General features: G+C 47.2%; 1 protein-coding gene across 1 annotated transcript; it reads left to right on the top strand.

Moving 5' to 3' along the window:
• Window positions 1–8,047: 8,047 nt before the first annotated feature.
• Window positions 8,048–59,699, top strand: FGF18 (fibroblast growth factor 18). The gene is made up of 4 exons (XM_065643823.1): window positions 8,048–8,092; window positions 15,081–15,261; window positions 41,679–41,785; window positions 58,702–59,699. Exons 1-4 carry the CDS (start codon window positions 8,048–8,050, stop codon window positions 58,966–58,968), a joined length of 600 nt encoding a protein of 199 aa, XP_065499895.1. The 3' UTR covers window positions 58,969–59,699.
• Window positions 59,700–61,616: the final 1,917 nt, after the last annotated feature.

Genomic DNA, 61,616 nt, shown 5'->3' with positions numbered 1-61,616 from the left:
CTTATCCCAACTATATGTTACCTCCATAAAAGTGAAATTAATGAACATTGCTAGGGTCTGCATTGATTTGAAGTGTATTGCACCCAGTGAGATGCTTTGATGGGATCTGCTGTGCGTGATGGAGCTCCGGGGCATGTATCTTGGGATGACGTCCTTGTTTCTCAGCGTGATGGTGCCAGTTCCCTGTATCTCTCCGTGCTGGGTGAGCCAGAGATCCCCAGCCTCAAATGGAAAATGTGTGTTTGCACAATTAGCGTAGCCCCTTCCTTCCCTGGGAGCAGAATGGTTTACTGATTTCTTTGGCCCGCTCACCCCACCTATTCAGCAATAATGACCCTTCCACCCCAACTCTAAATCATCCCAGCCCGCCTTGCCCGTAAGCCCTTTTTGGGTTGTTGTTGGTATTTATGCTTGTGGAGGTTTATGATCTGTCAGCGCTGGCTGCTGAAATGCTTTATTTATCCATACGCTGGGCCACACAGGGAGCGTCCTTATTCTGGTATCATGTTCAGGATGCTGTAGTTAAGGTTTGTGTCAGCACTTCCATGCACAAACCTTGTTATTCAGGGGTTTTGCAACTCCATGGAAAAGAAAACCAGTGACCTGGCACGGCGAGGGGAGCTCAGAAGCACACATAAAAGCCCAGCAACCCACTGCCCATTTAGGGATTATTAGATGGGCAACCTCTTCCCTCGAGGAAAACAGCCAAAAACATCCTCCTCCTTCGGTTTGATTTTGTGAAAAGAAAAACCCCCTTTTGTGTGCTTGTATGTGTCAGATAGGGAAAACCCAGTGAGGTAGGACCCAGGCTGGGATCCTCTCCGGATACTTAGAGAATAAACGTCGGGCCAATGCGGAACTAAGCTGTTTTCTCCTCCGAACACATCGTGTGCTGCGGAGGGTTTGGAGGAAGCAGCGCCTGCTCCCTGGCCCCGTGGCCGCCCAGCACTGCAGCCCTCTGAACAGTAGGCGACGGGGTATATAAATGTGATTTATTGCCCTGTTAGCGCAGGAGCTTGTGGGCTTATAAATTACTTGGAGATTTCTTGATAATAGAAGGAGTGTGGTATAAACAGGAGAGAAAATAGGGCTTGAGAATGTATTTCAAAGAACTTTCAGGGAAGGAGAAGTTAGGTGGCTGTTGGCAGGTACGGGGTGATGGCTGGTGGTGATGGAGGAAGAGCCTTTACAAACCAACCCAGCCTGAATTTTTTTTTTTATTGCTCCCTCTTACTGGCTGATGTGTTTTGTGGGCGCTCCATGGAGCAGCCTGGAGCAGAGTTGATAAGTCAGAATGAAATGCTGGCGTAGCCGTTAGCCCAGGACAACAGGCTGGGACACAGGGTAAGGGCTGGGAGCCTCTCTGCAGGCTTGTGAGAGCGCCAGAATCATAGAATGGTTTGGGTTGGAGGGCCCTCCCCAGCTCCCCCAGTGCCCCCCCTGCCATGAGCAGGGACATCTGCACCAGCTCAGGTTGCTCAGAGCCCCGTCCAGCCTGGCCTGGGATGTCTCCAGGGATGGGGCATCCACCACCTCTCTGGCCAACCTGGGCCAGGCTCTCACCACCCTCAGGGCCAACAATTTCTTCTGGCCCGAATCTCCCTCCTTTAGTTTAAAACCATCACCCCTTGTCCTATCGCAACAGGCCCTGCTAAAAAGTCTGTCCCCATCTTTCTTATCGGCCCCTTTTAAGCACTGAAAGGCCGCACTAAGGTCTCCCTGGAGCTTCTCTTCTCCAGCTGAACCCCCAGCTCTCTCAGCCTGTCCTCCCAGCAGAGCTGTTCCAGCCTCGGGTCATTTCTGGGGCTCCTCTGGCCCCTCTCCAGCAGCTCCATGTGTGTCCTGTGCTGAGGAACCAGCACTGCAAGGAGGTCTCACCAGGGCGGAGGGGATGAGGAGCATCTTGGGTCTGACTGAAACAGAGGTGGTTCCCTTCTCTTCTGTTTTCCCCTGAAGCTTTTTGAGCTGGCCATACATTTTGCTCACTGAATGGGAACTTCTAGGTCATTTTTGAACACCTTGTTCTCGCGCTGGGGATGTTCTTGGTGTGAAGTTGTGCTTTGCTGATGGCTTCTGGAAGCTCTGTGGTACGTTAGTGGTTTCAGGTAGGGCCACCCTGGAGAAATAGTAGGAAACAGAAAAGGTTGTGACTTTAACTGAGTTTTGCTAAATGAAAGTGGGTGTTCTCAGGTAAGTTGATTTGAAGAGATTTATTTAAAGTTAGCAGCGCATTTTCAAATGGAGATTGGTTCTGTCTGCTTCCCCCATCAGCAGGGCTCCTGTGCTGACGTATTTGGGGTTCAGAGCGCTCCATCCTGCCTCATAGTTCATGAAATAGGTTTTGCAAGGCAAGCAAAGCATAAAGCAATTTCGAAAGAAAATCTCTTCCTTGCAGAAATGAAGGAAATTTTGTATCTTATGTTTCAAATAAGTGAATTACTGATCAAAATAATCTCTGGAAAGCCCTGTTCCAGAAATAGCTTGCTAGACTTCATGTACAAGGGTAGAGAATTATGCAGGAGCAACTCTAATATTGCAGGTGCTTTGTCATGGTAACCTGAGAAGGGGACAAGGAAGCTCGTCAGCAACGCATCAGCAAAGTGTGCGACTGAAATAGGGAAAAGCCATCTGAAGGACAAGGGGATGCTCATCTCCATGGCTGTGATTTCACAAATTGCAATCTATTTTTAGGTGAATTGCTGGCCTTTTCACCCTGACTGCTCTTTTTCAACACTGTCACCACGGGACCTTGCCTTCAACAAGTCCCAGTGGGTTCAGGGAGCTCCAGTGCTCGTTCCTGGGAGCTGGGCTTTTGCTGGATTGTGCCGCGCTGTCATCCCAGTTCCTGCTCTCTCCTGTTTGGGATCCTCCAACATAATTTACAAACCGAAGCCTTCTTTGTGGCACAGCAGTGCTGGGAGTCCCTGGGCCCCTGCATCAACAGGGCAGATGAATCTTACGTCCCCTCTGTCCCTTTTCTGTGAATTTTGTGCACTTTGCTTTTTAAAAAGAGGGTTGTGCCCCTTGGCCTTCCAGCAGTATCCCAAGTCAGGACTCCTCTGATGGACTACTTGGGTATGGTGGGTGAAATCCAAGGACAGAGAATATGTCACTACATATTGTCGGCATCACTGGTGAGTGGGAACTGGAAGGAGAAAAGGAAATGCCCAGTGGCGGTTGGTATCTCATTGGGTTTTTAGAGCTGAGGAGAAGTTACTGTCTGTGGAAATCATAGCTTGAAGTTTGCAGAGATCTTCACATACAACTCCTTTTCCTGTTTTGACACTAAAAGCTTCGGATCAGCCTGGCACTTAAGGAAGGGCAGGTTAAAGGGACCCCTCGTAATGCTGCCACGTGCCGGCTGCGCTCAGCAACGCCAGCCCTCTTGCCACGGCTTTATTTCTCTGGGTTTGGGATGAAGAGCCCAGAGAATCTGTCTCCCAGGCTTGTCATCCCCATCAGTGCTGTAATTAGGATTTGAAGGAGAGATCAACCGGAGACACAGGCTTTTTCCCCTCAGGAACTAATATTAGCAGGCTGGTATTCAGGGAACATGTAACCATTGAGGCTGCTGTGCATTTACCCGTTTCCAGTGATGTTTGGTATCTTCCATAACATCCTTGTCCTGAGCCTGCAAACATCTCCCTTCAGAGCAGTGCTGTTGGAGATGGTGGGAATAAAGATGATCAGTTGAGTGATGGAGAAGATAAACTCTAAATGAAAGAGGGGAGGGTGCAAGCTATGGAAGGGTTTTGGATCTCAAACAACTTATGTCAGCCAGTCCTAAAAGCGGGCATGAAAAAACAGGCTGGTGGGAATGAAGGCAAGGCAGAAGTGAGGTATCGGCAGCACAAACATCACCATGGAATGACTCCTGCAATTCCAGTAAATCCCCCGATTGGCTTCCGGTTATCGTTAGGTGGATTAACCCCTCTGTCCTTGTCTTATGTTCCAGCACAGTGTAGATGGTGCCAAATGATGGGATGAGCAAGCAGTGACACCTGAGAAGGTCCCTTTCCCCTTGGCACTGTTCCCGTGTGGGGTCACTGTGTGTTATCTTGCCAGAATAAGCAGGAATGAGACCGGTTGGAGCTTGGTAATGTGTTTTCAGAGAGGAAACTTGATAGAGGAAAAGTGGCACGGGATAATTCGGCAGGGTCTGAATGAGCTGTGTACTTTTGGAGAAGCCACCTTTCACATGAGGCCAGTGCTTGGGAGCCACGGTCCAAGAGACAGTTGTTAGCCACATCTCTATTTTCTTTGCAAATTCAATGGAAAAAGGTGTTTTGGAAATCCTGCCCAGAACTCGTGTGCACTGCTTGGCAGTTGCCATGTTTTACCCTAGAGGGAGTTGCTTTTCTGCGCTGGGAGCAGGATCTGTGTGTTCCTTGGACGATGTCAGGGGACCGGGATGAAAGGAGTTACCAGGGGAAACATCACATCACTGCTGTGGTGCTGCCACTGCAAATGTTTATTTCTTTTATGGGGAGATTGGTCTCTGGTGATCTTCTGTCTCCTTCTCATGGTTGTGTTTTCCTGAATATCGCTTGGGTTTCCCATGTCTCGTGCTTTTGCTCCTGTTTTCATGGGGGTCCCAGCTGGGCTGGTGTCGCAGAAGAGCCGGAGCTGTCACCTTGATGGGCCTGTGCCTTAAACTGGTGTTGTAAGTCCTAAGGGTGAATGACTCTGCCTTTTTCCAGGGTTTGGAAAACCCCTGACCCATTTCGGGAGAGTGGGCTTGGGGTTTCTGCTCTGTCCCGCTGCTGTGGCCAAATGCGTTTGCAGCTGGAGCATCCGCCCCGGGAAAAGTTGCTGCTGTTGGAGGTGGGGAGAGAAAAGGTCAGGAGTGCTTTGAACCCGGCACGTTTTCCAGTAATTGGGCTCAAGTCTCATTTGAAGAGATTACTGGTAAGTATTTTTAGTGGGGTGCCAGCAGCTTTTGTCCCAGGAGCACCTGCTGGGCACCTCCACCGCTGCATGTGGGACGGGGTGAGGAGGGGAGTACGATGGGGACAGCCCGGCTGGCAGCAACACTGGGATGGTTTGGGATGTGGAGGGGCAGCCCCCTCACCTTGTTTCTCCCCTTCACGGAGCTCCCTGTGCTTTGTGGAAAGGCTTTTCCTTTGTTTGGGAGCAAGTTGTCCACTGCTGCTGGGTTTGCCCCAAAAGGAAGCTCTCCATGGCTCACCATGCAGGTGATACACGCTCAGACACGGGTCACTGCACTGCTGCCTTCTTGGGAACCAGGTTTGCTCTTTGTGTGTTTTGGGCTGGAGAGATTTTACATTTTCCTCTCAAGGTTTTATTTCTTGAATGCCTGTTTCAAATGCTCAAAAATACTAATAGACAACTACTTGCAACAGTTTGAATTGCTGAATGGTTTTAATTCGTGCATATCATGGCAATTTATTTCAGCAGGAGTACTTTCTCCATAACGAAAAGAAACTTGCTTTTTTTTGGTTAAGATAGTGCAAGCCGTTGTAGCATGCCAGGCTCCCTGGATCCAACTGCTGGCTTTGTGGATCCATGATTTCCCAGAGGTTGGTTTGGCTGTTCCACAAAGCCTCGTTGCAGTTTTCTTTGCAGCGATACCAGTGCTGTGAGGAGGGACCCAGGCATGAAACTACTTCTGAGCAACCCTTGTGGCCTGGTGCTGGCTGTGAGGAGCGGGGACAGTGGCACAGAGCCAGGCAGGGGTCCTGAGTCATACGTGGCCACGCGAAACCTGAAGGACGTCGTCACCATTCAGCAGAGCATGCGGGGAATGAATGAATATTGAAACTTTCCCCTGAACAGAGAGTGGGAGATATGGTGGGAAGGGCGAGAATCATTTTGGGTTTGGTTTTGTCGAACTTTTGTTGTTGAACTTGATAGTGTTGGAAATAACTGTGGCGAAGTGTCAATGATGGGATCTTAGCTCTTCCCCACCAAAACCATCTGGGGAGAAACCACGGTAGGAGATTTCAGCTGTAAAGGGGGAGTGTTTTGGAAAGCTTAGGCTTGTGGAAGCAGTGATTTTTGCAGATCAGGAGTGTTGTAGTGTAACACATCCTTCTTCTCTCCGTGGGTTGTGTGTCTCAGGGTGGGTTTGACCTCCATGGTAGGACATGTCCAATATAAAGGCAGGGAGGTCTTGGTCCTGGAGGGAGTGCGGGGGCTTCGCCTTGACCCTGGATGGCTCTGCCAAGGTCTAAGGTGAGTGGCAGAGCTAAATAAACAGCTAGGGGATACCAGGCCAGCTTATTCCTATGTTTCTTCCAGTTTTAAAAAAAAAAAAAAAAAAAAAAAAAAAAAGGCAGTAATAGATGGGAACATCGCACATTTTGGAAAAACACGTGCTGAACATTGGAACAAATTTGGAGCCCTGCAACCCTGTCTATCTGACTTCTGTCTGGCCAGTTTGACAGCTATGGTATTAACGCTTGCAGCTTCTTGCAGCCCAGGCTGCACAGAGATGCCCCGTGGAAGCCTGAGGTGACCTCGTGAAACCAACTTGGGAATGTAATGTGTTTCAGTAAGCAAGGGAGGAATCTGCTTGCTGAGCTGTTTGTTTGCTTTGATTTTAATATCCTCTGTTTTTCCCCCTACATATCTTTTTGAAACCCCTGTTCTAATTATTCTGGAATCATCACGCTATTTCCTAAAAAGATAGTTTCAGTAAGATGTGTTTGGTTTTTTTAAAATGGAAATGTTATGGATTTTGTGGGACAGAGTTGTAGCACTCGAGCAGAGCTAAACTGCTTTGCGCCCGCATAGGCCTCAGGTCTCTCTGCATCAATATCTCTTCCTGAGATCCTGTGACCTTGTGTCCCAGTTTGGGAACCCCAGAAAGGAAAACCAGAGTTACTTGACTAATGTGCAGTTTGGCGCGTCCATCTGCTACGTGGAGCATCTCGGTTTCACCCTCGAGACTTCAGTCGGCCAATGGCTGGAGCTGCAGAACCAAGCACCTGCATATCCCTCTGGGGACATGAGGACTTGCAGCGACCCTTCAAAATCATCCAGGGGGGGACGAGGTGCCAGTGCTGGAGTCGTCGCGGCTGCACAACATCGGGTGGCCTTGGTCGGATCTTCCTTCCAGCACCGACCTCCCTCGCCAGCAACGTTTTGCCCATTGCAGTGGAAGTCAGAAGGACCACCCAGTTCTGATAAGGGCAGTTGAGAAAGGAAGGGGAAGATTGTGAAAAGAGGGGCAAAGGGGCACAAAGGGAAGGAAAAAAAAAACCACCCCACACCCCACCGCTGAACAAAAATGAAGATCAAGACCGCTGTTAAACACACTGCCTGCGAGGGAGGTCTCCACCGTGCCTTTTCTAATCTAGAGCCAGCAAGGATTGTATTAACAGCTTCAACGCAATGGAACAAATTAATCCCTGATGTAATTGAAATCGGTGAGGTCTCACAATAGGTGAGTTTGACCCAGTGGGATAGAAATAGAACAAGTATTGGAATGAAGGAGTGAAATGAAGTCACACTGTTCAGACATTGGTATTTCATTCCTAGAAACAAAGGCCAGACAAATGCAGAGAATACATGGCTCTGCTGGGCATGGTTGAAAGCTGCTCAATAATATCAAGCTTTGAAGGGATATTTCTGTGTGGAGAGGAAGTATATAGCGGAGATATAACAAGCATTAAAAAGAAAGAAAGACAAAGAAAGAAAAGAAGAAAGAAAAAGCCCTGCTTGCTCGTTGCCTGATTGATAGCTGTGGTAAAATACTACTAGCCCATAATTTTTTAAAAATAAATAAAACTAAAAAAAAAAAAAAAAACAATATATCACGACTGGAGAAAAATAAGTAAGAAAAAGATTAAGTTCTGAATTGTATTTCTGGAGAATCAGAACTGCCAAGAGCTCATGGAGGGGTGGGCTCCCTCGTACAGGCTGCTGAGCTGCTGTTGCCTGTGGTAATTATATTAATAATGTGACTTGGGGGCTGCAGCAGGTGACCTGGTTCAGAATCCATGGAAACGGGCAGGTGGAGACGTGGAGAACGGGGCTGTTGGAGCCTGTTTAGGAGCAGCAGCACTCTCATGATGGCCTTTGCATGGGCCGGCAGCGCTGGCCGGACCGTCCCTTCCCCTGGTTGCAGGTGAGTACAGCTGGGGTTTTAAAGTCATTAATCGAGGCTGAAACCCTGCTCTTCCCCAGACTGAACCGTTTCCCAGGATGGAGCAAGTTTAAAACGTCACCATCTCACAAATGGTGCATTTTCACAGTTCTGGCTGAGGCTCACTCCATCATCAAACGGAGAAATTTGGTTTTCTCAAAGGCGGCATCATCTTTCTCTAGAAAATGGCCAAATAGTGACTGATGGGCCATAAAACATTCATTTCCTTGGGCTCTCTCAGGTTGCAGTTTCTTGGCACTCCCCGCTGTGGTTTCATCCCAGGCGCGGTAACACCGTCTGCCGTCTGAGGACTGATGGACACGTTGCTTTTGGGGAGCAGAATAGCAGTGGTACAGAGCTTGGCAGGCTGGTGGCATCTCGGGGAGATGCTAGGGGGTTTGGCTGAGCCGTAGCCAGATTTCTCATAGACTGTGTGTTTCAAAGAGAAGGAAGGTCTTTCGCTGCCCAAGGAGATTTAATGTATGGCTTCTCTGAACGTGGCAGGCAGCTCTCTGGAGGAAAAGAGACTCTACTTGCAGAGCAGCTTCTGGATCCAAGTATGTGTCACCTCGCTGAGCTGTATGTCCCCTCTTCCAAGCCCTGGAAACTTCTCTTCGGGTCTTGTTTAACATTTCTGAAATCCAAAGGCATGGGCAGGCTCGACCCCCTCGTCACCCCATTTCCTTCTCCTTTCCAGCTCCATCCCTACATGTGCTTCACTTAGAGCACATTAAAGAACAAACATCATTGAATTTCATGTACTGCAGAGACTTGAAAGCGCTCAAGTCAAAGAAATGAGGGGCTCAATTTTGGAGCGGAAAGAGGTCTGGGTTTCTCTCCGTGGTGGGCTGATGTCCCCTGCGTGGGCCGTGCCAGGGCAGAGCTCAGTACCCGCCCTCGGAGCAGGAGCTCTTCGATGACAAGGGACCCGGAGGTTGTCTGGTCCTTGGCTTTTGTCCCTTCCCAGCAGTGTGAAATGGAGGTTGGGAGGAGAGCAGAGAGAGGAAATCGCAAGGGGGAAAAGTATTATTCAAGCTGAAGGATGGTGTTGGTACAAGAATAAACAGATGTGAACTGTATGTATGTATACGAGTTAGAAAATTAAGGCAGAGAGTATTAGGGAGGTGAAAGATACTTCTAAGGAAATAGCCAAAAGATGGTTCATGATTTAATTTATGAATGGGTGATAGACTGGTGCAGCTCTTGTGGAGTGAGGTCTTTTGGCATCTGGGTTTTAAATACATCCGTGCTTGTCTGATGAAATATTTTTTTCCCACTGAAAAAGAAAAAAAAAAGGCAAAAAGCATTTCAAGTGTAATCCTTTGTAAATTCCATTGGTGGAGTCTTTTGTGGAGTTTGGGAGTCTTGTGTCTTCTGAACAACGACTTCCATGGTGTTGCCCTTCCTCACAGTGCATCCTGGAGGGTGCACGGTCATCGTTCAAGACGATGTCTCCTAAGACCAAGAGCAGGACTTAGCTTTTTGGATATTTTTCAAGGAAAAAAATACTTTTCCTTGGATAGCAGGAGGAAATCACTTTGTAAAACAACACAGAAACAAAGGTCTGAGTTCTGTTGTTTTGAAAGGTTTACTTACATTTGTGCAAATCTGTGCCCTTTGCTCTGAGCTCCTGCTGGGCATTGCAATATGGAGCTGCTTTGTGTTAGATGAAATTCCAAATGTGCTTCTAAGCCCAAAGAAATGACACGTTAAAGCAGTGCACATCCACTTCTGTCTTGTTTTGAACCAGGCTTTGTGACCTGAAAGTAACAACATCCTGGCAATGGATTGGCTTTGCAGTTAAGAGGAGGATAAAGCAGAAAATAAGGAGTGCATTGTGTTTCACTGTACGTCGAGGACGGGGAGCTTGCAAATCCCGCTGTAATTGGCATCGAGGAATTCTGCCAAAGTCATGGGAGCAAAGTGGTTTGTTACTTGCCTTTGCAGACTTGAGAGAGATCTGTCTTGGATATCCTCTTGTTGACCTTATCGAGTTAACTTTCATGTGTTTAGAAGGTCATGGAGAAAATCATTAATATTAGAATGATTTGATGGCTGAAAGGTAATAAGTATTTCCTCCTTATCAGATTGGGTTTGAAAGGACTTCGAATAGCTTGGTTTGTTTATCTTTTGCAATCGGTATGGCCCTTAGCAAGAGGGATTTTGTATTCCTAGCTCAGTTTGGGGAATGACATATGGTTTGTTCTCTGATGAGGCTGGGAGGCTCCATAGGATAAAAAGCTGAAAATCAGGAAATTCTGAAGTCCAGCTCCCAGCTAACTTGGCCATGCTGTGGGTCTTGGACACCGCATGCTGTAACGCTTTGTGACACAAACAATAACAACAATATCCCATTTTACTGGAAAGCCCAAAATAAAAAACTCGAGCTGTGTAGAGGTTGGTTGGATGGATGGAAAGGCAAATCCCATAAGCATGCCTTGACACCCTGAGGGTTTCATTGACCTTGGTGGGTCTGTGGTTGCTTTCTGTTCAAAACGAGGCAGAGATGTGGCATGAACTTGTGCAGGACTGATGTCACCCTGCTGCTGGCAGAGGCTTTGGCTGTTCTTGAATGTTTCTTGGCTTACTTAATGGTGAAGCCTTGGGCTGCATCAGCAAAATGGTCTTCCCCTCACCCTCCATCTGGGACTTAACAAATAGGAGAGTCATTCTTTAAGCTGAAGGATCATTGTAGAGCCATTTAAGATGAAATCCGCTCATTGTTTGAGAATCATTTGGCAAAAAAGTGCTTGAAAAATCTCCCAGTGTGGGCTGTCGGAAGACAGATGTCGTTTCTGGTTTCTGCGGCCCTTTGGAACAGACGAAGGACTAAACGCGCCTCCCTTGAATTATTGAGCAAGTACAGCGGAGAGGAGGGACAGCTGCTTATTTTCAGGAGTAAGGCAATTCTGATGCATCCGTGGCTCGAGGTGATGGTTGGTTTTGAAAGGAATGCAGTTTAATCCCTTGCGTAAACTCCTGTATTGCCACCTGTATTTTTAGGACATCTCTGTAGATGTATATTGTCGCTGAAAGATGTTGTGATAAATAAATACTAAATAGTTGGGAAACTGCTTGAAAAGCAAAAGAGGAAGAATAAAAATGAAACTGGATTTGATGCTCTCTGTTTTAATGACTGGGATTTTGCAGACTATAAACCAATGGCACTGAACAAGATGGAGTTATTTGAAACCCACTATCCCGAGATGCTGAAGTTGTCCTGCATAGACAGCAGCCCACAGCAGTTGGATAGATTTGCAAAATAGACCACAATACAACCCCAAATCCCACCAAAACACTGGAGGAGACCCAGTAGTGCAAAAAATCCTTTTCCTGTCCCTGGAGAGTGTCCTACAGGGTGCATTCCTGCTCTGGAGCTAGAAAGTGCCAACAGCTGTCATTTCAGGGACCTGGACCCACAGTCTGTAGCCTTTCCTACCTACAACACAGATGTGTGGATGACCAGATTGAAAGGCCAAAAAAAAAGCAATCATTTTGTGTATTATGTTTTTATTTCCAGTAATAACATATTAATAGTAAGAAAAAAAAATTGCTTTGGTGAACAGAAGTGAAAGCCCTTAAGTTTTCAGGTGGTACTTGAAGACATTTCTGCACTTGTTTTTGTGTGGTCATGATTGTTACAGAAATGTATTTGTGGGTAGATGGACTTGGTTTCAGGTGACCTTCTTGAGTGAGTGTTGGTGATCAGTTACCGAAGGAGGCATATGTTACTAATTTTTTAGAGATTTATGAAAGAGAGCCTCTCTTATGGTATATATAAATGGACTTTCGTATCTCAGTAAAGTTAGCTGCTTGAGGGAGTATGCTCCTAGGGCAGGGGTACAGTGAGAATGGATTTCAGTGATGACCAAATAGGTTTTATCTCATGAAATCGACACTGCGTGAAATTTTATTTCAGAATATTGATACTCTCTGCTGCGGGCTGGATGCAGCCCAGGCTGGCATGGCTAATTCACCTTGGCCACGCTCCAGCAGATCATCCTATTTCCACCGAGTGGTTAAGCATGGGCTTATCTTGAAGCAGGCAGCTGAATCCTTTTGGTTTCACTGCTGCACTGGACCAGGGGATGGGTCAGCTGCAAGGAGAACTCGTGGCACGTTCCTCCTCCAGGATTTCTTCCCCTGGGTTAGAGCTGGCCCTATTGCAGAAGTGATGGAGTCATAGATGCTCGGGCTGACTTTGTCAGGGCTCGGTGTCCCCTGCTGATCCCCGCGTCAGGTGGCTGCTGGGCTTGGACAAGCTGTTGGGGTTGTGGGTGACAATGAGAAGGAGATGTCATCCCTCCTGCCCTTCTTGTGATGGCAGGAGAACGGTGACAAACATGCACAGGTGGGTTTGTGCCTGTGCAGAGCTGCCCACGGTGCAGGACGGCACCGTGGGTGCTGGGGCCTCTGTCTGCGAGTGCTTCAGAGACAATTAAGACAGATGATTAAAACGTGTTTTGGAAAATAGATTGCCTTTCCTTTTTGAAGTTTCCAAGAAAGCAAAGCAACCTGCCCTTCCACAGGCTTCAGATCCCACCTGTTTTGCTTTTTTTCCTAGAAAAATGTGAAATTCATTAACGTGTGGCGAAAGCAATGTAACGACCTCATCTTGATTTAAAGTCTGTTTTAAATCTTAAAGTGATGGAGCCAGAATCTTAACTGCAAATAGCCTTGCTGTTTGCAGGTACGAGGCAGACTGTCAACATTACTTTAACATCTCTATTTTTACTAGCTAAGCATCCTTTGCAACAATATCATTTGAAAAAAAAAAAAAGGCAAGAAAAGATGTAGGAAGACAAAAAGAGCTGGATATTATTCCTGTTAAAAGCCAAGTCCTGGTTGCTGTGCTCAGACGTAGCCGTGGAAGAGGAGAGTGAGCAGAGCCTGGCTCCGTGGTGGCCCCGGCTCCATCCACATCCCGTGGTTCCTCCTGCCAAGGGCTGTGGCTGCTTCTCCTCTCACATCCTCAGCTTTGGGTCACGGCTTCTTGCTGCGCTGTTTTCTGAGAGTGGGGAGTATCCCTACGATTAGTTGTGTAATTCTTGTTTATCACTTGTGTTGGCGCCTTGAGTGTCTGTTTAGACCCAGCGTTGCCCTGAACCTCATTTGGCACAGCCTGTGGGTTCAGCTCCTGCAACCTCCTGAGTTCTGATGGTAAAATAAGAGAGTTAAATTGATTTTTCTCCTAGGGCTTGAGATCCAAACAGCATAATCCCAGCATTTAATAAGGGCAGCAGATGCAATCCTGCAACATCCCTGTGAACCTCATTGCTGTTGCCACTGTGGTGAATATCGTGTTTGTGTTTGGGTTGCTTAGTGAAGATCTGGTGCTAAGCAGCACTGCCTGCCCAAAGTTCCCCTCCTGCTGCTGATCCATGTATCTGCTTGATAACTGGAAATGCTAAAAAGTTCTTTTCCAGGTTTTGACTTTCAGGGAGTATTTGACTTAAGAGATATTTGCTGATACGAGATGACAGATGCAGGAGGCTGAAATGGGGGTGGTTTGCCTGTTGTGGCCACTTGCTCTTATGAATTTTAGCCTGGAATGGACCCGAACAAGCGTTTATTTACCTTTTTTCATTTGCATTGCCAGCTCCATCTCCACACTAATATATCAGAACACTGTTGCTTCCAGACTAGCAGGACAAGCGTGCCATAGTGTGAATGTGTTAGGAGAAGCAGTAACTCTGCTAAGAGCAATTATTGTTCCTCTGGCAGCCCCAAACCTAGGCATCATTAAATTCCTACGTGATGCTTATAAGCATCATTAAATTTCCATGTGATTCTCATTTTGTGGTGGATTTTGCCTCTTACATGCAAGTGTTGCACAGCATTAGAGCTCACCAACAATAAGTAGAATTTGAATGGTCTTTGTCTTGGTTGAATTTAAAAATTGCCAATTGTGCAGTAGTTTCCTGTATGTGCTACTCGATAATCTTTTGCTTTTCGTTTCTAAATAATTTATCATCCTGCTCTCAGGGACAGATCATGGAGCAATTTCTGAGCTTTCATATTGTTTGGGTACAAGGTGCTTTTGGGTGCTTTCTGCCCAGCCTCGCTGTCTGGAGGGCATCTTGAGAACATCTTGGTTGTCAGGTCCTCTGACCTTGAGCAAGGCGGGACCACTCTCTGGACGCAAAAACAGGAATCCTGTTTTGGTGTTTCTTGGGAGCCGTAAGGTAAGATAGGAAACAAGATCTCCAGAGAAGTGCAGATGAGTCAGAGAAAGTTTCTGATAATGTTTTAAGGCTGGAGTGCACTTAAGGTTAATTTAATCTGTTGGCCAGCAGAAACAGATGAAGTGGCTTGAGCTCTTGCTGGTCCTTGTTATCTCTCCCAAAGCTGTGACCCTGTTGAGGCTAACAGAGACACATCCTTAGGTAGCCACCAATGAGCCGGCTTCATGTAAAAGCAAAGCTGGCAACAAAGGCTGAAGAGTGGCCGTGTACAAATGGTGCTTTTATCTTAGTAGATTTTATGCCTGGGCATAGCTAGAGTCCAGTCTGCTAACATCAGCATAAATAGGTTTTTCCCTTGACTCCTTCCCTGCAGTTAATCTGGGCAATCAACACCACTGCTGAAAGTGAAATACAAGTTCTCTGAAATCAAGTTGTCCATCCCCTTTCTCCCATACGTGTCTGTGTAACCTGGTAGAGACTCTGCATATGCAAAGGAGAGTCTAATTTACGGCCAGCATGTCTGACCAGGATTAAATCAAAGCAGGACCAAGCAGAAGTTTTTACTCAACGTACCCCCACTCAGCAAACCCCAGGTTTGCTTTACTGTTGAGAGCCAGCTCTGGGTAGAATTACATGTTGAGTGCCTGATCCTGCAGCTGTTGAGTGAAGGGCAGCCAAAGCCGAGTCCTCCTGCACCAGGTTGATGGGCAACGTTTCTGTCCAAGGCGCTTGCTTTGTTTCATGGGCTTCTCTGTTCTCTCTCTCCCCTCCCCATCTGCTCTCAGATGTTTGCTGCCGAGGAGAATGTAGATTTTCGGATACACGTGGAGAACCAGACGCGAGCGAGGGACGACGTGAGCAGGAAGCAGCTTCGGCTCTATCAGCTCTACAGCAGGACAAGCGGGAAACACATCCAAGTGCTCGGCAGGAGGATCAGTGCCAAAGGAGAAGATGGAGATAAATATGGTAAGGATATTTACTGGGATCCCCCAGACTCCAAGTCAAAGGCTGTAATCCTGTGTGGTGGGCTGAGAACCTCTTGGGAGAAAAATAAGAAGCGCAATAACGAACAGGATAAAAGGAAAAAAATAAGCCTTTCCAGGTTAAGAACATGGGGTTTGTTGTGTTGGAGCAGGCTGGCAGCCTGGCACCCAGCTGCAAGCAGTTCCCGCAGTAGCGACATGCCCCAATTTATTAGTCTATGTTGGTGCTTGAAAATTCTTTTTCTGTCCAATGGATGAGCTCACAGTGTATTGACTGTAATTTGTAAACCATACCCAGGTTGGTGACTGGGGATGGTCTTTCCCCATGAACTCCGGGCTTGAGTTTGGGTGAATCCAGTGCTTTGATGAAGGACTCTAATCTTTCTAGGCAGGGAGGATATTTGGTTTGAGCTGAAATTAAACAGACTTGGGAGCTTTGTAGAGTCTCAGAGTTTAAGTTGAATCTTGAGGTGTGTGGATCCTGCAGAAACGCAAATAATTGAAGTTCCCCCGGGCTAGCAGTGTGTTCAACTACTTTTACTGTGATTTGCACACAAGCAGCATGCTAGAAATGCTGCTAGCGGGCTGAATCACTAAAAACTCTGTAATTCTGGTACATTTTGAGGTGGTTGCAGCAGAGATACTTTTGCTCAAGTTGATTGCTGGATTTGAGGGCTGTTCCGAGAACTGGTCCTTTGTGTTTTAGGGATGTACAGCCCCTGTGCATTCGTGCGTTGCTGCAGAGGGGTGTGTGTGTGTGTCGGGTGGCGTGCACATTCACATGAGGTTGATTTCAGGGAGAGCACTGGTGGGGTGGAGGTGGAATATGACGATGGCAGGTTGAAATCTGGACAGGGTTGTTCTTTCAGGGAGCTGCAGGCGGGATGAGGCACACAAGGGCAGCTCCTGCTGCTGCCGCCGCGGTAGAGGAGCGGGGTGAGCTGTGCCATGGGAGGTGACAGCTCCAAAGCACCCGCCTGCTGTGAAATGAACCCCCACAGCTGCTGCATAGTCACCCGGTCTCTCGGAGAAAACCCTGCCACGAGGTCTCATCAACCTTGTCCTTTGTCTATCCCAAATTTCCAGACAAAACAGGAGTGGAAAGCATCACTTGGCTGCTAATTATTGTGTCATTTTATTGCATTCATTCCCCTAAGGTTTGATATGTAAACCAGTCACTGCGCTCGCTGCCTCTTCCCAGGGAACGCTCCTGCCTGCAGTGTCTGTCAGGTGCCGTGATGGAGTTTTCCTCGCCATAAAAGAAGCAGCATTTACCGTGGGGTGCAGCAGGGAAGTGTGCCCGTGAGCAGCTGACAAGTGCTAATTTATGTGTCAAAACCCATCTTGTCCCCTTCATGCATATGCAATCACGTCTGAACAACAAATCCTCGCGCAGGAGCGTGCTCCTGACCGGTGCCGACGCTGCGTGATTGCAGATTTCCCGTCTGGGGAGCTCCCCAGTGCCTGCGTCGCCGCTCACCGCTGAATCCTCTCTGCTCCCGGCTGCTGGCATCCTTCTGCAAGCCGGGGTGCTCTGGCTGTGGGGGCTGTTTGCTGACGCCCCTGCCAGCTCCCTTCCCCGTGTCCTCATAAAAACTCCTTGCTGCTTCAGGCTGCAAAGCCTTCCCATCCCTGGCCATGCTGAAAGGTTATGGAAATCTGTTCATCATCTTGCTTGGCGTGGGAACACTTAGAGCATGATAATCGGGGAGACAGTGAGGTGGGGCCTGGAGGTCCAGGATGTGACCACGCAGAGCTCCTGGCTGTGATAATGAAGGGGGGAGAGATGTCAGAGTTACTGAAGTGAGAACCATCTGTGTTACAGCCAAAACTGGATACAAAGGCAATGACACAGGATTCATTATGTGCTGGGAACCCCTCCCCCCCGAGGCATTATTATGGAGTAACCTTTGATCAAGACCAGAGAGAGGCTTAAACCAGGTCTGGGGATCTCAACAGTTGCAAACTTTTGATCCACATCTCCGTCTTGCTGGTCAGATCTGCCTCTGAAGGAGGATGGACACCTTTCCTCTCAGACAGCAGATGGCTGGTTTTCCTCCTGCCCTTTTCCTCTCCTTCCCTCTTTTACTGCTTTTATGCCAGGTCAGTCAGAGCCTGGCTTAGCGCTGGGGAAAGCCCAGCTCATTCCTCGGCTGTGTCGCCCTTGCAGATGGTGCAGTCTCCCACAGCCCCTCCGTTGGCTTAACCCTGTCCCACTGCCCAGGGAGATGATGGTGGAGGTGATTGTGGGTCGATGTCCTAAGGATTACAGCCCCGGGAAGGCTTTGGGAGGATGAGCAAGAGCTGATGTCTGAGAAAAGATGCCCGTGAGCTGGCTCCAGCCCTGAATTCTCCCAAGAACTCAGTCCCGTTAAGAGTAGGCAATGGGAGGCAAGGGCAAAGCAGACTCGGTCTTAATGTGGGCAGCTCGGTCGAGCTGTGGCCACGGTCCATAGTGCCCATCAACAGCAATTAGCACCAGTCACTTTTAAAGATGAGAGAGCTAGTAACATTTTAGCACCTTTTTCTCCTCTCCTCCCATGCATTCACAACTGGTTAAAGAACAGTGTCCAAGTGAAGACACTTGGCCCCCCTCCCCGGTTTTTTTTTTTTTTTTTTTTTTTTTTTTTTGCACATATATAGCTTCCAAATGGCTGGCTTGGGAGGGTTGCCCTGCCTTTGAAGGGAGGTTAGTTTTATTGCAAGGTTTTATTGACTTCTGTAAAACTTCTCACCTCTTAGTTGAAGAGAATGCCCAGAAAAGAGGGGAAGTGGCAAATCTCAGGCAGCGAATTGCTCGTTTCCAGGCAGCCACCTTGAGTGTAGCAAAAGGACCGACCAGCCCTGGTGCAGAGACAAGATCCCGCAGGATCAAGGGGAAAACCCCCTTGAATGTTTTATCCAGATCCACAAATTCCATGTGCAAGGATAAACGTGTGCTCTGCAATGCATAGTTTTGCTGGCATAATAATTCTGGGCTGTGATTTTTGGTTTATGTGTTCTTTGGGGGCAAGATCTGGCCCCATGTGTCAAATTATTAAATGGCAAATTAAGTCAGTTAATAGAATTAATTGAGTCGATGTAATCCTTTTAATCAGATGGTTTTGATCCCTTCTCAGATGAATTAGAATCCATTAACGGATAAGTCAATTATTGGACTAAATTAAATCTAATAATAATGCCTGCTGCTCACAGGAACACTAATTAATCTAAATACACTTACCTATCTCCCAAGGTGTTTTTTTTCTTTTTTTCTTTTTTTTTTTTTTCCTTTTTTAAGGCTTAATTGATGTTCCTAAAGTGCACCGAGATCTTTAGATAACAGATGATCTATGTGAGCAAAATATTATCTCTTAACAGTCTATAAACTAATTAAAAGCCTGATCTATTTACAGATTGCATTTTTACTTTAATCTCTTCAACCTATTCAGGAGGAGTTTGCACTGGCCCAGAAAAACAATATTCCTGCTATAAGCTTATTATTACTTTACAGGTTCCTAAGTGGTCCTTTCATTCAGAAAATGAAAGGAGGAAGGAGAAAAAACAACCATTAAAGTGCTGACGAAAAAAAAAAGGACCTGAAACCTTTATATTCTACCTCCGATAAATGGTACAGATAGGGAAGAGAGGGATCAGTGACCTGAAACCTTAGATCCTTTCATTTATTTTCATTTCACAAAAGGCAGAAGACATTCTATCCTGTTTGTTCACGATCTTTGTATCCGGCGCAGTTGGGGAGACAGAGCTCTCTTGGTTGGGTGAAGGCATTTTTTGCTTCATTTGTATTTCACAGCCATGTGATTTTGATTTTAATTTGTCCCCGGCTGCTGCTGTCCTGCGGGCAATGAGAAGCAATAGCCATCAGGAGAGAGGCGAGAGGGTGTCAGGGGCCTTGGGGCTTGTCTGCTCTGTGGGGTAACTTGTATTTGTGGTGACTGCTGAGGTGTTGTGATTGCTGGGATGCAATATTTGTGGGTAGGTGATTAGTCAGTGTGTTCCAGGTTATCAGCTTGTGGTATATTGTCCGTTGACTTAGCCTAGTACAGTTTAAAAAAAATCTTGAGTCTCCTAGAAGGTGGTAAACCATCTGTCTTTTAAACCTTCTAGTTTGTAGCTTGGTTTGAGGACACCCCGCAGCGCACAGGTACGACTTTTCTTCTTCACAGCATCCATATCTCAGCATCACCCGTACCAGCTTCTCAGCCACCCGGAGGGATGGACCCCCAGCCAGTGAAGTCCTCTCAAAGAGTCTCTCTGAGTTCAGTGGGGTTTAACTCAGGAGATGCTCCAGAGACAGGAGCTTTGGGGAGGCTCACAAAGCCTGGATTTAACCAATCTGGGCTCAGGCAGAGCAAGGAGGGAAGCAAATCCAAGAGGTGTACAGGCACGATGCCAGGCATTACCTCCATGTGTGGTGAGCATTGCTGGTACAGGACATCACACCCTGTACATATGTGCTTTTTCGGGTGGTATGGGGGAAGGGAAGAGCTCGGGGAGATGGGTGTCTCCTCCCTGGGGCCACCCCAGGCTGGGTGATGTGCTCCACAGCTTGCAGTCCCACCTTCTGCTCCAGCTGGAGCTTCCCAGAGATGCCAGTGGACAAGCCCATGGAGAGCACATTACAGCTGTCTAGACATCGTTTGTGGTAGAAGTGGGCTCTGTTCCATGAGGAGGTGTAATATGTGTGGAAAATATTATTATAGCAAAATAGCCTCCTTTAATTGACTCTAAATTTTGCAGGATTCCTTCCTAGGTTTGGGTAATCCTGTGCTCTCCAGAATTAATGAGCTGACATAGCACTTCTTGGGGTTTGGCAGCCTGACAGCTAATTTAGAACTCCCTAAACTCATTTCACTAATGGCTCCCATTTGTTCTATCTCAAAGCCTGGAAACAAATGCAAAATACCAGTGCCATTGTCCCATCTTTAGCAAGTCATTCTTTCCCCTTGTATTTCTGGCACCTTAACAGCAAGCTGCCTTGGGAAACCTGATTAACCCTTTCCCTTCCCAGAATGGTTAAAATCAATTTTGATCCCTCTCCTGGGAAGCTTGGGAAGAAAAAACTAAACTCATTGTGTCTGGAAGGCGCAAAATTAACCTGCAAGAAAGACGGGCGCTGTAGCCCAAGGAGCAGTTTGGGTTAGTTAAATACAGCTGTATTTCCACAGGCTGGATGTTCAGAAACCTGCTTTTCTTCCCAGGAACCAGGTATGTGCGCAGGGGCTGTCCGTCCCGGGGCAGCTCACGCATGAACTGCGATTCGCTTTGTAATTTATTCCGCTGAACCCTCAGGATGGCTGTTTCCTATTTAAACACCGTATCACTGCCTCCAGTCTCTTCCCATTACAGTTTTGACATGACAACAAGACAAATAATTTTTTTAAAAGACCTTTTATCTTCTAAACCATTTATTTTCACTTACTTAGCCCAGGGGCAGAGCTGACCTCAGCGGAGGGACGATCATTCACCGTGGCAGCTGTACACTCAGATGGGTCCGGCCTGGGCCCGACAAACCTTCGCTGTCCAGCTGCTGTGTTGCGACTCTGCTTTTTTTTTTTTCCCCCCCTTTCTTGCCCCGCATCCCGTGATTGCTGTATTTATTTACTTATTTATTTTCCTTACGGTGCCTCTCATTTTCACCCGCCGTGGGGCATGGTGCATTTTCCCTGGGAAGGGGGCTCCCCGCGGCCAGGCCGCCGCCGCGTCACCCCACGCGTGCGGCGGCCGGAGCTCCCGCGGCCTGCGCTGCCCTCGCCTTCCAGGCGACTTGGGAAGGTTCAGCCGCCATTGGAAATGTTCCGTAAGCATCTGATACGAACCATCTGTACGTCTAAGACATTTTTGTTTTTTATTCTGCCATATTCTGTGCCTGTGCCAGGGTAGGGGGAAGCTCTGCTTAAGGCAGGGTGAGAAGTCTGGGAAGAAAAATCCAAGTGGTTTGGTTTTTTTTTTGGTTTGTGACAAACCTATTTCAAGCAACGTATTCGTTGGCAATTTCCTTTGTTTTTGGTTTTGATAGCCGCTACCCACTGTGGCCAGCTTCACACCTGATGTTCAGCTCTTTCTGCAGCGATCCCTCTTTTGTACCTCTAGTAACAGCAGAAGCTGTTTATTTTTCCTCTGACACTACAGTGATTTTTGACTTCCCTACTTCGGGACCTAAACATAGCTTAAAGACCCTTGACTTTCATGAGGAAAAAAAAAAAATCACCTTTTGGCTCTGTGTCCAAACTTCAGGTCTCCATAATCACTGATCAGGGTTTGGAAAACATAGGCCTGTCTGTCAGTAAATATTAGGGATCTAGAAATAATGAGGAGGAGTAATTTAGAGGTCTGCTGATAATTTGTCATTTTTAATTTCTGCGTGAAGTGGAAAGTGAGATACAAAGTGAAAAATCTTTATTTTCATGCAAGGGTTTTTGTTAACAGTTTGTGTGTGTATAATTCCGTGCTGTGACTTAAGTGTTCCCATTAGAAATGCAAAATAGGAAATAGGATCCCATCTGTGAGCAATTTAAGAGGAAGTGAGACAATGGAGTCGATTGCTGCTTCAGTTTAGATAATCAATACAAATATTATTAGTATAGTGATTTATCTTGTGAGACACTTTATGAAAATGTGCATGCCAGACCCTGAAGACAGGTCAATATGATACTATCTGTTCCTGCCTTGCTGTGATGATGGTTTTTTCCCATGAAGCTCAAGCAGCTGCTTTACTAAATGTTCTCCCCTGGCTGTGATGAAATAATGCAGAAACAAAATTAGGGCTTCCCTTTCCCCTCTGTGGCTCTGAAGACACACTGTGCATATTAGTACAAAGATTATTTTTATCTGAAATTGATACTTGGGGGTTACTGGGTGGATACTGGGAGATGATCTTTAAGGTCCCTTCCAACCCAAACTGTTCCATGATTCTATGATGAAGTTCTGGAAGAAGTTTGCATAATTTTAAATGCGTTTCTAGGCCATGAGTGATTCTGTGCACAAATGCTGAGAGAGCTCCTTTGAGTTTATTGCAGTTGTTTTACGTTAGTGTCTGTTATCAAGCCTTGTATTGTGGTATCTGAGGTTTTCCCATATCTAAGCATTTGGACAGTGATGAATTCAAGTCAGTTCTTGGGATGCAGTCAAAAGAACCCTGTGAATAGGCTAGTCTACATTTCTGAAAGGGCTTTTTAATTGTTTTTACCTTGAGAGGGAGGAAGGAAAACATCATCAAAAAATTGTCCTGTAAATTTTGGCTTTGGTGTACATTACCATGCATGTTGTCAAGTGGCCACTGAGATTTGTCCTCCATAAGAAATGTTTGGAGGAAATGAAAAATGTCAGTAACCCTATTAAGAATGTGCTTAGATTGGGTGGTGGGACACTGAGGCTGGAGAGAAGGACCTTTGCTCCTCATGTATAACAAAGTGGCACAAATTTCATCCTCTTAGTCTCCTCATGCGTCCCTCCCTCATCTCCAAACCAAGGGTTGCACCATTCCCTCACCTCATGGGCATGCGGTCAGGATAAAAACATTGCAGATGGAGAGATGCTAAAGAAACGGTGGTAACAGAGACCACATTGGTAGCCTGGTTAGAAGTAATTATTTGGTTTTAGATGCTGTGAGACCATTCCTGTTTTCACATTGGGGTTTCCTCAAGTAAGGTGTTAGGCTTTATAAAAAAATAAGGGACTTCAATTGCTCAGATTTCACCTCAGCTCTTTTAAAAACTAGATAGTCAGGAGTTTCCGCAGCTGCGAGGTGGAGCACAGCAAACATTCACAACGTCAGGAGCATTGCGTGGCCATCTGGAAGAGGAGGGAAGAGCTCAGTCCCCTGCAAAACTGCACCAAGCCTCAGGCTCAGTGGAAAGGTGAAAAATAATGAAGGTCCAAAGAGACGAAATTGCTGATGCATGACGCTTGGAAATCTGGAAGAGTCCAAAAAGGGAGCTGAAAATACCCCCCAAAAATGACTATCTGTGGCTTGAACGAAATAGTGTCCGATCAGCATTCAGAAACCGCTGAATTCAGGCCGTTCCAATACTGGCATTTTCCAGACTGCCTGCCAGTCGGATGCAGAGGAGAACACGTGTAGAGTGTCTGCGGTCTCGGCGCTCACAAGGGGAAGGCGAGCTGGAAGTAAAGGGAGCGAGAAGGCCCAGTAAAAAAACCCTTTTTTTTCTTACTGTGAGGAAGAGGGGATGTACTGGTATTGGAGGGAGATGGTTGCGTGGTTGTAGTCTGTAAGCATCTCTTTTAATGAGCTGTGCCAGCAATAAATAGTGCACACTTTGGTCCCTGATGAGTTTTAAGTATTTTCTGCATGCTCGTAACAGACTATTCGATGCTTTTATGGTGACGGAGGAGCTGAGACCTTCTAAATGTCTCCTGAGCTTTGTGTCCCTGCTTCTGCTGTATTCACTTTGGGGATGTCCCTGTCCTTTGCTGGTCCTACCTGGAGTGATTCAGCTTGAAGAATCACTGGATGGTGCTCAGATTCGTTTTGCCCTCATCTCTGGGAGCTGAAAGGAGTGCCTGTAAGGCCTTCTCCTCTACATTCGCAGCTGCCAAAAAGAACACCTTTCTTCCCAAAGCAATGAGAAAAAAATCCTGCCATCTGCTGTGACCCCATCACCTTCTAGCTGTAACGAGTTTTGGATCTTCTCCAACAAGCAGTTTCCCAGCAATCGCAACTGGATGGCGGCTGTGCCAGCTGGAAGGATTCAGCCCCAGGTAGCACAGTGGAGAGGACTCCTTGTTCTCTGACACTGCTCGGCTGCTTCTATTCCTCATCCAAGAGCTGGGCTGGAGGAGGAGCAGCAGATGTTGCGCCCAAGCGGCGTGACGGTGATGCAAGCCTTTGGCATTTGAGCATATGGTAGGTGACACACGCCTGGGATCCTGGCTTCAAGTTGGTGCGGCTGGTGTTGTTTGGTTTATACCCAATGTTCTCAGGTGCTTTTGAAAGGACAAAGCAGGAGAGGGTGTGGGTGGCTGGATGTGAGAGAGGAGCTCCAGCAGCAGGAGACATCACCCACAGCCGCCGGAGTCTGTGAAGACCTCCAAGAAGCAGCAGGGAAGGGCTAAGGAAAGGATGGCACGTAAACACCAGATAAATCTAAAAACATAGTGTTCCAATGGCCTCAGCACTTGGCCAGAGACAGTCATGAGGCTCACAGTGTGTCCATGTCCCCTGTGTGATTTGGGTGTGAGGGGTGTCCTTGCCACAAAACCCCTGTTTCTGCTTGGTGATTTTTGCAGGGGTGAGCGCTGGAGCAGCCCAGGGGGGCTTTGGGTTCCTGGTTTCAAATCACACGTTGTGTTGAGGCAGAAGGTGAGCTCCTCAGCTGCAGAAAGCTGATCGTGTCCTGTTGGGATCAGTGATGTTGTCTCAGATTCCAGCAGCAAAGGAGCTTTGCCTGAAGGTAATTTCAGTATAAATCCCAAATAACATTTCTGCTGGTTGCACGGAGGGATGGCAGGGCTGGATCTCTCTTACAACAGGGGCCTGATTATCCTCTTTTCTACACTCACGAAACTCCACCGACTTCAGCAGAGCCATTGCTGGAGCTCCTGTGGGAGACTGAAAGGAGATTAAGTGCCCAGCAGTGCCTCCCATTCCTCCTGTGTCTTGCACCTTTGTTCAGACCTTGCATTTCAAACCATTTTAGCCGGTGGGAGGCAAATCAAAGCTGTTAGGTTTTAGCCGGTGACAATGGCAGGGTGCTGCGTGGTGTGCCCAGCCCCTTGCCTTTGTGCGAGGTTTGCTCAGCGGTGATTCTTGCCTTTATTTCATTTGCTTCTGCATCTGCATTTGTAACCGCTTTTTTCAAGTTAAGTTTCTGACTGGTGACTCATTAGGAGTAAATAGGCAAAAGGATATTGACTTTACACCTACTAATTTGGGGGTGCTAACAAGCAAATGTAAGAGCTGTATAGTCACGGGTAAATTGTTCCACCTGGGAGGACTGGAGGAGGGGGGAAAAAAAGCTGCGCTTCTGTTTCTCACTGCTAGCCTTGCTTGTTCTTGCAGCCGTAATGAATTTGGGTGAACGTTTGACAGTCACCATTGCTGTAACCTGTTCTGAGCTTCGCCAGGATTTTCTAGCGCCTGAACTATTAGACCTGTGTGGGCATGAGAAGAAGCTAAGATCCTAATTAGAAGATGCTCAATATGTTCGCTCAGAAATGAGGTGCCATTTCTGGTGGCTGCAGAACAAGCCCTTCTTCCTGCAGCATATGTGAGCGCCGGGCGGCGATGAGTCAGGACGCGCCGCAGTGCTGGCGTGCGGCTGTGCTCGGGGGGCAGTTAGGACATATAGTAGCTTTAATATAGCTAGTATAGGTACTGACAGCAGCAAACGTGGCTGGTGTGGGATGCCCATTAGGTAAATGTGAATTGGTGTGGCTCTGTGGACTGTGGCTGCAGGGATAGAATCATAGCCTCATAGAATAGTTTGCGTTGGAAGAGACCTCCAAAGCCCATCCAGTGCCCCCGCTGCCATGAGCTGCACCAGCTCAGGTTGCTCAGAGCCCCGTCCAGCCTGGCCTGGGATGTCTCCAGGGATGGTTCATCCACCACCTCTCTGGCCAACCTGGGCCAGGCTCTCACCACCCTCAGGGCCAACAATTCCTTCCTCATGTCCAGCCTGAATCTCCCTCCTTTAGTTTAAAACCATCACCCCCTGTCCTGTCACAACAGACCCTGCTGAAAAGTCTGTCCCCATCTTTCTTATGGTCCCCTTTTAAGTCCAGAAAGGCCGCAATAAGGTCTCTCCAGAGCTTCTCTTCTCCAGGCTGAACACCCCAACTCTCTGAGCCTGTCCCCACAGGAGATGGCAGAGGCTCATGGTCACGGCCATGGGCAGCTCACTCCTCTGAGCTCTGTGCTCAGTTTTGCTGGTGCTGGGGCCCAAGTCGGCTGCAGATACATCTGTCCCTTTGCAGCCACGTCTCTGACAGCCTGACCATGCACCCTTAGGTGTGCTTAAATCGAGACAAGGGTGTCGGCTTTCTCAGGAAGAGCAACCTGTAGCAGGGGAGCTGGAGCACAGAGCGATGGTCTCTAGCCCTGATGGTCCTGCTCTGGATGACCTCTGGAGAGCCTTCCCAGACTAATTTATTTTGTGCTTTGGTGAGTGTCTTTCAACAGTGTTTGTCAACAGAACTGGCAGATAAAGTCATCAATGATCCGTTGCTTTGAAGGCAGTGGTTCTCCTTTGGATGCATTCAGTGAGACCCTTAGGAAGCGTCTTTTTGCGGTTTATCCCTCCCTTTTCTCCTTGTGATTTTTTGTATTGAGATTTTTAAGAATTTATATGATTTAAAAAATTGGATGTAGGCAAAGTTTTCCATTCTACCACTTTAGTTCTTCTGTCCTTTCCTCCAGCTTGAGGTGACCTACTTATATCTGTAAAGATGATACCATCTGCACAAGGGTATGTAAACTGTAGTTCATCTTGAAAGGTGAATGGAAGGAAGAGTCCCCAGTCCTGCTGTATCCGATGTCAGGCTCCTTTTCACCAGCTCCTGCTCTGCGGCTGTGACTTCAGCCTCCTTCTCCTCCTCGGTGCCTGACCTGGCTGCAGCCAATATCTGTCTCTCAGCAGGAGGAATCTGAGGAAACTCAGCAAACTTCAGCTCCTGGGGCTAAATTGTTGTGCTCTGTAACAGCAAACTGTGTTGAACTAATTGACAACCAGCTTTAAATGTACCCCGATCAAGCAAACACATTGATTTATTTTTTCCTCTCTTAGCAAGTGTTAAGCGGCTTCCAGCTTGGTTTCCTCCCCAAGAATTGGATAACTCATCTATTGTTTAGTAAAACTGATGGGCAGTTTTGACCTGTATACAATCCTTTCAGTATGTTGAGGGAGGAAGGAGTTTCTTATACTCCTATGAATGTTTGACCACTTAAAAAAAAGCAAAACAAAAAAAGCCCAACCCAAACCCAAACACAACAACAAAAGATGATCCATTTTTTTCTGGATGTCTTTGAAAGAAGCTTAGTTTAGAGACAGACTGGAGAGAAAGACTATTGATTTTGTTTGACCTCCAAACAGACTGTGGTCAGTGTATTTTCCCTGTTGGAAGCGGTTCAGGGCTCTGAATTTCCGTGTCAGCGTTTGTATTCTGAAGTGCACTGGAGCTTTAGCTGCTGCTTCAATAAATAGCAAGCTGTAGAGAAAGGTAATGCTGGCATGTATGTATTTCCCTCTGGATCTGCCCTTCTTTTCTTTTTTTTTCCTGTATAACTTGGTCACATTGCTGATTAAGCATTTACAAGTCCTTTTCACTGAATGTCAAGGAGGTTAGTGGCTTAATCTGGGACTACAAGCAGCAATTTTGTAATCCCTGTCCTGCTTTTTCCAGTGCTGAGCCAGGTCCTCTTGCCTGCACCAGCACGCGTTGCTGTACCTGGCACGAGGAGAAAAACACCTTCTTGTACATAGTAATAAACTCTCTCAAACATACCGTCCCCTTTTCTACCCTGATTGTTCTCAACTTTTACATAGGAAAGCCTTCCTGATCTGCACTTAGATCTCCTGCAGTAAGATGGGAGTGTTCCTTTTGGTGATTCCCATAGTGCTGGAGATGCAGTTACTGCTCTGCTTAGTACAGGTTTGTGTGGTTTTGTAGCTGTTCATGCGGAATGGCTTATGACTGATGTGCCCTTTCTTGGACAATTGCCTGTCAAGGAGTAGGACGTGTTGATTGTCAGGTTTCTAAATGAGCTGCTTAAAGCTCCTTTGAGATGAGTACCTCCATGCTGAGGTGTCGACTGCATTATCTCCTTCTAATTTTACAGTAACGCCTCACATGGCATGGTTTCTGTTTGTATGTTTCTGCCGGCTTTGTGGCAAATTCAACACAGCAAGTTTGCTGCTGTCGGCACTTCAAAGGGCAGCCCGATAAACCCGCCATGGTGTAATGAAGGTGTAGGCAGAGGGTCGCTGATGTTGGGTACCAGCTGCTGAGCTCCCCTGTTGGCTATGACAGCTTGAGCTTCATTTCTAACCTGCATGGACAGACATTCCTCTTGGTCCTAATGCTGACCCCCTCTTTAGAGAAAGGGTTGGTCTTCATGGCCACTGCTGGCATCACAGCTGCTTCCAGCTGGGTTTTGGGTCAGGGTGGAGGCTGCTGTTGTGGATGCGTGGGAGCCTGCCGCGTATGTGCTCTGCTGACAATTATATAGCATCAGTTTGTAACTTCAGTGCTTTATTTCCCAAACAGGAATAGCCCACTGCATCCCTAAAAAATCATAAAAGGTGGAAGATGTATTTGCACAGCCTGTGCCAAGCCAAGCTGAGGTTGCAGCCTGCGTCGCATGTGTAACTCTAGTGACTCCCCGGAGCAGGGCTTTAAGTGTTCCCTAGAACCTTTTCTTGCTGTCTTTAGCCTAACCCCCCCTCCCTGCATCTGAATATTCAATTACCTTAATGCTTTGCAAATGGCTCAACGAACACCTCTGAGAGTGGTGAGAGAGAGACCTGTGGCCGTTAAAGCTCTGCACAAACATGAAGGCAAGGAGGTGATGGAGGGAGCTTGCAGGAGGTGATGGACCTCGCTCCCAGCGATCGATCCCCTGGCAGGGCATGAGCCTGCCCAGCGCTGCCCAACCGCTCCCCCTGCGCATCCCCACGGCTGGAGCTGCTGGAGGTGGGTCCCGTGGGTGCTGCCCACCAGCCTGCCCAGCCTCGCTGGGTGCTCGTGTCTGCCCTGGGTACCAGTGCTGCTAATTGTCCTCCAGTTCCTAAGACCTGCTGGATGAGTGGTGTCCCCACTTTGCATTGGGCCATCGGGCAGAAGAGGGCAACACAGAGGGGCTGCCGTGCTCTCTGGGATGATTTAGTAATAACACAGCAATAATATTCATCAACCTGCTGCTTGCCTGGGGAGTAAGTCATCCTGGGCTTGCAGTCTGAGCACAGACTGGTTTGTGTAGGTATTACTCACCTCAAGGATCTCCTGAAGCTTTGTTACTTAATAAGCAGAAAGTTTTGCCAGAGCTTGGAGTAGCAGGTGATGTATCAGTAAAAAGTCGTTGGAAATATAGGTTATCCCTGGGAAAGCAGCAATGCTATCGGTTACCGTATTGCAACGGTTCCATAGGTGGTCTCCAGGACATTCTGATGGTGGATCGGGAATATGACAGTTTCTTTTTAATGATCTAAATCAAAAACTAGGCATGTATAGAAAAGCAAAGATGTCCTTGTGTTTTAAGTGCCTGTAATCTGTTTCCAAGAGCTAGGTACCAAAATATCCCTTTGATTCTCAAAGGTAATTGTACCTCTTAATTAGCTGGAGGGAAAAAAAAAAGGGCACAGCCTGAGATCTTGCTATATAAATTATAATTAACCCCTTGGCACTGGAAGTTGAGATTTCCTGCCCCCGAGCACAAATGCAAAACGCATTAGCAGCACTTAACGTCAGGCGCTCTCACCCACCGCAGCCGAGGGGTCAGCGCGCTACCCCATAAATACTGCTGCGCTCCCCCGGCTGGGGGGAAAATGGCAGGGAAGCTGTGGAAACTGGAGGGGAAGCACAAAATACACCATTTGAGGATGTTTGACTTGCTTCTTGCTTTTTTTTTTTTTTTTTTGAGTGCCAGCAGGAAACACAACACAGGAAAAAGAAAACGAAACAACAAAACCCAAATCCCAGTGAGGAGATAGGAGCAAGGAGAGAAATGCTTCCAGGCGAGTGGTTTTGTTAGCCGACATGGCTGGTTGCTTCGCCGTGAGAACGGCTCCCGGCGCGTCCGCCTCACACACCTCCAGCGAAATAATTGTCTGGTGCCAGACACACTTGGCTGTGCCTGTTGTATGCGCAGCCCGGCGGGCAGGGGCCGTGACCACCCACTGCCAGCATTCACCAGCATCCTGCTTTTTTGTCTCCTTTTCATTCCTGCCTGTTGGGGGATGAGCTTTAACTCCTCACACCGGAGGTGGACCTGCAGTGAAGCCCCAGGTCGGGGCAGCCCGGCGGTTGCTGGGGGAGGCTGGAGCTTGGCCCAAGTCCCCTTGCACCTGCACATCTTCCCTTCCCACTCCCCTGAGCCACAAAGGGTCCCCACTCGCTTCATGACCTGGGGGAGCACCTAGATTTAGGGCAAGCCATCTGCTTTCCCTACCAGGAGCTTGCACAGAAGCTCCTAAATTCAAGTTAGCTGGTTCCTTCGCTCCTTTGGGGTTCTGGATGGAGAAATGTCTTTCTTCTGCCATGGGACAGAACCAGGTGGCTGCAGCTCTGCACCAGGCTCTAAAGCCCTTGCAGATAAGGTGGTGTTTGCCAAGGGCTGTTTTAAACTAGAAGAGGGGAGATTCAGGCTGGACACAAGGAAGAAATTGCTGCCCCTGAGAGTGGTGAGAGCCTGGCCCAGGTTGGCCAGAGAGGTGGTGGCTGAACCATCCCTGGAGACATCCCAGGCCAGGCTGGACGGGGCTCTGAGCAAACTGAGCTGGTGCAGATGTCCCTGCTCATGGCAGGGGGGCACTGGAGGAGCTTTGAAGGTCCCTTCAACCCAAACTATTCAGTGATTTTGTGGTTCTTGCTCCAGGGGTTGTGTAGTGTGTCCTCAGGCTCCTCCATGCTGGTGGCTCTGGCAGTGGGGGATGTCGTGGGCACCTCCTGCAGCAGCAGCGGTCGGCTGAGCTCGGGTGGTGGCAGCAGGTGTGGGGTGACTTGGCCACCCTGGCAGGTTTCTAAGGTGGCTTCATCCTTCTGCAGCAAAGGTGAGGGGCAGTCCTGCTCCTCAGGCTTGGCACGGGGATGTGGCTGTCAGAACTGCCTGTAAATATTTCAAGTCTGCTATGTATAAATAGTGATGGGGAATTTCCTTCTCCTATCTGCTGCAAAGATTGTAGAGGGAGATAGAATGGGAGAGTAACAAGGTGTCCTGGCAGGGAGGAGGGATGTGCTCACTGGCATGTGGCAGCGAGTGCTGGAAGGATGGTTTGTCCTTTGGGTTTCCTCCTTTGTTTGCATGGCTGAAGATTTTTGAAGTAAATTATGTGCTGATTAAAGAGCTGATCGAAGAGCCCTCCAAGCTAAACGAGTTCTGTCTGTCCATGTTAGGAGGGATACAGGCTGGAGACCTACAGCAGTGGTGTCACCTACAGCGTGACATCCATTGTCTCGAGGGATTGTCCCCTGTGCAGGTCCAGGGTGGGCAGAGGAGGGATGGATGCCCTGGTGCAGAGAGGAGAGAAAAGGGATGAGAAAATTTTGGATGGAAACGCGGGACTGAGCCTGAACTTCACAGGTGACATGGGTCTCTAGATAAATTGAAATTGAGATAAGTAACAAATAGCATAATATGGATTTTACATTGTCAGTGCTGATTCTTTAAAGCCAGAATACCCCCAAATAAGCTATTAGGGGTATTGCACCACGGATGAGGACTGGTTTAGTTCTGTACTTGATTTACTTTTTATATTAATATTTAACATGGGATCTCCTTTTCTTAATCCAAACACTTATGGTTTGAATGCAGAATTATATTTGAGATTTTTAAAGCACCTTTATTAAAACGTAAAACTAATTTTACAGTTCTGAGAGGTCTTATTTAAATACCTAGTGCCAGATGTCCCAAATGACTCTAGGGAAAAAAGAAAGAAAAAAAGACTTTTAAAACTTCTCAGGCAATTAAAATGCAGTAAAAGGCAAGTAAATAGTCTTACTTGTGCAGTGGACCAGGGGTAATAGTTTAAGAAAAGCCCTGTGATGGATGTGTTTCCGAAAATAAAGATATGAAACCAAAGGTGCTAAAGGCAGAGTTAATGTGGTATCTGGTTTTTTAGTTGTTATTTCTGTTGCTGCTGCTCTGACAATAGTAGAAAGAATTGTGCTGTGTCTATATGGAGAGACCTTTTCCAAGGGACTGATGCAGGGACCCTTCAAGGTGCTTCACCCCAGGCACTCGCTTTGGCTGCAGGTGGTTCCAGAGGATCTGTGTCCCCAGGTGCTGTAGAGGATCCATTCTTGTCCACCTCTTTCAACCTTTCCCCCAAAATAGTCACGCTCTCTTATTATCTAATAGTGACAACTTTCTATACCTCATTTAATAATACATTATCTTTTATTTGGCAAAAGTGAGCTTCAGCAGCACAAGCATTAAAATGTCAGATATCTTTGAACTTGTGTTTGTGTCCATTTGTAAGAGCAAACCCCGTTTAAAATCTTTAAACATAGAGGAATTTTCCCCATATGCCAGAACATTTTTGCTGGTAGGTTGTGCTGCTGCCTCTGCTTCTCCGGATTCCAGAGCCACAAGAATCCTGTTGAAAATACTGGAGCATCCTGCAGCTTTATTTTCAGCATATTTTTTACTTGCTGTAAGAAGGGAAGGTTACAATGAGCCCCTTGAAAAAAATTCGTGAGCACGCTTATATTCCTATCCATAAAATTAATTGTCATCATTTCAACTTTTACTGGAGGGCACAGAATAATAAAACCTGCTTGGCAGAACATAGCATCGTTGTATATCAGGCAGGGCTGATAGTCTTAATTTATCTAATGCTGCAGATACTTCACAGATTTCTTCCAATTAGCCCCCTTTTGGAGCACTCACAAAGACAACAGTGGAACCCTGGTTGGACTAACTTTTGGAGTCTGTGCAACCATCACAATGTTGGCACATGGGAGAGATTTATGTGTTTGGGACTCCTTGGTAAGAGGATACGCTGGTGCGAACATCTCACCTACTTCATTGCTGAGCACGAGCAGCCAAGCCCCCGGTTGCCTGTGAGAGGTGGGTGAGCGCTCCAGAGTCACCGTGCTCCGTCCTCCACCGCTGGCCGCAGATAAAGCAGCTTTGGAGAAGCGGGAGCACGTGGGCTTCCCAGAGTTGTCCTTCTCCACCTATTGTTGTTTTCACAGAATCACAGAAAGTTAGGGATTGGAAGGGACCTCAAAAGATCATCTAGTCCAATCCCCCTGCCAGAGCAGGAACACCCAGATGAGGTTACACAGGAAGGTGTCCAGGCGGGTTGGAATGTCTGCAGAGAAGGAGACTCCACAACCTCCCTGGGCAGCCTGGGCCAGTGTTCCATCACCCTGACTGAGAAGAAGTTTCTTCTCAAATTTAAGTGGAACCTCTTGTGTTCCAGCTTGCACCCATTACGCCTTGTCTTACTGTTGGTTGTCACCGAGAAGAGCCTGGCTCCATCCTCGTGACACCCACCCTTTATATATTTATAAACATTGATGAGGTCACCCCTCAGTCTCCTCTTCTCCAAGCTAAAGAGCCCCAGCTCCCTCAGCCTTTCCTCATAAGGGAGATGCTCCACTCCCTTAATCATCTTTGTTGCCCTGCGCTGGACTCTCTCCAGCAGTTCCCTGTCCTTCTGGAACTGAGGGGCCCAGAACTGGACACAATATTCCAGATGAGGTCTCACCAGGGCAGAGTAGAGGGGAAGGAGAACCTCTCTCGACCTGCTAACCACCCTCCTTCTAATACACCCCAGGTCCCATTGGCCTTCTTGGCCACAAGGGCACAGTGCTGGCTCATGGTCATCCTGCTGTCCACCAGGACCCCCAGGTCCCTTTCCCCTACACTGCTCTCTAATAGGTCATTCCCCAACCTGTACTGGAACCTGGGGTTGTTCCTGCCCAGATGTAAGACTCTACATTTTCCCTTGTTATATTTCATTAAATTTTTCCCCGCCCAACTCTCCAGCCCGTCCAGGTCTCTGGATGGCAGCACAGCCTCTGGTGTGTCAGCCACCTCTCCCAGCTTGGGGTCATCAGCAAACTTGCTGATAGTACACTCAATTCCCTCATTTTTCTGTACATCAGTATTTTTGGGTGGCTCGGCTGAGCCTGGGAATCAGAGAGTCAACATAACTTCAGCAGCATTTGTTCTTGTAGTAATTCTAACCCTCCGCGGGATGGGAGAGGTTCATGCGATTTCCAGACCCAGGAGACTCCAGCGCTTTGGACGCGTTTCAGCCAGGTGCTTCTGAGGTCCTTGTCTGTTGGGCTTCACCATGTCAGTAGGAGTCTCTTCAGATGAGAATGATCAAAGACATTGGGGTTTGGCCCTTTATTTTTCATTTTAGGTGCTTTTTCAAGCATAACAGAGCCTCTGAACATTTCTTTTTTTTTTTTTTTTTTTTTTTTTTTTTTTTTGAGGCTCATCCTTCACTAATTCTGGACTTGGAGCCTGGCAGCTTGTCAAGCAGTTTTCCTGCCGCTGTAGAAATACTGCCCACTGGAGCTGTGCTTGGAAGCAGCAGGACACCCCGGTGAGATAGAGGAGTTTCTGTGCTGACATTTTTAATGCTTCCAGGCCTCCTCCTCGGTCACTGTGAGTGTGCAGGTGGCAAAGTTCAGTGCAGAATTTGTTCACTGCCACTCCCCGCCAAGGCATTTTTAAAGCACACAACCTATCGCCTCCAGTTTTACTGAATCTCATCTAAATAAGCTTATTTGCCATCATTGAAGCAACTGCCAAAACATTTTAGTGTCTCTTATAGCGAATTGTGTATAAAACATCTGCAAGAGGCCAAGTTTGGTTCCCCACTACTTAATCCTGTTTTCTTACATCTCCAAATGGGTGCAAATGGCTTTGTGTCAGAATGACAGTATTTTACATTCATTTTTATTGTGAATAAATGACGACCAGACTCTGGGTAGTGCAGGCTTGGGTCAGTAGTGTGGTACTTACAATTTTAATATCGTCCTCAAATATTTTGTATTTTTTTGTTTTTGACAGAATCACAGATTCTGTGATTTATTAACTTTTTATTTAAGTTGTGGAAAATCTGTAAGATCTGCCTTCGTATTTATTCTGGTCTTGCATGAGCTAAATTATCAAACAATTTTTTCTGTGTGTGGACCTCAAATTAGCAAATTTTCTTTTAAGCTTCTCCCAAGATGTGGTGAATGGAGTTATTTTACAGGGACCATGTCTGGAAGCTTTGTCATCCTTCAGGAGGCAGGGTGGGCAATTTTGAAGAGAGTGTTTGTGTTTCAGAATATTATTTTTTCGCTTGATTTTGCCATTCTGGCATAAGCAACGCATCTCCTACAGGATGGGGAGGCAAGTTCTCCCCAGGATGGTCCCTGGGATGTTCAGCATCATTCCCTGGGCATGTCTTGTTAGCCAGCGCTGAACTGGTAGTGAGATTTCTTGGAGTGGGTGTCCCTAAAGGTGAGACCGCTGTAATGATGTGACAAACTTAAATGGTGGAGCTTTCAGTAGCTTGAGTGATATTTTCTTACCCGAACATCTTGGTCTGTGCGTCCCGCGGGGTTAAGTGCCTGCGGCACCGCATCCTGCTTGCACATCTGTCCTGGGCTGGGTGCTCGGGCCAGCGTGGTTGGCACCAGCCTGGATATTTCCGCATGTCTTGTCATGTAGACATGCCCAGTGAGCACCCAGGGGACGGCTCAGCATCCTGGAAATGGGACAGGGCGCCTTCTGGGTGTTGGATGGTTGTTTGCAGATGAGAGTGCCTGAAGTATCTCCCGGCATGCCAACCACGCAGCCGGTGGCACAGCCAGGACCCTGAAGCCGTGCAAGGGTCTTTATCAGCGCTCGAGGGACTTCCGATGTGTGTCAGGTCCTTCGTGTGAAAGTATTTGCAGGATCAGGTTGCTGCAGTGTAAGTGCCTTTGAGGTCTTTGCTGCATTATAGGTTCCCCTCTGATGTCTCCCGTGCAAATATTTAACCTGTCTGGCTCCTGAGAGCTACTAAGGCTGTTACATGGGTGGCAGGTTGTCTCTGCAGCTTTTCCTTTGTTCACACGGAGCCCTCGGTCCTGCTCCCCTTCCTGCCCCAAAACTGGGCAGAGAGAAGTGCTGCGGGGGACTCGGCACTTGGTGTGGAGTGATGTGGTGATGCTCTGAGGGGCTTATGCGTGCCAAATCGTGTCTTTTTCCTTAACTGCATCAGATGACAGAGTGAAAAAACAGGATGTTTAAATGAGGTTTAAAAGAAAACCTCATTTAGAGAGACGGCATTTTTTAACAGCCTGGGTTTAAGATGGGATGTGCTGCTCCCTGTGCGCTCCCCTGGCTCTAACATCAGGTAGTTCCCTTCCTTGTGCACAGTGGTGGCTTAAAAAAGAAAATACCTGGAGCCTGGATCTTGTTACTCCACCTCCCCATGACCATCTCTTTTAATAACTTGACATTCATGTATCCTATGTGTGTTCAAGACACACTCAATGAGCTAATTGCAGTGGTATGTGGGTCAGAGCTCAGCCCTCCTGAGCACCAGCCTTATTGATTTTGGTGGTAACTCCTGATTTGGACCTGAATAATTGAGGAGGGAGTTGGGTTATATGGCTTATAATTATTGCAAATGATGCAGTTTGGAGGAATATATATGTGCGCAAACAAAACTTGAGGATGCAGCCTAGATTCCCTCACTTGTTCATAGCCTGGGGGCTTTATTAGACCCTCCAGATTTTACCAAATTTTGGCATTATTCTCTTGTCATTACATCACGAATGCGAAGTGGAGACAGGGTCGTTCTGTCCTATGTTGTGGTCATGTAAAGGATTCTCATGGGTTTGGTAGGGGCAGGCTGTGTTTGAATGGGTTTCAACTATTTTAAGCACCCTTGGCCATGCTGGGGTTCACACTGGAATATTCCGTCTTACCAGAGAGTAAATTTTGTTCTCTCGTCAGATGCGATATAAGCTGTGAACTATGGAAATGCACTTTGTCTCGGTTCATAGCATCAGAATGACTAAACTGGGAAGTGCTGAGAATGGTTTCTTTGATGTTGTCAACAAAAGCAGCGAAATCTCCGTCCCCAGGAAATCTGTTTTCGCTGGTCTGCTTCGAGGTTCCTGTGGGTAGAGTAAGGGGCTGTAGTTTCTTCTTCTCTGCAGCTTCTTTTGTAGCATTTGTACCTGGAAAAAAAAAGAAAAATAAAAAATAAGAGGAATGGTAGGTAGACTCGAAGTATCCAGTCCTTCTGCACCTTTCTTGCAGAAGGACTTTATCTCTTCATTTATCTGAAACTGGCTGGCGCTTACACTTTTGTGATAGATACATGTAAACCTCACACGCCTCAGGTGCCCTCTTTCTCCTTTCTTTCCCTGTGCTTTTCTGGCTCCTGTCCTCCCACTCCCAGGAAATATTTGAAAGATAATTTGGCATATTTTCTGCCACCTTCACATATCTCCCTGACTTCATGTTTTCTTAGCTGGAAGATAGCTTTTCAACATATATATATATGTAATCCTTTTCACCTAGACATGTGAGGAATTCCAGTCTCTTCCAGTGGGAGTTTTGATGAAGGTTTAGGTTAAATGGGCCAATAAGGCAAAAGCATGTAGCAGAACATCTCACCCTCTGAAGACATCTTTTCTCTTTAGCTCTTTTTTTTTTTTTCTTCCCCTGGAAAACATATCAGAATATCTAGCTGTCAAAGAATTTAAACAATAATACCTGATCTGAAGGCTAGAGTGCAAGGCTTTTGAAAATAAAGATTGTAATCTCTCTGTGGTGTACGCAGGGACTAATGGAGCTGTAAGGCAGGTGTCCTGAGCAGCCGACTGCTGTGGGGACACCACTCCAGCCAGGGGGGGCTTGTTTTACCTGAGCTCTCCATGGAAGTTCCCTTGGATTTTCCCTGGCACTTTCGTTGTGGCCATAGCATCTTTATCACAGAAACAAATGAGACAGCAAACCAAGCTCAACTGACATTTATTTATTATTATTTGTTGCTGTCTACAACTATCTGAAAGGAGGTTGTAGCATGGGGGGTGCTGGTCTCTTCTCCTGAGTAGAAAGTGATAGGACGAGAGGGAATGGCCTCAAGTTGCGCCAGGGGAGGTTGAGGTTGGATCTGGGGAACAATTTCTTCCCCAAAGGGCTGTGGGGCATTGGAACAGGCTGCCCAGGGCAGTGCTGGAGTCACCATCCCTGGAGGGGTTGGACAGACGTATAGACGAGGCTCGTAGGGACATGGTTTAGTGCCAGATTCAGGTTATGGTTTGACTCAATGATCTTGAGGGTCTCTTCCAACCCAGATGATTCTGTGACTCTGTGATTTATTTAAATCCTATTGGTGGTGACTGAGCTCTTCTCCTGCCGCGTGTGATGGGGTGGGTGACCTCAGCAGCCCCTTCTGGACCAGCATCCATCCACCAGGAATTTGTGTTGCAGTATTCAGGACTAGGATTTCTCCCAGCTGATTTTGGCTGGCTAGATGTGTTGACAAGGTCCCTGTCTCGCCTCCTGAGAGAATTTAGGGAGATTCCTGTTGTAAAAAGGAGAATCAGCAGTAAGGGGTGCCTTAGGCTGGAAGCCAACTGGGTTATGAACCCAACCCTACAGCCACGTTGATTGCTCTTGTAGGAAAGGAGGTCCAGGATCCTTAGAAATAAGAACATGTTTCCGGCATCTTTTTCAGAAGTGGGTACCAATGGGTGGCCTTAGCCTGCGCTTTGTTAACTGGGGTCACAGCAGGGAGCAGACAACATCTGCTGAACCTCCTGCCCTCTGCTCCCCGCCCCTGGACGTTGGGTGCAGGCTGACCTTGGGGGCTCTTGAGCCTCCTTGGGGTGCTGGGCTGTGGATGCTGGTGTGTTTACTGGTGTGGGTGTCGCACTGGGTGCTTGCACAGCCGATGCTGCTTGGTCTGTGCTGTGGCATGAGCCCAGGAGGGATCTCAGTGCCAGCATAACCTTTGCAGCCCGCAGGAAAGGTGCCTTCCATTTAGTTCTAAATTATGACATTATTTTATTAGATCTTTAAACTTTATTTAAATTCTTTATTTAAAAAGGGGGAGGAAGGTATCATATTTTAATTAGTAGTGGTGTCAAAGGAGACCTAGATTAATTATTTGAAATCACTCCATCCAGATGGTTTTAATTTTCACAGCAGGGAACCGGCATCTTTTTAAGGTGATATTTTTCAAATTAAAATCAGCTTGGATATTACTCATACTGGCTGCAGAGCGAGGGGGTGGGGAAGACGAGCTGGCGTGCCCCGTGTTTGTCCATCTGACGGGACCCGCGCTGGAGAGATGCTGGTTGCCGACTGTCTGGCAGGACCGCAGATCAAGGCTACTGCTTTGGAGTGCTTTAGCAATGTTAGCTTCTGCTTTGGCTGGCCAAAACCCATACCTGATATTCAGCATTATTCTTAGAATTTTCAGTTGCAGCACTGAGACTGGAAGGGCCAGGGAATGCCTTGCAGCTTGGACGGGAACTTGCCATGTCCTGTTCTTGCCCGTGTGGAAGCTGTGGAGCCCTCAGTGGGTGACTTGACCCCTTCAGTGGGTGGTTCTGGGTCCATTTGAGTGCCTGGGTGGGTTCGGTACTGCAGATCTGTGGGCAACTCCTTGGCACTCGGAGTGTTGTCCGTGGTTCTTTGGTCAATCTTTGGGACCTCTTGTGCTGGCTCTGTAACCTGCTCTCGTGTGTGGGCTGCTACTCCTCCCAGCTGAGGTTGACCATTAGTCCTCTCTAATGCCCTTGCTCATTTGAGAAGACCTTTCCCAATGCCCTCTTTAAAGATAGTCCTACCTCTGGCTGTGCCCTGGTTCGTTAACACTGTGTTGCATCTGAGCAGCCTCCCTGAACTTCCTGAAGCAGTGGATGTTCACCAGGTTATGTACCGTGTTGCACATCTTCCATGTTGCACATCTTCCCCTTGAAGACCTGTCTCTGACCCTGTGCCATCCTCCCCCATCCTGACTCTGCTCATCTTTATATCCTTACTACGATGGGACATTTCTGGTTGGTGTGGCCCTTCCTCACTGATGTATGTGGATGGTCACTGCTTCAATGCCACCACGGGGGTGTGGAGGGAAATCCTGCAGCACCCACTGTCGCTGGAAAGCTGCTCTCCTTTGCAGATACCCAAAAACATTATGCATTTCTGAAAGACTTAGATAAATATCCCTATTTATGCATGATTGCAAGTAATATTCTCTGATAATAGAGGCATTATCCCATTTGCTGTCAGAAAGAAGTTATTCTTTAAATATCCCCTGTGATAACAGGTTTAACAAATATATCTAAATAAATGTAAACAGCTAGTAACTGGAAAACCCTGAGCTTGCATATGTGACTGAGCTGCAAAGGAAAAACTCCGCTTAGGGCCCTTGTGAGTTAAAGGTTTGTGATATTTGCAGCGCTGCAGAAGCCAAAAGCTGACTTTACAAGTGGGAAAAATATTAATGTGTTTAAATGAAACAAACTCCTATTTCTATCCCCATGGTAAATCCTTACAGCGAACATATTTGCTCTTAGAGGGTTTTAAAATTTGAAATATGAATTCCAAAAAGAATGTGACTTTTTGCAGTGCAGATCAAACATTCTCCAGAGTTTGGCAAAAGCTGTGTTTCTGCGGCAAGGCTCGGGTCGTACAAGTGTGAGTATTTCCAGAGCAGGACCGTGGATTTGCACTTGCTGACACTTACACATTCTTGCATTGTGTTTCGACTATGTCTCCTCTCTCCCTCTCTGTATTGGGAATGAATCTGAACCAAACAGTCCAGTCTGCCTGCTCCTGCCTCTCTGGGGAAATTCCTGGAATCCGAACCTTGAGCATGACTGGAATTTGTGTTTAGATCAGAAATGAAATAAAATGCTGAATTTGGATGCGGCTAGGTTTTTGAGATGATGATGGCACCCTAAACATCTGGGTGGCAGCTCGGCAACTTCTGCAAATACAATTGTGTCGAGGCAGGAGGTTTATGAAGGTGCAGCAGAAATCCGTCCTCTACCATGGCTGCTGGCAATGCCGTAAACCAGCTCTGGCCTCAATAAACACGCGAGGCACCGTGAGATTGGCCATATTTCTCCCAGCTAGAGCTCTTTGGACTGCCAGAGAGTGGGTGACCTCCTAAGAACATAACTCAACACACAGAGGATGTCTACAGGGTGGGTGTTCATCAAAGAGAACCAGCAGCACCCAATTTCTCCCTGCTAGCTGTTGTGGTGATGTTCAGGAGGTCACGGCGATGTTTTGCACCATGAACATGTGGCTGGACCGCTTCTGTGAAGAGTGTGAGTGCTGCTGGCTGTGGGGAAAGGATTTTCATTCTTGTCATGCTAATATTTTATTTTCATGAGACTAAAATCCATGTTTGTACTCTCTGATAACCCTCCTGCAGCGTGAAGGAGAGCATCTGGCTTTATATTGCCGATGCGGTGGTGGGGTTGGTGCAGACTGCTGTAACACACAGGTATATACATATTTTGTACTAAACTAACATTACATCTGGAACGTCTGCATAGGAGTCAGTGGAGATGTGTCCGATCTGCACCTGGAACCAGGCCTGGAGCTCAGCTCCTGGGTGGTTCCTTGCAGAGCATCCCAGCGTGGTGGGGGTCAGGTAGAGGAGATAGGACAACATGCTGACGAGCTTTGCACGCTCTGGCTTAATGGGACCACATTGGTAAATGCTTTTTTTCTTTTTCTTCTTCCTTTACAAGCCCAGCTTCTAGTGGAAACAGACACTTTTGGCAGCCAAGTCCGGATCAAAGGGAAGGAGACAGACTTCTACCTTTGCATGAACAGGAAAGGCAAGCTCGTGGGGAAGGTAAGTGTTTCCTATTAATTCATTTGTAACGTGATTGGTACCTTTAGCAGCCTCCTTGGGGCTGTAATGATGTGTTTGAGCTTCGCCTGTCAGCCTCAAATGAGAAGCAGGACAAGGGGATGTGGGGTTTGGGAGACAGCCCCTGCCCCTCCGAGCCCCCCCGTCTCCATAAAGCCAAACTCTGCACCAGCCACAGCATCCTCGGATGATGCTTGGGATGCGGATGGGTTTGCGCTTTGCGGTTGCATTAAATTGCCATGAGATGTCTCAGCATCTCAGTATTGTGGCTGCCTCCACAATAACTTCGTTACTTGCTCTTTCTTTGGAGCAAAATCCCAATAAAAGGATGAGTGGGGCGCTGTGCTGGAGGGGTTGGTGCTGGGGGGGTTGGTGCTGGGGGGATTGGCTCCATTTGGTGCTGAGCCAGGGGATGCTGTGGCAGGGCTAATCCTGGAATCCCAACGTCCTACCAGGGCTGGGCCTCACACTTCTAGCATTACAGGAATATTTCATTACTTTGGATCACCACACAATGGAAGCATGTAACAAATTAACAGCGTGTTCACCCATTGAGCTTAACTTCTTTGCTGAAGTAATATTTTTTATGTATTAACTTGTTTTTGTAACTTAGGCAGTTCTTCTGTGTTGTTGGCAAAGCTGGAAGCTCGCTAACCAGACAGGAGCTTGCTAAAAGCTAAAATATCACCAAAAATTAAATAGAAAATAAAATATCTCAGCCCTCAAAGGCCCCCTCCTCCACTGCTTGCACTTTGCACCGCCAGGAATTAAAATCTGGCATCTTTGTGGTGCTGAAAAAGGGAAGTGGAGTTTTGTTTTGAGTCAATACAGTGAAAGCCGTGCTCCCAAACAGAAACCACAAACCAAATTGCTCTGATGAAGCATTATTTACTTTTGTGGTCCTGAGAGTGACACTTGCAGGACAAGTGCCTTCCCCGGAGTGTCCCTCCTACCATTCAGTTTTCCTGGCGAGCAGGGCAGATGCTTCTGGCAGGACCAAGCTCAAATCTCTCACCAGCAGCCGCTGCCCATGGCGAGGACTTGGACATCGGTGCTGCGGGAGATTTGGACCAAAGCAGCCGGTTCTCTGCTTCCTGCACGTCTGCTGTGCGATTGCTGCTCTGAATGAGGCACTGTCGTTTGAACTTGGACAAGGAAATTGATTTTTTTAATCAGACTTAGACCTCTCAGGATGCACATGGATGCTTTTGAATATTGCATTGAACCCAAACCTGGCCCTTGATTTTTTTTTTTCTTAGTTTTCCATCCTTTCAATGTGATAATAGCATTTTGCCCTGAAATGGTATGAGGATAATTTTTTTTTTTTTTTAACATTTATGAGGTGCTGGTATGGAGACCTTAAAAGCATCCAAATTAGGTGGGGTAAAATGAGCATGAAATCTTACCGTTTCTTCACTACATCTAACCCCGGGGTGGATCAGTGGGGGGACACAGTGCAACCCACATCCTTCCTGGTCTGCGCCGAGTGTCCAGGAGTGTCCTGGCAAAGCCAGAGGCTGTTCTTCAAAATACATAGTATTTTTTTTCAAGATTCAGCCCTTGATTTGGCCCACTGGGCACCAAGGCAGGACAGTTCTTTAGCTTGTTACCTTTCACGCAGTGTAAAGCTTTTTTTATTCCTCTTGATGTGCTTTCCATTACTTTAAGTTGGCAAATGGTTTGTTCTAAAAAAATTAAGAAATGTATTCTTGTAAGTGTGAGCCTTCCCACCCCAGACTGTCAAGTTCCTAAACCGGCTGACCTGAGCAGGAGCGGGTACCGAGCACGGCATTTGGAAAGAAAATGTCCCAGACGTGTAGCCCATATTAACAGCTTCTCTTGAGAAAAAAAAGAAAATAGTAGTGTGTCTTCTTGATACCAAAGAGTGTGGTTTTAATTAGTATCATAGTTTCAGCTCTTTTTGTGGCAAGAGTTCGAGGGAATGCTTTTTAGCCTGAATGCTCTAAACAGCTAGTAAACCCCAAGGAAAACATGAGATGAAAGTTACGCCTGGGCTCATACAAATATTTAAGTTTAGTCTGGGGGTGGAGGGGAATGAAACCCATAAACTGATTGTTTCACGGTCACCCCGGTATGTTCATTTGGCAAGAGAGGAGCCGTGGGACCAAACCAGGTCTTTTTCTCAGCTCATTTCCCATTGCCTTACACTGCATAATCCCTGACAATACCAGCATATGCCATCTGGCTTTGTTCTCCTCCTCAGTCAGCAGTTTTGGATCCCCCCCAGTTGAAAACCTGCTTTGAATTTAGTCCTTTTTGGTTCCCATAATCACCTACAAAGGGTTTTACAGACTGGAGCAGGTTGTTGCTGTTCTCAGCTGGTGATGGATGCAGGAGCTCCAGAGCTGGGACTCGCTCCTACCGTGGGGTGAGTTGTGTTGCAGGTGGACAGAATAACCCCCAGGGCTGAGAAGAGCAGCTTCTTTTTCTTTATTTATCAGAAATTGTGCCTATGCCAGAATTTCTGAGCAGAGACCATCTGATGGAGCTTTCTCAGGAGCCCCAAACTTTGTGTTTTCACCCTCATTACACACATGTTCCTGGCCAACGTTGGCCAAAGGGCTTGGAGGTGTTTTGGGCAGGATTCTAACTTTGTTTATTGTCACAGCATGCAGCTGCTGAGGTCCCTGACACCCTACATGCTGCTGGGGAAAACTGGAGGCAGGGCAGGTGTTGTACAGGGAGTGACTTTTCTGTTAAAGGTGGCAAACAAATGGGATTGTGTTTCTTCATTGATTCTTGGTGGTGTGTTGAAGAAGGCTCAAGAAAGATTTAATGGTTTTGGTTTGTTTGTTTTGTTTTCTTTTTTCCTTCTGACCATATTTTTTTTTTTCGCCTGTGGGTTTTTGCTGCCTCTGTGTATACGCATGTAGAAATTGTACGTCTTGTGTTTTCTGATTTTGCTGAAGTTTTCTACTGACCACCGAGCTTTAGGGTGGAGTTGTATTACAAGGAGTGAGATTAAAACACGAAAACTCAGAACAGGAATACGAAGTCCTTTTGTTGAAAGCTTTTTTATGTTCTTTTAAAGTTATCGTTACTGTTTGTTTATCTCGGGCTTCTTACAAATGTGGGGGAGAAGGGGACTCAGAGGTTCAGCTCTCCTTCCAAGGAGGAGGCACAATGTGACTTGCCCACTTGTGACAGGTACTGTGTGACTGGCCACCTAGAAGGCAAGAACTCTGAATATTTGCAATAATTCAGTGTTAGGGGAGAAGAGGAGCTAATGGTCTCTTTGGAGGAGCTAACTATGGTTCTCCTGGTGAGTCCTGTGTTTTTTCTCTCTGCCCCAGATTCTCTTATCTCGTGCATTACGATAAGGATGTCAGTAAAGAGGGGGCTTCATGTTTGTAAAAGGCTGTCAAAGATAAGTCTTTTAAGTCTCCAGAGCAAGGAACAGCAATCTGAGGTGTGAGCAGGTGGCTGTTAATTAGCTTGGCCACCTCTGCTCTTGCTGCACTGTCCTTACAGCAGATCCCTGCTCTCTAGAACTTCAGGACACTGCAGAGATTTCCCTTCCTTGCGTTGTTCCAGCCCCTCATCAGCAGAGCAGCGATGTCCGTGGAGCTTAAACTGCATCTGTCGGCACCATTCCAGGCTTACCAAAGCCTTACCCCTTCCTTTAGGCACTGCTAGGGCTGGTGGCTGCCACATGGAGGTCCGAGCATCTCCTAACCGCAGGCACTCTCACTAGGGAATTTCCCTGGTTCTCTCCCAGCCACACTGGATCGCAGCCTGATCAGCACTAGTGCTCGGGTTGGAGCAGGTATCTGTAACGGGAGTGTTTTGCACTCCCAGCTATGAACAGGCCTGTTTTTCTGGGCTGACCAAGGGCAGAGGAGAACGGACCTCGGCTTCCTGCAGAGCTGCCAAGGGAGGGAGGAGAGGCTGCTCTTTGCAGACCAGAGTGAGGGCAGCATCAGTTTTCAGAGCAAGACAGAGAAGCAGGAAAGGTAAATAATGACTGGAAGGAACCCAGGTTTGAGAAGAACGGGGAGAGAGCTAAGCAGGTCTTTGATTCCGTCCAGAAATTTATTCAGAAGATGCTCCAAGCAATCCCACTAATGTACTCTCGTGGCGATTAGGTGGATTACATCTTTTCCAGATCCAGCAGCAATATTGTTCCCTGTTGGTTCTCTCTCTTGTTCTCTGTTGGTTGCATCTTGAGAACGGCTCCATCTCTCAGTGCGTTAAGTCACTCCTTGAGCTCTTCCAGGCAGGAGGAGGAGGTGGTGGGTGCTGAAGCCATCTCCTCAGGGTGGGATGGGACTCAGAGTGTGGGTGGAATTGGGACAGCATAGTGACCATTAGTTGTGTTTTCTACTCCCATGTGATGTTGCTCCACGTGGTGTGGCTGTAATCTTGATACTGCAAGTCTGCAGGAGACTCCCACACCACCTTAAATGTGGGCGAGTTCTTCTTCTGAGGTAGGATGTGGCTACAGGGAAAACTCCAGAAACAGGGGCAGAGTTAGAAAAGCGATAGACAGAAAGATGTCCGTCGCAGATATCATCCCTGCCAGCTCTACAGAGAGAGAAGTAAAGTTGTGTCCTAAGAAGTCCCTGCTCATTACAGCAGTTCAGCTCCTTCTAAGAAGTCAAGCCTGAGAGTGTGTGATGCTATAAAATAGGTGATTTCCCACCAAATCCACATGCTGACTTGCACCATCTGTCTTTGGGTTATCTTTCAAAAAACAACCAGTTACCTGGTATACACACACTCTGAAAATCACTATAGTTTATACACATTATTTTTGGAAAAGCACTTTAATAAGTTTGCTTGTGTTTCTCTTTATGCTTAATATGAACAGGGGGAAGAAGCTGTTCAGTAAAAGGCAGGAATCCCTTGGCTATTTGGGGTGGCCAAGGCATCGCTTCAGCTCGATGCCAGGTAACTTGGGGCCTTTCTGGGGACAGCTTTGTTGACGCCGTGTCTGCAGCGCTGAAGCCCTCCCGGTGCTCACAAAGCACAGATGAGCATTGCTGAGTTTGTGCCGTTGAGCTTGGTCCAGCTCCTGAAGAAAAGCTCTGCCAGCCAAAGCGTGGCCATGCCAGGGACATGTCCCCTGTGCTGGGGGCTGGAGGTGACACGGACACCATCACCTCTCCCCATTCCTGACCAGCACCGCTGTACCGATACCACTTACAGCAGAGACCTCCCTCTGAGACTCAAGATTTTTTTCTGGTGTGATAACTGCTTTCCAAGCCAATATATTTCTTAATGTTACCAGAAAGTTGCTAATACCATATGGCAAGGCTCTCTGTATTTTTGCAGGACAACAAACAAATTGTTGCTAAATGCCAGACTGCTCTGGCAGAGCTTTATCACTGATGCCTGCCAGCAGTAGCCTTTGGGGGATAGTAATAATTTGGGGTTGTTTACATTACAGCTTTAAAATAGGGGTTTTCTTGAAGCATGTGTGTGTTTAGTCAGGAAAGTTGGCTAAAGAAAATCTCTGACAGCATCAAAGAGTGTAGGCGCTCGCTACAGCCCATGCATGCGGTCTTGGCCCTTTATAATACATCTGGCCTTGGAGGAGAAGGAGCGTGTTGTGTTACAGGTGGGTCAGTGGGAGCTGCCCTTTGTAGGACAAGGGGACTTACCTGGGCTGGAGACACCAAGTGGCTTTTCCAAAGCCTTATCTGTGTATCTGGACCAGCTTTGTCATCAGTTGGCTTTGGTCAAGGCTGAGGTTGAGCTTTCTTGAAAAGCTGCCTTTGCAGGGGTGTTGGACTAGATGACCTTCGAAGGTCCCTTCCAACCCAAACTATTCTATGATTTTATGAAACATGGATGGTGGGAAAACAGAGCCTTGCTTAAAACCAGGGGTCTGTGTTAGCCTTAGACAAGGAGACTCGGGGACGAGCTCCGAGCCTGATGCTCTTCCCGTGCCCAAGTCCTGCATGGCTTTTGGCCATGAGCATTCCCCGCCGCCTGTGTGTGCCAGGGCTGTCCCCACCGCCAAACGGGCCATGAAGATGTCAGGAGGTGCCAAGGGCAGAGGGGCACTCAGGGCTTTGCAGCTTGAGACTTGGATGTAGCAGATGAGGTGTTTGCACTCCTTAGCTTGTATGTTTTAAAACCATGCCTAACTGCATCTTGGATTTGGGGCAGAACTCTGAGTTTCTCAGGGTTTTGGTGCTTATCCAGAATTATTCCCGGAGTTGCACAGTGTTTGGGTTGCTTGAAAGGGGCTTGTAAAACCTCACAATTTCTGGGGCTGAATGCTGAATTTGCAACAAAAACATGACCAGAATTAGTGGGGTGTCAGGTTTAAGAGCATATATTTTGCAGATCTCTTTGTGACATGTTCAGCCATAAAGTATTTTGACTTGGCATCTCACGTGAAAGCAAAACTTAACATGGCTTTTGCTGGATCTTGTTTTGGACTGTAGTCTGGTCCTTCATATAGGGTGGGATTGGTTCTTTTTTAAAGTGAACCGTTCCCAGGATTTCACTCCCTTGTGAGTTTTTTTTAGTTTAAGTCATCTAAATAAACACCTTCAGTGGAATCTGGAGCCAAGCAACCTTGGAAACTGTCATTCTTTGGACAGGGACCTGATCTGAAACCAGCCTTAAGCCTCCGAAAATCATGAATCAAGGCCTGCAGGATTGCAAAGGTCTTAAAAGCAATGAGACAACAAAAAAATTTTCTTTCGTTTGAGCCATTAGAATTTTCTGCATTCATCTAATCAGGCTTTTTCCTGCAACCCGTGTAAAAAATTTTGCATGATTGTTCTGAAAACTTAGAAGCTGAGATTCTCATGAAATTAAAAGCAGAAGTGGAAGCTGAAATCAGCAATCACCCTCCTCCATTCTCAGCTCCCAAATACCATGAGGCTTTTGGTAATGCTGCCACCTTTTACAGCTGCTCCTTTCCAATTTCTGGGCTACCCGAAGCATCACATTCAAACTTCTGTGGATGCTGGTGGAATTTGTATCATCTGGTTCACTTGTTGCATTTCCAAATCTGTACAAGGCTGGAAATGTGTCAGAATTCCCCAAGGAGGGGTTGCTAGATGTCACGATAGGGATGTTGGTATTGATGGTTGCAGGGTATGTGGACACAATAATTTGTCATTTTGCATCTTGGGTGTTACCCGGCTTTTCCAGGAGTCCTCGCTTTGGATGGCACAACCGTGTAATGATCCACAAAAAGCTGTTTATAGTTGAGCCCAGGGAAACTGCTTTGCAGTGTTTATTGCGCTGGGGCTGCCTTGGCACAAGTGTGGATGGGCTCCCACGCCGCGGTGGTTCCTTCAGCATGGCAGGAGCTCGCTGGACCTTTGCAGTGTTAATATTTGCTATGAGCAGTAGGCCTTTTCCTGGTTCTGCATTTGGGAAGGTTTGTTTACAGCAGTGTTTTGCACAGAAGTCTCTCTGGGGGCAGGGAGGAGAGGGGAAAATGCCATAAATGTGGGGACTGAATTTTGTGGAAGAGGTTTAGGTGTTTTGCGGTGGGCAGCAGGTGGCTGATCTCAGTGGTGCAGGGAGAGTAGAGGTCATTTGGAAGTTCCGTGTGGAGGGAGAGCGTTTTGGTGGCTACAGATAAACCCTGGATGACCTCAAGGCTCGGAAAGGGGAGACGAGAGAGTTTGCAGAGGGAATGGGGACAGCTGGAGGACACGGGTGGTGCTGGAGCTCACACATTGCACAGGAGGTTGAGAAGGTGGAAGAAACCTGCTCACATGGAGAAGACCCTTTTATTTCACAAATGGTTGGACTTTGTATCAGTTCTTCCCAGATCATGGCCTTGTCGGGGGGGTATACGTTCGAATGCCAGAGCCCTAAGGGCTGAGCCAGAGGACCGTGGTGTTTGTGGCACGGAATGGGGAGAGAGGCTCGTGCCACCACATGGGCGATTTACCAGCGTCCTCCCTTTGCTGATGAGTTGTTAGTGCTGCGAGTCACTTCACCTGCATTGTCTGATGGATTTAAGTCATGGGTTTCGTATGAAGTGCGTCATTAAGCACATTAAAACCCACACTGTGCCGCTGGGGTTGGGTTCGTATTTAGCTGCTTTGCCAGGTAGAATCACAGAATAGTTTGGATTGGAAGGGATGTTCCCAGCTCCCCCAGTGCCCCCCCTGCCATGAGCAGGGACATCTGCACCAGCTCAGGTTGCTCAGAGCCCCATCCAGCCTGGCCTGGGATGTCTCCAGGGATGGTTCATCCACCACCTCTCTGGCCAACCTGGGCCAGGCTCTCACCACCCTCGGGGCAACAATTCCTTCCTCGTGTCCGGCCTGAATCTCCCTCCTATAGTTTAAAACCATCACCCCTTGTCCTGTCACAACACGCGTTTACAGTGTTCATTGGATGTCACCCAGCATCTTATATAAGAATAATGTGAATATTTAAGGTCTATGCTAAGTCGTTCTGTGCTACCGTCAGTTCTTGGCAATCTCCTAAGCGCCCCGGGTGGATGCTGATCCTCTCAGGCTGGGCAAGGACAGGAGGTTTGGCTTTAACCAAACTAGGGGTAGAGGAGCTGTGCATGACGTGAGCTGTGAACCCTGCAAGCAGGGAACATCTGGTGCTTAATACATCATTTCGTGGGCCAGGCCAGGTGGTCAAGATGTCCTTGTAATCATGTTTTAGCGATATATGAACATCTCCAGTTAACTTAAGCTTCTCAGCACAGCCACAATGCTTTACGTGTTTGCTCTAAAATAAAGCGAAAGGTCCTTTTGTTTTAAAAATACATTTCTTCATGCGAGGGAGTCACAGAGCTGCGGATGTGAGTGTTGGACTCCATCTCTGGGCTGTGTCTGGTCACCAGAGAGCTGTGTGACAGGTTGATGGATTTCTTGTGATTCCTCTTTCGCAAACTTCAATTGGTAATTCCTAACGAGCACCACTTCTCTTGCTCAAACCAGAGTTTTGCAAAGTCAAGGTTCATGTTGCAGACCAAGCTTGGCCTCTAAATCTTTTTCTTACCCTGTGGCTGGAAGCTCTATATCCCTTTCTAGGGAAAAAAATTGCCACCTTCTTGAAAGCTATGTGTCAATTTAATTTAATCCTTTCTGTGTTCAAGGAGCAAGTGTCACCGTAAAGCTGCTAATGTCCTGTCCCCTGTGTTTCTTGGTGGCTGCGGCTGTGTGTCGTGTTGGAATATTTCAGTTCGCTAAGGTTAAATGTTAAGTACGGTTGTTGAGAGGGGATCCCCGAGCCCCGGTCATGCCTCAATCTGTTTAGGCAGAGAGGATGTGCTGTATGTATCTTGTGCTGACACTTGTATCAAGTTGAATTTAATTGCTTTCCTCAGAGCATCTTATCTCCCAAGTGCAATTTTTCTTGGTATTGGACATCCTTAAGGTGAGGGTGATGTTTCTTCTAAGTGTTACTTTGCAAATACATGCATGTATTTAACTCGCAGCGAGCAACAAGCAGTGCAGCCTTGGCTTCCTCAGCTGGATGCAGGTGAGATGCACATTTAGGTGGATCCTGCTCTTCAAAGACTGTTTCTACTTGATGCTCAATTTGGTTTTGGAGATGAAGTGAGAATGAAGGCTAATTTTGAAGTGGAGAATAGAACCTGTGCTCCAACAGCAGCAAGAGATAGTCCATTTGATACGGCCACTTCAATGTCCTCCTTTCCTAAAGGAGGACAAGTCTCAAAAGCCTTGCACTTGTTGTACACAGAAGGAAATTTGTCATTCGCAGGCTGGAACAATTCTTGATGATCATTTTTTATGGATGGCACTTGATTTGGTCATGGATTTCTCTTTTTTTATTAGTCATATAATTTGACATGAAGAGAGCTAATGCCATCCTGCAGACAATCAATGACTTTTCTTGGTCCTAAATTCCACTGATTTAAATTTGGTCTGGGGAAGCAAGTGTCACTACCAGAATGCCAGCTGCATGAGATCACACTAGTTTGAAATGATAACTTTAAATTCAGTGTGTATGTTTGTTTAATGTGTATAAACCTGGGCTTTACCAGACCTGCTATGAGGTCAGCAACTGTTAGAGTCCCGTGTTCTTGCTCCACTTGTCATCTAGACCTGAAGTTTTAAACTTTTTTCTTTTTTCTCTAGTGCCATAGGTCCCTATATAAGGAATTTAAGCAGAATATGCTGCTGCTCTTATTTGGCTTTTATAGAAGGTTCAGGACTGGCCTGTGAGTGTCGGTGGAGGCTGAAAATGCCTAGTGTAAAAGGAAACACAGCAAACCCATCAGTGCATTTACCCAGCAGGTTGTGCTTTGTATGGGTGGGTAAAAATGCCTTCCCGGCTCTTAACTGTAGTTAGTACGTAGAAGCATATGTGCAACTGGATCAGGTAGGTGTAGGTAATGGTAGATGTCTTAGATCTGCTCAGATGTCATGTCTGAAACCTGCCTGTTGCTTCACATCTCCTGAAGCAGTACCTTCCAATTGCAAGAAACCCACAGTTTTGACTTAAATAGAATTTTCCTAAATTTTCTATTGGTTTCGTAAATGTCGTTTAAGAAGTGATTGATGTCTCCTATCATTAATAGTAAGTACACATAGTTCTCTGAGAAGCAGTTAGGAATTTCAATTAAATGAATGTACATTTTCCCAGCTGCAGCCAACCTTGTTTTCTCTAATTAGGGATATGTGCCGTCCTGCTGGCAGTAACTGTGCCTGTGATGGAAGGAGCCGGTTAGGAGACATGTGCTGGTGTAGCCTCAGCCTGGCTTGCTTCATCCCTACAAACCCCCTTTTGATCTCTGTATCCGCCTGTTCCTCCTGGGACAAAATGCTCTTCCAGAGCAGTGTGAGGGTTACCGAACAGGTATTATTAGAAATGTGGAATTTTTGAATGAAAGGTAGAAGGAAACAAAATTTTTAAATGCTTCTCTTCGTTCCTTGGTTCTTGCAGCTTGTTCTGTGTCCAGCACAAACAGGGACAGGGCTTTGCGAAGCCTGTAGGTCCCATCTCACACATGCAAGGCTATGCCCATTTTTTGGGATGTACCCCCAGTGCATATGGGCAGGTGGGTGCAAAAATGGGCAACGCTGCTTTGAAACTGGGTCTCTGAGTGGAGATGTACCCTTTCTTCATACAATCTCCCCTGCATGGGTTTTGTATTTCTTCCCTGGTTTCATGAATGCACTTAGATGTCTTGTAGACATAATTAACGTCTATGCTGTGCTGGCAGACACTTTTATTGAACTGCCCATCATGACTGCTCAGTATTTCCCTCGGAGGATTGTGCAGGTTCAGAGGCCAGAGAACTGGAGGAAACGCGCATGAAGCTGAGTAACTCTTGACAGTTACAGATGCAGCTTCCCTGATTTTCTAAGAGGAGCAAGAATGTGCATTTGGGTCAAGAGGTGTCTCTGTGATGAGGATGCCTTGCCATAAATCCAAGATGCTGAACATCAGGATGCTTATGATGGATCTGCCCCTATAATACTCCTTCTCTGGAGACATTCAAAACCCGCCTGGATGCCTTCCTGTGTAACCTCACCTAGGTGTTCCTGCTCTGGCAGGGGGATTGGACTAGATGATCTTTCGAGGTCCCTTCCAATCCCTAACATTCTGTGATTCTGTGATTCTGTGATAATGCCTGTAAAGTGCACAGGGATGACTGGTAAGCCAGCAGCCGGAGCGCTCAGATTTGCTGTGCTGCAAGGGGATAATATTAATATTTCTGGTGGCTCTGGTGTCTGCTGTACCCACCTCGTTGTCACCCTTTCTGACCTACCTTTTAAAGGTGTACCTGTGAAGGGGGTGAGGTGACAGTGCGAAAAGCTGCGACATTAACTCATTCCTGCCCTAACTTGGGGTTTTCCAAGCCGTGTGGAGTGAGTCTGAGCTCTGAGCTTGTGCAAAAGCACAGAGAAGTAATACGCTTCCTGAAAATCCCATGTCATGGGGTACACAGTGTGTAAACAGCTTTAGAGCTTTATAGGGGGTTATCAGTACACCAGCCCTTGATCCTCAACTTGGGGTGCTTCAGGAGTGGCTCACTGGGACTGCTGACCCGCACGTCTCCTGAAAACCCAAGACTTGCACATAGTCACTGCTCTGAAATTTAAGAAATACAGGGCAGGATTTCTTCTGTGTAATGCAGTGTGTGAATCGATAGTGCCAGTATCTGAGGGAAATTTGCAGCAAGCCTTTGAAATAATTGCTGAGCTCAGTGGGTGACCTTGCGCCTGGGGGCGGCGTGAGATCTAGCACTATGGGGTGCTCAGGAACCTCCTCTGTCTGTCTGTCTGTCTGTCTGTGGAGGGGAAGGGAGGGATGAAGGACAGGTCCATTTTCAGGGTTTTTCATTGCAAAAAACCTAGGTGCACATACCTCTTGGGAACCTTTTGCTTCAGTGGCAGCTTTCCCTGCTCCAGGATTTTTAGGAAGACTGGGCTTGCTTTCCTTGCAGAGAGAAGCGATCCTGCTTGTATGGAGAGCCGGTATCTCCACAATTTGACTTTGAGCCTGAGGGGCTGAACTTGCGGAGAGGTGATAATTAGACAGGAGAGTCATCTCCGCTGAGTCTTGCTGCGCCCTGTGTCAAGCTGGCATTCCTGGGTTGTCACAGTGGTGTTTCCTACGGTTCGGTGTTTGTTATTTGCAGCACATCACCAGCGCATTCAGTCGCCTGACCCAGAGAGCTTCTAATTGCAGCACCGCTTGAGGAGGGGAGGAAGCGTTTTACATAAGCTTAGCTAACAACAGCTTAACACAGCATCACTTGTAGGGCTTAATTTGTGCCCTGGTCTTTGCAAACAGAGAAACCTTTCAGTCTTGGAGGCATCTCTCCCCGCACCGCGGTGTTACCCGAGCGGCTTGCGTGAGCTTATTGTTGCCGTAAAAGCCGAGTGAAGTTTGGATTTACCGGTGCCCACTGAGCCAGATTTGTGAAGCATAAATGAGAAAACCTACCCTGGCCTCCCTTTCCCATAAAAAGCTGCTCAGGTGGCTTAGTGGGACAGGCTAATGGGGAGAAGGCGGAGGTGGCTGCTGCACCTGCTAATGCTTTGGCTGGGGCTGGTGGCACAGAGGCAGCCGCGAGGTCCCCCTGAGCAGCAAGCTGTTCGTGCCAGGAATGCCGCGCTCGGAGGAGCGCTCCTGCTATGACAACAAAGGGCCTTTTGATCCTTTCCATTTGGAGAACTTAAAACGAGAAAGCCAAACTACAATAAGACCAAGTTGGGTCATAAAAAAAGGAGAGCAGGAGCACCAAAGCACTCCAGAGTGTAATTGTAGAAGCAGCAAATGCTTTGGCACTTAATTCTCTTTTAGTGTCAGTTCGACATGTTTCACGTTTAATACCAGAGAGCCTGTCACCAAATGCTCTGCACAAACAATCCGGTGCTGCTCCTCAGTAAGCTCGGGGCACTCGGGGAGCCTCTGGCTCCAGCTCAGCTCCTCCAGCTCCATGTGGAGTTGGCCAGTGGTGTATGAACAGTCCCGTGCTCGAAATATCTCCCAAGTGGGAGCCTTGGGTGGCTGCTGCCGCTCTAACCCTATTTCGGAATTATTTCTATGCAAAGAACTGAGCTGCAGACTGTCACCTCAGCGGTGGCTCAGCCTTGTTGCACGGCCAGGCAGCAGCTCCCAGGAGCAAAACTGGTGATTTGGAGGTGGCTCATCACAGGTCCAAGGAGGTGCTGACTTGAAGAGAGCCCATGACTCTCACAGGAGCAAAGCTGTGCCTCTGCGACAGCTCTCACCCTGCTCCAAGCAGGGAGCTTGGCTGGAGATGTTGCCTATGGGATGGTGGTGAGCAAAATGCGGGAGCAGCTTGTTCCCTGAGCGAGCGTGGGACATCCCAGGGCCACAAAGCCCTTGTGCCTGCCCTGCTCTGGGGGTGTGATGAGGACGTGGGGCTGGGTGCGGATCCTCCCCCAACACGCGGCAGCGCCATCGCGCCGGGCCAGGTGGCTCCTGCACAGCTCCCGGTGCTCAAGAACTTGGCTTTATTTAAAGAACCAGTTCAGAACATAAAATCTTCATGTTTTGAAGGGCGAGTGCTCTGCAAAGTGCATCCTGACAGCTAAGTATGTGTGCAATGTGGCTTGGCAGCATCTCCCGGCTGGCGCGGAGGGTGCAGCCCTGGATCGGCAGCGGGCGCTTGCACCGGGAGCTCGCACCGGGAGCTCCTGGGGAGGCTGGAGCAGGGAGTGATGCTTGGCCAAAGCCGTCTACCGTCCCTCTTCCATCCTTCTCTCTTTGGAGGAGCAAGAGGATGGGCGACAGATCCAATGAGTGTTTTGCTGTCATTTAAACAGGGACGTGATTTGACCTTAAGTGATGGGCACCTAGTGAAAACAAGGTCACACTTAAGAATTATTGAAAACCCTTATAAATTGCACTTTCCCCTAATAGATTACCATGGGTCCAGCTCTCTTTGGTGTAAATAATGTATGCAAGTGATTTATTCTGTTGAGGATTAGAACAGATGCTGTAAAATCAACTTGTAAGTATTTGAAAATAATTTGTCTGTCTCTGATGTGTCTTAGCACGTACAGGAATGCTCTGTTTGGGGAGGCGAGGTCCTTATCCTGATTTATCTTGAGGTACTTGTAAATGTTACTGTAATTTCATGTTATCAAATCATTTAGCTCTTCCTCTTCCAGAACGAAGTTCTTTTATCTCATGCACCTTGTTTACTTCAAATTAGCCCTGAGGTTGGCCCGAAGTTGCACCTTGTTATTCCTCCACTTCCTGTCTCCATCTTAGGCTCTGTCGGCAAATTTGAAGGTATAAGTAAATACTTTTTTGTTATTAATAGAATAACTTCCCCCTCCTACATGCACGCTTTCTTTTCATTCCGGTCTTCATTTTCCATGAGAACCTGACATTGCAGGACAAGTGGAAACCTCCTAAATTGCATGAAAATGCCTTAATTCTCCTAACAACAAGATCAGGGCTCAAATCCAGGACCTTTCCACGAATGTGGGGGAAACGGCCCTTCAATTACCTGCTCCCCCTGCGGTCCGGATCCGGTCGGTTCATCAGCACCTGGATTTGGGTGGATTTGAAACTCAGCCATGGTATTGTTTAAAAATTCTCCATTCATTGGAGAAGGGTTTGTAGTGGGCTGAGCCCTGAGAAAGCTGGGGCTGGTTTTATGGCTTCCCATTGAAACCTGGCGGAACCCTGTGGTGTCAACTGATTTCCCCCTTCCCCACTCATGTGGCTTTGATCAAACCCAGGGCTTGGAGAACGACCCCCCCAGGAACTGCAACTGCCGAGCTTTGCCCAGTTCTGCCATTCATTAAAGTGTTTGTGAGCTTCCAACTGTCGATGATAAAATTTGGACCTTTGTGCCTAGCCCGGTGTGGAGATTGCCAGTCCTATGGCAGAGCTGGTTTTGCCCATGTATAGGGGGCACGTATAGGGATCACAGATGCTTGATTAACATTCTTGATACAGAAGTTGCTGTAATCTCCCCACCCTCTTAATGGGACCTACTTGTGGTAATGAAACCCTTTGGGTAGGATGGTGCATGAATGGTTTTAGGGTAAACATCACACATTGTTGCACCGATAGAATTGAAGCTCTGCTAAAGGTGTTAAGCCAGGGAGGGATGGCTGGTCCAGGAGGCTGGCGATGATGATGCTTTTCCCCTCTTGTTGCCTGTGTGACTCCAGCTTGGGTTGTTGCACCTGATGGTTCCCATCTTGCAGCTCCATCAGAGCATCTGATACTGTTTAGTTTGCATGGAGAGAGTTGAATAGTAAGCATAGCAGTAAGCATAGGCCTGCAGTACTGAAAAGCTCATGATTTGACTTCAGTGTGGAGTTGAACTGGGCTGATACTATGATGGAAATCCTTCCTTTGGCTTTGCCGAGCACTAGATTGAGTCCTGTGTGATGCTCTGTACTGTCCTTATCCGTGTCCAGAATCGAGCTCTGGGTCTGTTAGTCTAGATCTCCAAGCTGAGAGGAATCCTGTGTGGTGAGTTGAGCCTGGTTGGACATCAGGTGCCTACCAAAGCTGCTCTGTCACTGCCCTCCTCAGCTGGACAAAGGAGAGAAAATATAACAGGAGGCTCATGGGTTGAGATAAGGACAGGGAGATCACTCCCCAGTTACCATCATGGGCGAAACAGACTTGACTTGGGGTGGGTCTGGTTGCTGAGGACACTGCTGCAGTGGCATGGGGACACAGGTGGGATGCCAGCCTGTCCAGGGAGATGCTCCGGCCTGGGAACATCCCTTTGTGCCACAGGTGCCGCTCAGGGGTGCGAGCAGGAGCTGAGCCCTGGGTGTTTGATGCGGCTCCGAAATCACCGGCTGGGGTTGGGGACTGGAGTGGGCTGGGGACCCTTTGGCACCGCTCGGCTCGTCCCTGGAGCTCCGCGCGCGGTTCCTTGGCCGGGCGTCACACCTGGGATGCTGCAGCAAGAGTTTCCAAAGCACTGGGAAGGCTTAGACTGAGGCTTGTAATGGTTTTAGTGGGATTGGAGTAGTTAGGGATGCAAGCCCACAAGGTATTTCGGAAAACATACCAAAAGTAAGTGGTACAAGCAACAATGCTTTTTGACCCGTATGAGTTTCTGATTTTTTAAATTTTATTCCTGTTTAAGTATGATGTTTCCCTGGCACAAGTTCAATTCATCCTCCTTTCCTAATGGAAAAAACAAAGCTAAATGTCTTGCTTTGCTTGCAATCGAAGGAGTTGGACTGGATAAACTTAACTGTTGTCTTTGAAAAATCTTACTCTCCTTGGATAGCAGTGTTTAAAAAAAAAAAAAGAAATTATGACCTCATGCTTTCGTGCTTTTTTTAAAAAACCATTTCTATTTAAGCTGATGTTTGTTACGGTTCCTATTAACAGTGTTTGAACCAAAAACAAGGTCCAGATGTGATGATTTTATTTGTGCCAAATTGGGTTTTGGTCACTGAGCTTGCATTTGGATAATGAATTCTTTCTTTTTTTCCTTTTTTCAGCCTGATGGCACCAGCAAGGAGTGTGTCTTCATTGAAAAAGTCCTAGAAAACAACTATACGGCACTGATGTCAGCAAAATATTCAGGCTGGTATGTTGGATTCACCAAAAAAGGGAGGCCACGGAAAGGGCCCAAGACCCGGGAAAACCAGCAAGATGTACATTTTATGAAGAGATACCCAAAGGGGCAAGTGGAGATACAGAAACCTTTCAAGTACACAACGGTCACCAAGAGGACTAAGAGAATACGACCCACCAACCCCAGTTAAAAATAGACAAAAAAGTGTCACAATAATAAACCACAAAAAAAAGAAAAAAAAAACTGCACCAGAGGAATATTTTTACATTAAAAATAAGGAAGAAGCTCTATTTTTGTACATTGTGTTTAAAAAAAAATAAAAATAAAAAAAATTAATAAAAGACTAGATGGCAAACGCTGGGGAAAAGCTGTTAGGGATTTATTGTGACTTGAAAAACAAAATGAACTGCTCTATTTAAATTGACTTCTTGTCGTTGATGACACACAGGTGCTTATTTCGCTTTTTTGGAAAGGACATCTTTTCAAGCATATCCCCAGAGGGAAAAAAAAAAAAAAGTAATTATTAAAAATTAAAAAAATAAAACCAAAGAAAACCAAAGTTCTTTCCCAAAGTTACTGAGACCCTGCCCCAAAAAGTGCCAGTTTTGCAGTAATCTATTTATTGTCTGCTGCACGCCGGCCCGAGACAAGATGGTGTGTGCCGCAGTGATTGAGTTTCCGTGGAGTTCTCAACACATCGATCTTCTGTAACCTTTCTGACGACATAAGGTGTCACGGCTCCGTGATCCTGCATTATGCTCAGTTCTGGAGAATGCTGCTAACTACATTCAAGTGACTACAAGATGACCTAGTACACCAATGATAAGGGAATATTTTAAAACCAGCTATATTATATATATTATATATATATAAGCTATTTATTTCACCTCTCTGTATATTGCAGTTCCATGAACCAAGTATTACTGCCTCAACAATTAAAAAAAATTATTTAAAACTCATGTACATATTTTTGCTGTTCACACTTCTTTCCCCTCGCTGAGCAGTGTTTTTTTTAATGCATATTCATCTTTTATATGAGGGCAGACAGATATGTTTGGGGTAGTTTCCCCAGTACAAACTTCATTGCTGATTGTGTAATTCCTCCTTTTCCTTAATACCGTCTTCCTCCTCCTCCCTCGTTGTTCCCACAAGGAAGAAATCTTGCACGGGGTGATGAAGGGCTGAGAGCAGGGGAATCCACACTGGCATTTTTCAACAGCAGGAGTTAAATTCGATACTTTTTATTCCAATGAATATTTCCTAAAGCTTTGACCAAGCAGAAGGTAAACTGGAAAATTAGCATCTGACTCAATTAACACATACTTACGTGTGGCTTGCGTTTCCTTCACTGGAGGTTTTGAGAGGGGCTATTTGTTGCAGCTATTTAATTCAATATTGTGTCTTTTAAAATATGCCCTAGACCAACCAGATCCCCCTCCCTTGCCCCATGTGGGGTTTAGTGCTAGATTTAGGTTATAGTTGGACTCTATGATCTTAAGGGTCTCTTCCAACCAAAAGGATTCTGTAATTCTCCCTGTCTCTTCCATGGTGTGAATCTGACCCATGTGATTGGCTTGGTGAGACAGCATTAACCAGAGAGTGGGGATGAAATAACTGACCTCGCATTTTAGCTGAAATGACAACAGAGCTCAAGTGAAGCTGCAGGGAGACGTTCACTTGAGTTTTTCCTTCCCTGTGTGTGCAGACATTGCTACACTCCCTGATTCCAGCCAGGGCTGAAAATGCTCAAAGCCACTCAGAAAGCTTTTTTTGTGTTAATCAGGAGAATAATTCTCCCCAGAACAAGCTTTCTCAAGATAACTTTGAGAACTGCAGCCAAACCCTGCAGATCAAAGCCGTTTGAGAGATGGTGCAGATAAGCGTGCAAGCTTGAGGATGCTTATCTGAACCAATCTCCAAACCTCGCAAGCCTGGAGAAAAATGAGCAGTGCTAAACAGGGTCACTCCATGGAAAGCTGGGCAGCCTTACAGGTGACACTTCCACCCCAGGTAAGCACGGGCGGTCACCCCAGCAGCTCCTCTCCCAGTGAATAGACTGGGAGCTGCTCTCCTGGTGCAGTTGGAGACCAGCAGGGAAGTGGGACCAGATGGCACGGTGGTGGAATTGGATGGTGGGGGCTGGAAGGCTTTGCCAGCTTTGCCTTCAGATTGATTCGTGTGGGAGAGATTTGGGGAAAGTTCAGAGGAGCGCTGGGGGTGGGGGATTGGGAGCGGCTGGAGATTCGCTGTGTTGGTGCCTCCGAGAGGAGAAACCCACTTGATTTCTAGTGTGAGGATGGATTTATGGGTGGCTTTTTTCTCCTTGAAATATCACCATGGGCCATGGCGCTGATGGTTTCACCTTCAGAACAACAGGGTTGGTTTGCCGTCGGGGAAATTCGAAGGGGTGGAAGTGATAAACGCTGGCGAAGGCTGGGTGGAAGGGATCTCCTATGAGGCTGAGAGCAACCGGGCAGGATCTGCTGCTTGTCCCGCAGTGCCCCCTGGGTTTGCAGATTGGCCTCTGATACTCGTGTTATTGGTTTACAAGAATATTTACTGGTCAGTAGTGAGGTGGGTTCCTTGGGCTGTGAAAAGCCAGTGTGGTGAGGAGATGTGGTGCTCAGCTGGGTTAGGTGCCATCGGATTTGTTGGCTGAGGGTGGTGTGCATGGAGTGCTTGTGTTTGAACATCTGCTCAACAAAAGCAGGGGGAAAGATGAGAAGAATTCACACCAGGTTTCCTTCAGAGCACCTTCATGTTGGGCGAAAGGGTGCTCTGGGGAGGAGACGTTCAATAAATGACCAGAAATAGGGGAAATCCATCATGTGCCTGGGT

This window comes from Caloenas nicobarica, chromosome 13 (assembly GCF_036013445.1).
Source record: "Caloenas nicobarica isolate bCalNic1 chromosome 13, bCalNic1.hap1, whole genome shotgun sequence".
NCBI classification, from domain to species: domain Eukaryota; kingdom Metazoa; phylum Chordata; class Aves; order Columbiformes; family Columbidae; genus Caloenas; species Caloenas nicobarica.
The sequence above is the reverse complement of the archived record's forward strand: the minus strand, read 5'-3'. Positions and strand labels throughout refer to the sequence as shown.

Bases quoted from the DNA above. Each gene is read 5' to 3' on its own strand.
- FGF18 (XM_065643823.1), top strand. From the start codon at position 8,048: ATGGGCCGGCAGCGCTGGCCGGACCGTCCCTTCCCCTGGTTGCAG. The intron at 8,093-15,080 runs GTGAGTACAGCT...ATCTGCTCTCAG, and splicing joins GTCCCTTCCCCTGGTTGCAG to ATGTTTGCTGCCGAGGAGAA. The intron at 41,786-58,701 runs GTAAGTGTTTCC...TCCTTTTTTCAG, and splicing joins AAGGCAAGCTCGTGGGGAAG to CCTGATGGCACCAGCAAGGA.